We start from the raw sequence: 72,089 nt of genomic DNA, 5'->3' as shown, positions 1-72,089 counted from the left end.
ACAAGAGAAGGGCTTGGATCATGTGTGCATAAGAGGGGGTCTTCTCCACTTTCTTCATCATAGTCTTCCTCATTAGCAACCGCGGCTTGCACTAGGGCTTCATATTCACCTTCACTTAGAGTCTCTATGTCACCATTCTCCATAGTGATCATGACCTTGGTGTTCTTGCACTCGAAGGATTTGTGGCCTTGGGTGCCACACTTGAAGCAAGTGACATTGGAGGGTCCCGTAGAGGCCTTAGAGGAGGCGGTGGAGGATACCGTTTGCTTCATGCGACTTTGTATGGAAGGTTGCTTGGAAGGTGTAGAGGATGCGGATGGCTTGACACTTGTTGTAGGAGTTGATGTGGCAAGCTTGGAGGCGAAGTATTGCTTGGACTTGGAGTACTTGATGTCCTCATTCACTTGACGCTCGGCCTTGGAAGCTTGGTGAACCAACTCAACCATGTTGGAGTATGGTTGGAACTCCACAATCTTCTTGATGGGGTAGTTGAGGCCATTGAAGAACCTAGCGATGGTTTGGTTCTCGGACTCTTGGATGTTTGCTCTCATCATGGTTAACTCCATCTCCTTGAAGAATTCCTCAACGGTCTTGGTGCCTTGCTTCAACTTTTGTAGCTTGTTGAAGAGATCGGTCTTGTAGTGTGTAGGGACAAAGCGGGCTTGCATCTCCTCCTTCATGTCTTCCCAAGTATCAATTGGAGGATCACCCTTTTCTTCCCTAAGAGTGACAACTTGTTCCCACCAAGTGTTGGCATAATCTTCAAACTCGAGGGAGGCCATGGCTACTTTCTTGGCACCGGAGTAGTTATGGATGCGGAAGATCTTGTCAACCTTGAGTGCCCATGAGAGGTAGGCCTCGGCATCGTCTTCACCCTTGAACTTGGGCATATTGAACTTGAGCTTTCCATACATATTCTCTTCATCTTCCATGTTGCGGCGGCGAGGACGGATGCCTTCATCTCTTGCGACTTGAGGTGGTGGAGGAGGTCTTCCACGACCAACCATAGCATTGGGTTGGCGTTGGAGGTGAACACTAGCTTCACTTGGCTCATGGTGAGGATGTTGTTGCGGGTCTTGGTGAGGTTGTTGGCGTTGCCCAATTATGGCTCTCTCATCTTGATCATGTTGTGGTTGCCCTCGGCCCCTTTGGTCATGGCGAGGATGATTCCGGAGATCACGCCTTGGTTGCTCTTGACGACCTTGGGCGGGAGCATCACCATGTGGCGCCATGTTGTGATGGATGTTGTCTTGGGGATGGTCGTCATACCCATGGTGGGCATGGCGAGCCGCTTGATGACGATCTTGGTGAGGAGCTTGTTCTTGTGGAGGTCGTTCATGAGGACGAGCATGGCGATGGAATTCACCTCTCCTTGAGTTAGAGCGAGAGTCTTCTTGGCGAGCATGTGGTCGATGAGGACGATGATGGTCTTCATGCCTTGAGGAGGAGCTTGATGACGAACGGTGGCCATGAGAATAGTAATCTTGTGACGAGCTTGATGATGATGAAGTAGAGCGGTGTCGGCGATGACGACCCAAGTTGGTGATGGCGCGCTCGAGGTTGTCCATGCGTCGCTCCATGTTCGCATCATTGGCCGCCATTTGGCCATTCAAGTTGTCCGTAGCTTCACGGAGGAGAGCCAAATCTTGGTTCACCGTGGAGAAGTTGTGAGCCACTTCTTCATATTGTTCATCGATGCGAGTCTCGAAGAGTGATAGTTGCTCCTTGAACTCTTGGCGTTGAATCCATAGGTTGTGTTGAGTCGCCAACCTCTCGGTGCTCCGAAGGACTTCTCCATCCCTTGTTTCATCTCCACTCCTATCCATGATGGAAGAACAAGAACTATGTTGTATGTGTTAGTGGAAGGAGACTACCTCGCACTCTTACCAAGGTAAGATAGTATTGAGGCAATCAACCAAGCCGAAAGTAAGATCAAGTGTATCGGGGACACACGCGAAACCACACGCAAAAGCTAGCAAATATGGTGTTAGGCGAGTGTTGTGGAAAGCCAAAAGACAAATCCAAGATCAAGTATGTTGTTAAAAGTGGATGAGGTCCAAAAATCCAAATGTCAAAGTGCGATCACTATAAACACGGAAAAATGTGGAACTCACACACGAGATAAGCGGGGTTAGTGCAACCAAGGAACGAGCGGAAAAGTGTATGTATAGTTGCTCGGTGTCACACTAACACAAGGAGAGGCAAAGCTTTGGTTGCAAAGGAAGAGACAACAAGATTCACACGCGGCCTCTCTTCTCCTATCTCTCTTTGCTTAAAAGCTTTTTCTCTCTTGTATATGGTGGCACTTGCACTCGTTTTTATCTTTGGTGGCACTTGGACACTTTGTATGTATGGGCGTATGGATGTATGGATGTATGGTGCTACTCGCACTCTTTTTGTGTTTTTGGGGTTTTTTTTTGACGCACTATGTTAGCGTTAGCCTCGCTTTTGCTATCTTGCCACACGAGTGTTTGCTTGGGTGCCTTACTCAACGCGACACACACACCTCACAATGCGGGGCCACGTGCAATGTCTCGCAACACTAGACAAGCAATGCTCGATAGGGTAGATCGCAAAAGGAAGAGGGGTTACAAGGGTAAACCTGCAAGTTATACCTGCGATGGTGGTGGTGGTGGTGGTGGTGGTGGTGGTGGAGATCGCCGGATGTCGAGGTCGAAGGAGGCGCTGCGTCACCCGGTCGGAGGCCCGGTTGGACCGGATCCTGGACCGGCTCGGCCGGTTGTGCGGCCGGTTGACCGGCGTCTGGACCGGATCGGCCGGTCGTGCGGCCGGTTGACCGTGCTGACCGGACTGCTCGGGATTGCACTTTCTCTCTCCTGTTCTTCACGAAAACCAAGCCAAATCGACCAAATCGAAGGGAAACGATGGAATTGGAGGCTAAAAGTTGGGGAAATAGTAGATCAAGCACAACAACACCAGATCCACGGACCAAAACCACTCAAAACTCAACCAAATCACAGATCGGTCAAAAGGCACTTTAGGGCTATTTTTTGGAAAATTTTCTAGAAACGAAATCGGGTGGGTGGAGGGTCAAATCCGCGGGAACCAAAGGCTGCTGATACCATATGATGTGGTCTAAGACCCCGTGTGTGGCCCGATCTTGCGGATTGACTTCGAAACCAAGCGGGTGAGATGGGAAAACGCGAGGGGATGAAGAACACGATGAACTCCGAGACTCACGCACGCACACCAACCCGATACACCCGATGCTTACCTCCGTGGCTCGATGGACCACGCCAATAGAATCTCCGTGGAAGAGGCACGAGGCAGAATTCCCGGAGAGAGATTGGGATTCGAGAGGATGAACTTGGGGAGGGAGAGAGAGTAGCAAGTACTAGAATCTCACTCCACAAATTCAAAGTCAACAACCAAGGTGCCTTGATTACAGAGGGATGATACCCAAGGGAGACTAAGCTCAAAGGTAGGTTTGAGTTCTAAACAAGTCTAAAGAGTAAAGGAGGGGTCCCAGCTACTTAAATAGGCACACACAGCCAGCAAGGGCGAACAGGTACGCGAACAGATAAGTCAAAGCAGTTTGGTGGGGAAATCCCGTCGGATCCGGTTGCGCGTCCGGTCAGACCGGGCCTGGGACCGGGCTGTCCGGTCATGGGTCCGGTCTGACCGGGCCCTGGGACCGGCTGTCCGGTCAGGGTCCGGTCAACCGGTCGCCAACCGGGCTTCTGCGAGGAATCCGGTCCTGGGTCCGGTCGTCGTCCGTACGAGGGAGTTGGTCCGGTTTGCGCCCGGTTGACCGGGCCTGTGGACTGGTCGTCCGGTCGTGGGCCGGTCCCGACCGGGTCTGTGACCGGCCAGCGTCCTTTTCTTCCTTGGCGCTCTTCGGGCGACGTCGGCTTCGGCTCCATGTACATCTCCAGGTTCTGCTGCTCTTCTCCTTCCCTTGACCATGGCATCTCCTCCTCTCCGGGGTCTTGGTGCGCCTTGTACCTAATGACACATAGCACGTCGGCATGAGGTAGCATTCCATCCAAAGGTGTACCAAGGTCAAGGGTGGTGAGGAGCGAGTTCACCTTGTCATGTATCGCTTTAGCTCGAGCCCGTGTCATGGGTCCACTTGGGGGACTTGTTGGTCTTGATGTAGTGTCGTTGGTGAGCGGGGCTACATCATAACCCTAATTTGGGGAGAGGGATGAGCTATATATAGGCCCAGATCCGTCCAGGGGTAAAAGGGGCATTACAATAAAGTAGTTCTAGGCATAGATGATAAATAGACGGCTGAGATGAAGTTGACTTCGATGGGGCGCGGTCTTGGCGTGCTTGGGGCGGCCGATGCAGGTTGGGCAGCGATGCCGAACTTGACGGCGGCGATGCCGGCCATGGCGCGATCAGCCGGCCTACCAGGCGCGATGCCGGCTTTGTCTTGTGTGGCCCGTGGTGGAGCACTTCTTCTCCTTCTCTTTGGTCTTCCCTTCTTCTTCCTTCTTCCTTGCACCATGATGAATGGCTCATCTTCCCTTCCCTCGCTTCCTTGCACCATGGGTGTTCCTCCTCTCCGGTTCCTCGATGATCGTTATACCTACTGATATGTAGCACACCGATATGAGGTAGCATTCCATTCAAGGTATGGACGAGGTCGAGTATCGAGAGGAAGGAGTTCACCTTGTCGCGTGTAGCGTGGTTTAGGGTTGAAGGTCCACTTGGGGGACTCTTTGGCCATGGTGTAGCGTCGACGATAGGCGGGGTTGCACTTGATGGTCTTGGTGTAGCGACGTCGGTGACCGGGGCTACATCATCTCCCCCCCCTTGGGGAAGAGTCGTCCTCGACTCTTGTTCCTTCTCATCGAAGAGGTAGTCCATGACGGTTGTCCCATGGAGAGTTGGGTAGTCGCGGTCGAAGAAGAACTTGGAGAAAAACCACTTGCGAAGGGAAAGCTCCAAGAGGCATTTGGCAAAAATGGGAAAGAGGAAGAACATGCACAAATTTTTGCCCTTCCACATGTTGGATACACCCACACTATTTTGGTTCCCATTTTTGCCAAATGCCTCTTGGAGCTTTCCCTTCGCAAGTGGTTTTTCTCCAAGTTCTTCTTCGACCGCGACTACCCAACTCTCCATGGGACAACCGTCATGGACTACCTCTTCGATGAGAAGGAACAAGAGTCGAGGACGACTCTTCCCCAAGGGGGGGGAGATGATGTAGCCCCGGTCACCGACGTCGCTACACCAAGACCATCAAGTGCAACCCCGCCTATCGTCGACGCTACACCATGGCCAAAGAGTCCCCCAAGTGGACCTTCAACCCTAAACCACGCTACACGCGACAAGGTGAACTCCTTCCTCTCGATACTCGAACTCGTCCATACCTTGAATGGAATGCTACCTCATATCGGTGTGCTATATATCATTAGGTACAACGATCATCGAGGAACCGGAGAGGAGGAACACCCATGGTGCAAGGAAGCGAGGGAAGGGAAGATGAGCCATTCATCATGGTGCAAGGAAGAAGGAAGAAGAAGGGAAGACCAAAGAGAAGGAGAAGAAGTGCTCTAGCCACCGGCCACAGCACAGGCCGGCACTGCCGCCCCCAACAGGCCGGCACTGCCGCCATGGCCGGCATCGCCCACTTAAGCAAGCTCCGGCATCTGGCCCAACCGGCACTCGCGCCCCAAGCACGCCGGCACCGCCGGCCCCATCGAAGTCAACTTCATCTCAGCCGTCTATTTATCATCTATGCCTAGAACTACTTTATTGTAATGCCCCTTTTACCCCTGGACGGATCTGGGCCTATATATAGCTCATCCCTCTCCCCAAATTAGGGTTAGACAAGATTTAGGCTTAAACATGACTTTGAGCTTTGTCTCCCTAGGGTTTCATCCCCTTTGTATCAAGGTTCTCTTGTGGATTTCTACTCTTCATGGATGATTCAAGGCTCATACCTCTCTCATCCAAGTTCTAGTTGGATCTCCTCACCAATCTCCCACTTGTTAGATTCTACCCAAGGGTCTCTCTAAGAAGTGGTTCTATTGGCTTGGTCTAATCTACCAAGGGAGTAAATTGATTTGTGTTGGGTTGTGTGTGTTTGTATCTGGATCTTGTGTGTGTTCTTCCTCTTTCCCATCTCCCCATCCACTCACTTGGTCAAATTCGTGGGATCTGGGCAAACCCTAGCCCTCAGGCCACATCAGAGGGAGGCCGGAGCCTCCACCCAAGGCTGGCAGGTGGCCAGCGCCCAACCTGGCCGCGCGCAAGAAGGAGAGACCGGTAGTACCGGCCCCTCCTGGCCGGTACTACCGGCGAGTGCTGCTGGCCGGTACCTCCTTGGGCGCGGGAGAAGGGGGGACCGGTACCTCTGGCCGGAGGCTCCGGCCGTGGTACCGCTGGGGGTACCCGTCCCCCAGTACATGAAGAAAACGCTCCCCGGTACCTCGGGTGGAGCCTCCGGCCAAGGTACCGCTCGCATGCCCAACCATACTGGATGCCTCGACCATGTTTTGGTGTATTTCCGGTACCATGGCCGGTACCTCCGGTCGAGGTACCGCTCGCCCCAATTTCAGTCCAATCTGAACCGTTGAATGCTATCGTGCGGCTGTAACTTATTTACCTCTTTCCCCAAACTACCCTTGACTTGAATCTGGCTATATGTATCTCCCGTACTGCTCATTTGTAAGGTTAGACAAGATTTAGCTTAGAATAGATTTGAGCTTTGTCTCCCTAGGGTATCATCCCTCTGTAATCAAGGCCACCCTTGTTGTTGATTGGATTTGTGAGTGAGATTCTAGTGTGTGCACTCTCTCTCCCTCACCGATCTCCGTCTCCAACACCGGTCTCTCACCTCGGAATTCTACCGCGGTCTCTTCCGTGGGTGATTCTATTGGCGTGGTCCATCGAGCCACGGGGGTAAGTATCGATTGTATCGGGTTGGTGTGCGTGCGTGTGTCCTCGTGTTCTTCGCGTTCGTCGTGTTCTTCGTTTCCCCTCTTTTCCCCTTTTGATTTTGGGTCGAATTCGCAAGATTGGGCCACAATCTAGGTCTTAGACCACATCATATGGTATCAGCAGCCTTTTGTTTCCGCGAATTTGACCCCCCACCCAGCCAATTTCATCTCTGAAAAATTTCCCAAAAAAAATCCCCAAAAAAAAAATAGCCCTAATTTGCCTTTTGATGGATCTGCGAATTTGTTGCGTTTTGAGTGGTTTTGGTCCATTGATTCGGTGTTCCTAGTGTTGATCTACTATTTCCCCCACTTTCTAGCCACAAATTTCTTCAACTTTCGAGTTTTGGGTCAATTTGGTTGGCTTTTGGGAAGAACAAGAGAGAGAAAGGGAAGAACAGCTCGTGCGTGCTCCCAGGAAGAAAAAGCCACGAGCGGTACCACGGGTGGAGCCTCCAGCCACGCACGGGTGGAGCCTCCACCCAAGGTACCGCCCGTGGTACCGCTCGCACGACGAGCCTTGCAGTATGTTTTGAGCAATTTGGAGAGCATGAGCGGTACCTCACGAGTGGAGCCTCCACCCAGCACTACCGCCCACCCCACCACCGGCACCTCCACCCTCCACCTCCGGCCACCACAACTGCTTGTACCGCCCAGCTTCCGCTGCCGGTACCGCCCCCAAACCGCCGGTACCTCCACCCGCAGCTAGCACCCCACCACCGCCGACCACCACCACACTTCTCCACAGCCGGCAAGCACCGCCACCCCCCTTAATCATCGGCAAACACCGCCACCCCCCTAAATCACCGGCAAGCACCGCCACCCTCCCAAACCATCGGGAAACAACGCCGCGGCACCACCACCACCACCGCCGCCACCGCAAGCTCCCCGATAACGCCATCGGCATACCACCGGCAAACATCACCGCTGCCCCACCACCACCACCGCCACCGCTAGCTCACCGATATCACCACCGGCATACCACCGCCATCGACGCCAAGCTACTTTGACCCGACTTTTCTCTTAACTTGTCTTTGCTTGTTCCGGTTTGAGTGCCTTGTTTGTGAAACTAACCCGCAGCTCCGAAGCAAGCGGCGACATCCTCGGCACCCCGAACTTGCAAACGTACTCTTGACACCACCGCCATCATCGCAAGTTGTGTGTTCCGACACCGCCTAACATTTTCATCTAGGTATAACTTGCTCCCCACCTTGTGACCCCTCTTCTTTTGCGATCTATCCTATCGAGCATTGCTTATCTAGTGTTGCGAGACATTGCACGTGGCCCCGATTGTGAGGTGTGTGTGTAGTGTGGAGTCAAGCTTCTAAGCAAAACTCGAGTGGCAAAAGAGCAAAAGCGAGCTAACGCTAACATAGTGCGAGAAAAGACCGCCAAAAAAAAAAAAAGAGTGCAAGTGCCACCATAGAGCAAAAGTGTGCGAGTGCCATCATACATACAAAAACACAAAGGAGTGTACGTGCCACCAAATACAAAAAGAGGAAAAAGCTTTTAAGCAAAAGAGAGAAAAGAGAAGAGAGGCCGCGTGTGAATCTTGTTGTCTCTCATGTTGCAACCAAAGCTTTGCCTCTCCTTGTGTTAGTGTGACACCGAGCAACCTTGCTTTCGGGCTTCATACACTTTTCCGCTCATTCCTTGGTCGCACTAACCCCGCTTATCCCGTGTGTGAGTTCCACATCTTTTCCGTGTTTATAGTGATCATCGCTTTGACATTTGAGTTTTTGGATCTTACCCACCCTTAACAACAAACTTGATTTCGGATTTCATCTTTTGGCTTTCCACCATACTCACCTAACACCATATTTGCTAGCTTTTGCGTGTGTCTTTGTGTGAGTGCCCGATACAATTGTTCTAACTCTCGGTTTGTGGATCACCCCAATCTTGTCATACCACGGTAAGATTGCGAGGTAGTGTTCTTCCACTAACATACACCATATAGATCTTGTCGTGCTAACATGGATAGCGAAGACGAAGATACGGAGGAGTACACGGAGCACTTCGAGGAGGATGCCTCTTCAAGCACCGCGGATGTGGAGGAACATGTGGAGCTCTACACCGACTATGGCTCCGCGAGCATCGCCAACATGACCGACATCGAGGAGCTCTACACCGACTATGGCTCCGAGAGCATCGCCAACATGGACGACATCGACGAGCTCTACATCGACACTTGCTCAACAAGCATGGACGACATGGTGGAGCACCACCACGAGGACGACATCGACCCCACCATGGACACCGCCGATGCTCCCACATACCCCTACTTGGCCAATGGAGCTACATATGAAGATCGAGGACCTCCCCGATGGCACCATCATATGGATCATCAAGAGCGTCCCCAACATTTTCGGCATCGACACACTTCTCCGAGCTCCACAAGGCGCCATCATGAGAGTGCCTATGCACAAGATCATCGACATCACGGACATCATATGGAGCATCAAGAGCGCCCCCAACATGAGCCATCACCTAGGCAAGGCAAGGACCGTCATCGACTCACACCATCTCATGATCGTCGTCGACCACCACCACCTCATGGTCTACATCGACATCCTTCCACACATGATCTTCGACGACACCACTCAAGACATGGTGATGAGGCAAGAACACGAGAGCCTCGACATGAAGACCTTCCTCATAAGGCGACTTCTACCTCTTGCGCCACCACCACAATGGCCCCTACCTCGTCATATGCCTATGGACTCCGATGCTACAAGTGCAAGCAACAAGGCCACCTTCCACGGGAATGTCCCAATCTCCTATGTGAGGTGTGCAAGGCCAAGGGTCATGTGGCATGGCAATGCACAACGCCAAGCGCCAAGAAGCTCTACTTCGACGAGCTCAATGCACAAGTCTCCAAGATGCCACCACTTGAGGACGACTTAGGAGGCGATGGAGTTGGGCATGGTGAGCATGGGATTCTCCCTTCACCTACGGAGGCGCATGGAGTTGAGATGGTTGAGCATGGGAAGTTCCCTTCAACCAAGGAGGCGCATGGAGATGAGCAAGTCGAGCCTACTCCTATATGCTTGATTGATGAGTTGGTACCAATCCCATGTGAGCATGAGAGCCACTTAGCCCACTTGAGCGAGAGTGATAGTGAGTTGAGTGACTTCCACCCCATATGTGAGTTTGAGTGCTTCCATTTCGAGGACATGAGTGATACACAAAGTTCCACGGAGGACGAGTTCCCGCTCATGGAGAAGATGTACATGGTGCATGAAGACGATGATATCTCACCATGCTTGCTCCAAGATGGACATGTCGACCACATGGATCCTCCTACTTCCACAACACCTACTTCACATGAGTCGGCCTTCAAAGGTAACAACATAGGTGTTGATGATGCCATGATCCCACTAGTGGACATGATGACTTATGAGCGCATGCATGATCTTGATGATACATTCGCTACGTCACTTGATTCTTTCATATTCCCATGTGATGCTTTGTTTCCTAACATTGTTGATCATGTGGAGCTGATTGATTGTGATACCATGAACATGCCATGCTATGAAAGTTTCATATTTGCTCCGCTTGCTTGCAATGATAATGATTATGCTCATGCTTGTGATGTGACACCCTTGATGAACACTTGCTCTTTCCATAGGGTTGTCGACAACAATGATGACATTAGCTTTCACATGTTTTGCCCCAAATGTTTACACCACTCCACGATCCTTGCATCCAAGATTGTGAACAATTGCTCTTTCTTATGCTTGGAATGCAAGAATGCTTATTTCATTGTTCACGAGATGGCCCCCATAGCCTTCTCAATTTTTGATGATCCTAAGTTACCACATGCCATGAATGCACCTTCTTGCCATATGCACCATCGCCATGCATTTCATACTATCTTGCTTGACACTAATGGTGATGTGCACAAGACATGGAACATCATGATGGATGATGTATTCATCTACCATGCACACACGTTTTTTGTCTTGTTTCTTCCATGTGTAGGTACACGGACGACCACTTCCACCGCTAAGGAGCATGAGCTCACGAAACGCGCAATTGAGAGCTACCCCAACACGGACGAGATACATGATCCAACCCATGGGATTCAAACAAAAGGGTATGTTTCCCAATGCCTTCGCCATCGTGTGTTTCCGACATTTCTTGTCGAGCTTCCGGTTTGGACAAACTCCTCGTCACCTCTTTTGCTTCTTATGCAACATATCTTGAAACATCTTGTTGGCACAATGGTTGTTGTATGTCTTGATGATATCATCATACACTACGAGAATCTCAAGGACCATGTCATACATGTGAGAGATACCTTATGCACCTTGTGCCACATGTTACACCAAAAGTTGCTCTTCTTTGGATTTCTCATTAAATCTTTGGCAATTGCAATGGATTCTTTGACACTTGGGGATACCCATACTCGGCTCACGCCACCCATACTTTCCCAAGCTAGAAGTCTCCATAGCTTTGTCATTGCACATAACAATTTTGCCCCAAATTTTGCCGCCGATACTTGCCTTTTGATTGTTCCATTTGTGTGGGACAATGCTACACATCACATTTTTGACACTTTACAAAGGACACTTTTACATACACAAATTTTTGCCCCACCAAATTTTGGATACACCGACACTCTTTCGGTAACCATTTTTGCCACATGCCTCTTGGAGAAACGACTTGATGCTTCGTATTTGATTGAGAGCCTCTTGTTCGCCGGTCACCAAATTGGCATCCACAAGCTTTCCTTTCGCAAGTTGTTTTTCCCCACGTTCTTCTTCGACCGAGACTTTGTCCCTCCACCACTACATGGGCGACCCATTATGGACTTCAACAAAGACGCCCGCACTACGACGAGCATCCATAAGGATACAAGGGCACCTATACAAGTCCTTAACCAAGCTACAAGGATCAACGTCTACTTCATCGGTGAGGAGGAACAAGAGTCGAGGACGACTCTTCCCCAAGGGGGGGGAGATGATGCGGGGTGGCTTTCGGACACCTCCACCTCAAGACCGTCAAGTGCAGCCCCGCCTAACGACGACGCTACACCATGGCCACGGAATCCCCCAAGTGGACCGACAACCCGAACCTACGCGATACATGACAAGGTGAACTCATTCCTTTCGACACTCGACGTCGACAACACATTGGATGGTATACTACCTCATGGATATATGTTGTGTGTCATTAGGTACAAGCTTCACCAAGGACATGAGGAAGAGGAGGACACACCATGGTTCAAGGATGAAGAATCTAAAGTCAATGGATTAGAAGAAGAAGCAAAGAAGAAGAAAGAACAAGGAAAAGAAGAGAAGAGAAGAGAGAGGGAGGCCGGAGCCTCCACCCAAGGCTGGCAGGTGGCCAACGCCCAACCTGGCCACGCGCAAGAAGGAGAGACCGGTAGTACCGGCCCCTACCGGCGAGTGCTGCTGGCCGGTACCTCCTTGGGCGCGGGAGAAGGGGGGACCGGTACCTCTGGCCGGAGGCTCCGGCCGTGGTACCGCTGGGGGTACCCATCCCCCAGTACATGAAGAAAACGCTCCCCGGTACCTCGGGTGGAGCCTCCGGCCAAGGTACCGCTCGCATGCCCAACCATACTGGATGCCTCGACCATGTTTTGGTGTATTTCCGGTACCATGGCCGGTACCTCCGGTCGAGGTACCGCTCGCCCCAATTTCAGTCCAATCTGAACCGTTGAATGCTATCGTGCGGCTGTAACTTATTTACCTCTTTCCCCAAACTACCCTTGACTTGAATCTGGCTATATGTATCTCCCGTACTGCTCATTTGTAAGGTTAGACAAGATTTAGCTTAGAATAGATTTGAGCTTTGTCTCCCTAGGGTATCATCCCTCTGTAATCAAGGCCACCCTTGTTGTTGATTGGATTTGTGAGTGAGATTCTAGTGTGTGCACTCTCTCTCCCTCACCGATCTCCGTCTCCAACACCGGTCTCTCACCTCGGAATTCTACCGCGGTCTCTTCCGTGGGTGATTCTATTGGCGTGGTCCATCGAGCCACGGGGGTAAGTATCGATTGTATCGGGTTGGTGTGCGTGCGTGTGTCCTCGTGTTCTTCGCGTTCGTCGTGTTCTTCGTTTCCCCTCTTTTCCCCTTTTGATTTTGGGTCGAATTCGCAAGATTGGGCCACAATCTAGGTCTTAGACCTCATCAGCGTGTGTGCATGGTAGATGAACACATCATCCATCATGATGGTCCAAGTCTTGTGCACATCACCATTAGTGTCAAGCAAGATAGTATGAAATGCATGCCGATAGTGCATATGGCATGAATGTGCATATGTGGCATGTGGTAACTCATGATCATCAAAAAGTGAGAAGGCTATGGGGGCCATCTCGTGGACAATGAAATAAGCATTCTTGCATACCAAGCATAAGAAAGAGCAATTGTTCGCAATCTTGGATGCAAGGATCATGGAAGAGTGTAAACATTTGGGGCAAAGCATGCGGAAGCTAATGTAATCCTTGTCATTATCATTGCAAGCAATACATGGTAAAGAGCAAGTGGTCGACATATTGCAAGCAATGGTGGAAAAATTGAAGCTCTCATAGCATGGCATGGTCTAGGTATCACAAGCATTCACTTCCACATGATCAACAATGTTATCAAGCAAAGCATCGCATGGGAATATGAAAGAAGCATGTGACGTAGCAAATGTATCATCAAGATCATGCATGCACTCATAAGTCATCATGTCCACTAGTGGGATCATGGCATCATCAACACCTATGTTATTACCTTTGTAGGCCGACTCATGTGAAGTAGGTGTTGTGGAAGTAGGAGGATCCATGTGGTCAAAATGTCCATCGCGGAGCAAGCATGGTGAGATATCATCATCTTCATGCACCATGTACATCGTCTCCATGAGCGGGAACTCGTCCTCCGAGGAACCTAGTGCAACATAAGAAGACACAAACGAGGGAGAGGTTAATGTGTTAGCAAATGCGATGTCCTGCATGGACCTATCATCTACCTCTCTCAACTCACTTTGTGTATCACTCATGTCCTCCAAATGGAAGCACTCAAACTCACATATGGGGTGGAAGTCACTCAACTCACTATCACTCTCACTCAAGTGGGTTAAGTGGCTCTCATGCTCACATGGGGTTGGTACCAACTCATCAATCAAGCATGTAGGAGTAGGTTCGACTTGCTCATCTCCATGCGCCTCCTTGGTTGAAGGGAACTTCCCATGCTCAACCATCTCAACTCCATGCGCCTCCGTAGGTGAAGGGAGAATCCCATGCTCACCATGCTCAACTCCATCGCCTCCTAAGTCGTCCTCAAGTGGTGGCATCTTGGAGACTTGTGCATAGAGCTCGTCGAAGTAGAGCTTCTTGGCGCTTGGCGTTGTGCATTGCCATGCCACGTGACCCTTGGCCTTGCACACCTCACATAGGAGATTGGGACATTCCCGTGGAAGGTGGCCTTGTTGCTTGCACTTGTAGCATCGGAGTCCATAGGCATATGATGAGGTAGGGGCCATTGTGGTGGTGGCGCAAGAGGTAGAAGTCGCCTTATGAGGAGGGTCTTCATGTCGAGGCTCTCGTCTTCTTGCCTCATCACCATGTCTTGAGTGGTGTCGTCCAAGATCATGTGTGGAAGGATGTCGATGTAGACCATGAGGTGGTGGTGGTCGACGACGATCATGAGATGGTGTGAGTCGATGACGGTCCTTGCCTTGCCTAGGTGATGGCTCATGTTGGGGGCGCTCTTGATGCTCCATATGATGTCCGTGATGTCGATGATCTTGTGCATAGGCACTCTCATGATGGCGCCTTGTGGAGCTTGGAGAAGTGTGTCGATGCCGAATATGTTGGGGACGCTCTTGATGATCCACATGATGATGCCATCGTGGAGGTCCTCGATCTTCATATGTAGCTCCATTGGCCAAGTAGGGGTATGTGGGAGCATCGGCGGTATGCATGGTGGGGTCGATGTCGTCCTCGTCGTGGTGCTCCACCATGTCGTCCATGCTTGTTGAGCAAGTGTCGACGTAGAGCTCGTCGATGTCGTCCATGTTGGCGATGCTCGCGGAGCCATAGTCGGTGTAGAGCTCCTCGATGTCGGTCATGTTGGCGATGCTTGCGGAGCCATAGTCGGTGTAGAGCTCCACATGTTCCTCCACATCCGCGGTGCTTGAAGAGGTATCCTCCTCGAAGTGCTCCGTGTACTCCTCCGTATCTTCTTCGTCGCTATACATGTTAGCAATACGGTATCTATATGGTGTATGTTAGTGGAAGAACACTACCTCGCAATCTTACCGTGGTATGACAAGATTGGGGTGATCCAACAAACCAAGAGTTAGAACAATTGTATCGGGCACTCACACAAAGACACACGCAAAAGCTAGCAAATATGGTGTTAGGTGAGTATGGTGGAAAGCCAAAAGATGAAATCCGAAATCAAGTTTGTTGTTAAGGGTGGGTGAAATCCAAAAACTCAAATGTCAAAGCGATGATCACTATAAACACGGAAAAGGTATGGAACTCACACACGGGATAAGCGGGGTTAGTGCGACCAAGGAATGAGTGGAAAAGTGTATGAAGCCCGAAAGCAAGGTTGCTCGGTGTCACACTAACACAAGGAGAGGCAAAGCTTTGGTTGCAAACGAAGAGACAACAAGATTCACACGCGGCCTCTCTTCTCTTTTCTCTCTTTGGCTTAAAAGATTTTTCCTCTTTTTGTATTTGGTGGCACTTACACTCTTTTGTGTACTTGTATGTATGATGGCACTCGCACACTTTTGCTCTATGGTGCACTTGCACTCTTTTTGTGTTTTGGCGGCTTTTTCTCGCACTATGTTAGCGTTAGCCTTGCTTTTGCTATCTTGCCACACGAGTTTTGCTTAGAAGCTTGACTCCACACTACACACACACCTCACAATCGGGGCCACGTGCAATGTCTCGCAACACTAGATAAGCAATGCTCGATAGGATAGATCGCAAAAGAAGAGGGGATACAAGGTGTAATGCAAGTTATACCTAAGATGTTAGGCGGTGATGAACACACAACTTGCGATGATGGCGGTGATGTCAAGAGTACGGTTGCAAGTCCGGGGTGCCGAGGATGTCGTCGCTTGCTTCGGAGCTGCGGGTTAGTTTCACAAACAAGGCACTCAAACCGGAACAAGCAAACACAAGTTAGCGGATAAGATGGGTCAAAGTAGCTCGGCGGTGGTGGTGGTGGTGGGTGTCGATGCCCTTGCGGTTGCGGCGGAGGTTATGGGGCCGCGGTGATGTTTCCCGGTGGTCTTGGGAGGGTGGCGGTGGTTGCCGGCGGCGGAGAGGGTGGCGGTGGTTGGCGGAGGTGGTGGTGGAGGTGGCGCCCGGTTGGCGCCCGGTTGACCAGGCCCCGGACCGGCCTGCCCGGTCTACAGCCCGGTTGACCGGGTTCTGGCCCGGTTGGCGCCCGGTTGGCGCCCGGTCTGGCGCCCGGTTGACCGGCCCTGGCACCAGGCTGTCCGGTCACTGGCCCGGTTGGCGCCCGGTCGACCGGATTTCGCGGGGCACAGTTTTTCTCTCTCCTGTTCTTGAGCGAAATCAAGCCAAATCGACCAAAACGAAGGGAAATGATGGAATTGGGGGCTAGAAAGTGGGGGAAATAGTAGATCAAGCACCTCAACACCAAATCCATGGACCAAAACCACTCAAAACGCAACCAAATCGCAGATCCATCCAAAGGCAAATTAGGGCTATTTTTTGGGGAATTTTTTGGAAAAAATTTAGAGGGGAAATTGGGTGGGTGGGGGGTCGAATTCGCGGAAACCAAAGGCTGCTGATACCATATGATGAGGTCTAAGACCCCGTGTGTGGCCCGATCTTGCGAATGACCCAAGAATCAAAGGGGGAAAGAGGGGGAGAGGCGGAAGAACATGAAGAACGCGAAGAACACAACGCACACCAACCCGATACAATCGATACTTACCCTCGTGGCTCGATGGACCACGCCAATAGAATCACCACGGGAGAGACTCGAGGTAGAATCCCGGAGTGAGAGATCGGTGTTGAGGATGGAGGTAGGTGAGGGAGAGAGAGTGGGCTACACTAGAATCTCACTCACATAGATCCAATCATCCAACATGGGGTGCCTTGATACAAAGGGGATGAAACCCTAGGGAGACAAAGCTCAAAGTCATGTTTAAGCCTAAATCTTGTCTAACCAGCTATGGGGGCGAGGTGGGGTCTTTTATAGGCATACAAGACGACATGGGTCGAAAAGGTACAAGTTGGTGGGTCAAACCCGACGGATCCGGTTTGGGGCCGGTCAGACCGGGCTGTGGACCGGGTGGTCCGGTCACGGGTCCGGTCGACCGGTCGCAAACCGGAAACCTCGCAGATTTCCGTCCGGTTGGTCTCCGGTACGATGCCTGGGTGCGCCCGGTCTGTGGCCCGGTCTGACCGGACTCTGCGCCGGCCTGTCCGTCGTGGCCGGTCGGCTCCGACCGGCCTGGGCTGGCCGGCCTGTTCCTCCCTCCTCTTCTTCCTCTTCCTTCTCCTCTTCTTCCCTTCTTCTTCTTCCTTCTTCCATGCACCATGGGGGTTCCTTCTCTCTTGGTCCTTGTCGACGTCGGCACCTATAGACATCAAGATGATAGGCATGAGGTAGCATACCATTCAAGTTGGTGTTGAGATCGACCATAGAGAGGAAGGAGTTCACCTTGACATATATGGCGGGGGTTTGTGTTGTTGGTCCACTTGGGGGACTCCTTGGCCATGGTGTAGCATCGATGATAGTCGGGGCTTCACTTGTTGGTCTTGAGGCGTAGGTGTCCAAAGGCCACCCCGCATCAGTAAGCATCGATTGTATCGGGTTGGTGTGCGTGGATCTTCGTGTTCTTCGTGTTCTTCCGCCTCTCCCCCTCTTTCCCCCTTTGATTCTTGGGTCATTCGCGAGATCGGGCCACAATCGGGGTCTTAGACCACATCAACCGCGCACTCTTACCTTGGTAAGATAGTATTGAGGTAATCAACCAAGCCAAAAGTAAGACCAAGTGTATCGGGACGCACACAAAGGCACACGCAAAAGCTAGCAAATATGGTGTTAGTTGTGGATGGTGGAAAGCCAAAAGACGAAATCCAAAATCGAGTATGTTGTTAAAAGTGGGTAAGATTCAAAAGTCACAAGTCAAAAGCGGTGATCACAAAAGGCATACACAATGTGGAACACACACGTGGGACAAAATGGGGTTAGCGCGACGGAAAATGAGCACGAACAAAATTGGTCCTAACGAAGACTACTAGCTCGGTGTCACGCTAACGCAAGAGAGACCGTGGCTTGGTTGCAAAATTGAGAAGCAACAAGATTTGCGCAAGACGCCTCTCTTCTCTTTTCTCTCTTTTGCTTATAAGCTTTGGACTCTTTTGTGTATAGGTGTCACTCACACTCTTTTTCTTTTTGTTTTTCTCTTTTTTTTGTATGCTTAGAAGCTTTCTTTTTCTCACTATCTATGTAAGTATGTCACACTTCTCTTGCTTATCTTTTCACAACGAGCTTGCTTCATAGCTTTGCTCAACACACGCACACCCTCACGGTCGGGACGCTTGCGCAATGCTTCGCAACACTAGAAAGCCACTCTCGATAGGAAAGGTACGCAAAGGAAGCTTAGGTTACAAGTTAGGGGCAAGTTATACCACTTGATGACGGTGGCCGACGATCTTGAACTTGCTATGGTGGAAGGTGTCAAATGAACCGCTTGGATCCTCAGGGTGCCGTCGTCGTCGTTGATGTTGCGGAAGCTTTGTGGTAGCTGAAATGGCACACTCGACGAAGTCCAAACACAAGGGGTTAGTGCCAAAACGAAAAACGAAGTTAGCTGTGAAAATTTCGGCCAGGCGGAAGTTCCGGTCCTGAGGGGCGGAACTTCCGGTCCGGGGGCGGAACTTCCGGTCCTGCCGGGCGGAACTTCCGGTCGCAATCAGATCTGCGGGCTGTTCTTCGATTTGGGCGGAAATCCGGGCCGAAAATCTTTGAATTCGCGGCAAATTTGGCACTAGAAGCTGTGGGAAGGTGGGGGAATTGCAGATCAACACCAAAGACAAGTTTCTATTGGACCAAAACCACTCAAAACTCAACAAAATCACAGATCGGTCCAAAGGCAATTTGGGGCTATTTTTTGGAAAATTTTCTAGAAACGAAATCGGGTGGGTGGAGGGTCAAAATCGTGGTAACCAAAGGCTGCTGATACCATATGATGAGATCTGAGATCTAGGATGTGGCCCGATCTCACGATTCGACCCAAGAACCAAGGGGAAGAGGTGGGAGAGCGCGAGGAACACGAGGAACACGAGGAACACGAAGAACACCGGTACTCACGCACGCACACCAACCCGACACACCCGATACTTACCCCCGTGACTCGGTAGATCACGCCAATAGAATCTCCAAGGAAGAGGCACGCGGCAGAATTCCCGGAGAGAGATTGGTGTTGGAGAAAAGGGGATTGGTAAGGGAGAGCGAGTGCCTTGCACTAGAATCTCACTTAGCAATTCACAAATCAACAACAAGAGTGCCTTGATTACAGAGGGATGCTTATCCAAGATGGATGCTAACCCTAGGGAGACTAAGCTCAAAGTTGGTTTAAGCTCAAAATTATGTCTAATCTCAGATCTGAGCCAACTAGGCTATTTATAGTCGGGAGGGCGAAGGGGTAAGTTACACGCTGAAAAGTAGTGTTGTGCTGAAGTTCGCGGTGGCGGAAGTTCCGGCCGTCCGGAAGTTCCGGCCCGGCCGGAACTTCCGGCCAAGTTCCGGTCAAGTTCCGAAATTGGCCCGTTTCCTTGCAGTAACATCCAGGGGCGTTTTGACGGACTTTCGGAACTTGGGCGGAACTTGGGCGGAAGTTCCGAGCGGGCGGAAGTTCCGGTCCCTCGGGGCGGAAGTTCCGGCTGGCTCCACTTCTCTGGGCGCTGGACGACATCTTGACAGCATCTTGGAGGAATCTGGCCGGAAGTTCCGGTCCTGGAGGGCGGAAGTTCCGGCCTGTGCGCTGGAGCTCCATCTTCATCATTTCCAGCTCTCTCTCCATTGGCTTGGACTCCATGGCTTGTGTCTTGACCGATGTACCTGATTGAACATAGGGTATTTGCATGAAGTAGCAAGCCATCCAAGGGGGTGTCAAAGGCATAGGTAGAGAGGAGCGAATTCACCTTATCATGTAGAGCTTTAACTCGAGCCCTTGTCATTGGTCCACTTGGGGGACTTGTCGGTCTTGGTGAGGAGGTGTCCGAAGGCCACCCCGCATCACCAAACCCGCGGGATTCAAACCAAAGGGTATGTTTCCCAACGCCTTCGCCATCGTGTGTTTCCGACAATTCTTGTCGAGCTTCCGGTTTGGTCCAATTCCTCGTCACCTCTTTTGCTTCTTATGCAACATATCTTGAAACATCTTGTTGGCACAATGGTTGTTGTATGTATTGATGATATCATCATACACTCCGAGAATCTCAAGGATCATGTCATACATGTGAGAGACACATTATGCACCTTGTACCACATGTCACACCAAAAGTTGCTCTCCTTTGGATTTCTCATTTCATCTTTGGCAATTGCAATGGATCCTTTGACACTTGAGGATACCCATACTCGGCTCACGCCAACCATACTTTCCCAAGCTAGAAGTCTCCATAGCTTTGCCATTGCACATAACAATTTTGCCCCAAATTTTGCCGCCGATACTTGCCTTTTGATTGTTCCATTTGTGTGGGACAATGCTACACACAACATTTTTGACACCTTCCAAAGCAAACTTTTACTTACACAAATTTTTGCCCTACCACATTTTGGACACATCGAAACTATTTTGATCACCATTTTTGCAAAATGCCTCTTGGAGAAACGACTTGATGCTTCGTATTTGATTGAGAGCATAATAAAAGTAAGTTCAAGATCGAACCCGGCTCTAATACCTTTACCATGCTTTGCATTGAACATGCCGAACAATTTCTCTTTCTCATGGTTCTTTGGCAAGCATGACGATGTGATTCTTTCCGTTGGTGTTGCCTCAAACAAGTTGAACAATTTCTCTTGCATTTGGTTTGTTGGCACACACGGTTGTACAAATGTTTTCTTGATGAACTTTTTGGATGATATGTTGTGTGTTGCACCAAATATGAGGACCAATTTCTCTTTCCAATGGTTTGTGTGCACACATATTGATGATATTTTGGACACTTTTCCGTATGTGTTTTTGCCAAATTCTCCACTTGTTGCCTCAAGGATGTTGAACAATTTCTCTTTCCGATGCCTTGAGAGCAACAATGAAAATGACTTTCTACATGAGATGGACACCACGGTTGTCTCACAATTGGGAGTTTTTGTGTTTCCACATTTGGAAGATGTTCATAAGGAGTTTTTACACATTGACCTTGCACATGCATTATTCTTGATATATTTGTGTTGTGCTAACGGTGTTGTGAACATGAAAGGACATGTCATCGATGATGTGCTCCAATATCACACACAAACATATTTTGCTTGGTCTTTCTTGTGTGAAGGTACAAGTGACTTGTGGATGAGCGTCAACGAATGGGTTCAACCCCACACTTCGACTACACAAGATCTCTCCATGAGAGCACACCGACATTATACTAAGGTGACCTCCTTATACTTGGGACATATTGCTAAATCCGTTGAACATTGGCTACGCTTTGAGTGTTTCTTGGCATTTCTTGTGCTATTCATAGGACTCTTGACAAGTGAAGGGACATTCAAGCGTTGGTGTCATCTACCTCCTTTACACATTCATGAAGAGTTATCGTCGAGGACGACTCTTTTTCAAGTGGGGGGAGATGATGCAGCCCGACCTTCGGTCTACACCGCATCATATACTTCATCGCCAAGAGAGGATGCCATGGAGACCCGAGGACGCAAGGCCAATGTCACGGAAGCATGGAAGAGAAGGAGAAAGAGGAGCTGGACGCTCCAGGCCGGAACTTCCGCCCCTGATGGCCGGATGATGCAGCCCCGCCTATCGTCGACGCTACACCATGGCCAAGGAGTCCCCCAAGTGGACCAACAACACAAAACCCCGCCATATACGTCAAGGTGAACTCCTTCCTCTCTATGGTCAATCTCAACACCAACTTGAATGGCATGCTACCTCATGCCTATCATCATTGTGTCTATAGGTACCGACATCGACAAGGACCAAGAGAGAAGGAACTCCCATGGTGCAAGGAAGAAGGAAGAAGAAGAAGAATGAAGGAAGAAGGAAGGAAGAGGAAGAAGAGGCGAGAGGAGGAAGGCCGGCCGGTCCCAGGGCCGGTCAACCGGGCCACAGGCCGGCCCACCCGGCCCCAGGGCCGGTCTGACCGGGCCCCTGACCGGCCTGGCCGGTTTCGACCGGAATTTCCGCTTGTGCCATCCGGACGCGTTCCCGGGGCTTCGGGAGCCTCGCCCGGTCACGGCCCGGCCCAGAATCCGGTTTGGACCGGATGGCCCGGTCCCAGACCCGGTCGGACCGGCCCCTGGACCGGATCTCACGGGTTTGACCCACCAACTTGTATCCGTTCGACCCGAGCTGCCTTGTATGCCTATATAAGACCCCAGCTCGCCCCCATAGCTGGTTAGACAAGATTTAGGCTTAAACATGACTTTGAGCTTTGTCTCCCTAGGGTTTCATCCCCTTTGTATCAAGGCACCCCATGTTGGATGATTGGATCTATGTGAGTGAGATTCTAGTGTAGCCCACTCTCTCTCCCTCACCTACCTCCATCCTCAACACCGATCTCTCACTCCGGGATTCTACCTCGAGTCTCTCCCGTGGTGATTCTATTGGCGTGGTCCATCGAGCCACGAGGGTAAGTATCGATTGTATCGGGTTGGTGTGCGTTGTGTTCTTCGCGTTCTTCGTGTTCTTCCACCTCTCTCTCTCTTTCCCCCCTTTGATTCTTGGGTCATTCGCAAGATCGGGCCACACACGGGGTCTTAGACCTTAACATATGGTATCAAGAGCCTTTGGTTTCCGCGAATTTGACCCCCCACCCATCCAATTTCGTCTCTAAAAATTTTCCCCAAAAATCCCCAAAAAATAGCCCTAATTTGCCTTTGGATGGATCTGCGATTTGGTTGCGTTTTGAGTGGTTTTGGTCCATGGATTTGGTGTTGGAGTGCTTGATCTACTATCTCCCCAACTTTTAGCCCCCAATTCCATCGTTTCCCCTCCGATTTGGTCAATTTGGTCGATTTTCGTGAAGAACAGGAGAGAGAAACTGCGTCCCGGTTGAGAAATCCGGTCAACCGGGCTGCGGACCCGGGGCCAGCCCAGACCCCGGTCAACCGGCCGTGTGACCGGCCAGGCCGGCCCCAGGTCCGGTCAAACCGGCCCCTGGACCGGGCTACACCCCTCCACCTCCACCGCCGACCACCGCCAATCCTCTCCTCCGCCGGCAAGCACCGCCATCATCCCCAACCACTGGCAAACACCACCGCGGCCCCAACAAACACCGCCGCATCCGCAAGAGCATCGACACCACCACCACCGGCTTACCACCGCCACCACCGCCAAGCTACTTTGACCGTTTTCTTCCGCTAACTTGTGTTTGCTTGTTCCGGTTTGAGTGCCTTGTTTGTGAAACTAACCCGCAGCTCCGACGCAAGCGACGACATCCTCGGCACCCCGGACTTGCAAACGTACTCTTGACACCACCGCCATCATCGCATGTTGTGTGTTCATCACCGCCTAACATCTTAGGTATAACTTGCATCCCCTTGTAACCCCTCTTCTTTTGCGATCTATCCTAGCGAGCATTGCTTATCTAGTGTTGCGAGACATTGCACGTGGCCCCGATTGTGAGGTGTGTGTGTAGTGTGGAGTCAAGCTTCTAAGCAAAACTCGTGTGGCAAGATAGCAAAAGCGAGCTAACGCTAACATAGTGCGAGAAAAAGCAGCCAAAACACAAAAAGAGTGCAAGTGCACCATAGAGCAAAAGTGTGCAAGTGCCATCATACATACATATACACAAAAGAGTGTAAGTGCCACCAAATACAAAAAGAGGAAAAAGCTTTTAAGCAAAAGAGAGAAAAGAGAAGAGAGGCCGCGTGTGAATCTTGTTGTCTCTCATGTTGCAACCAAAGCTTTGCCTCTCCTTGTGTTAGTGTGACACCGAGCAACTATACATACACTTTTCCGCTCGTTCCTTGGTTGCACTAACCCCGTTTATCTCGTGTGTGAGTTCCACATTTTTCCGTGTTTATAGTGATCGCACTTTGACATTTGGATTTTTGGACCTCATCCACTTTTAACAACATACTTGATCTTGGATTTGTCTTTTGGCTTTCCACAACACTCTCCTAACACCATATTTGCTAGCTTTTGCGTGTGGTTTTGCGTGTGTCCCCGATACAATTGTTCTAACTCTCGGTTTGTTGGATCACCCCAATCTTGTCATACACGGTAAGATTGCGAGGTAGTGTTCTTCCACTAACATACACCATATAGATATTGTCTTGCTAACATGTATAGCGACGAGGAAGATATGGAGGAGTACACGGAGCACTCCGAGGAGGATACCTCTTCAAGCACCGCGGATGTGGAGGAACATGTGGAGCTCTACACCGACTATGGCTCCGCAAGCATAGCCAACATGACCGACATCGAGGAGCTCTACACCGACTATGGCTCCGCGAGCATCGCCAACATGGACGACATCGACGAGCTCTACATCGACACTTGCTCAACAAGCATGAACGACATGGTGGAGCACCGCCACGAGGACGACATCGACCCCACCATGTCCACCGCCGATGCTCCCACATACCCCTACTTGGCGAATGGAGCTACATATGAAGATAGAGGACCTCCACGATGGCATCATCATGTGGATCATCAAGAGCGTCCCCAACATATTCGGCATAGACACACTTCTCCGAGCTCCACAAGGCGCCACCATGAGAGTGCTTATGCACAAGATCAAGGACATCATATGGAGCATCAAGAGCGTCCCCAACATGATCGCCATCGACACGCTTCTCCAAGCTCCTCTAGGCGCCGCAAGCAACATGCCAAGTCGCATGAGCCATCATCTAGGCATGGCAAGGACCGTCGTCGACTCACACCATCTCATGATCGTCGTCGACCACCACCACCTCATGGTCTACATCGACATCCTTCCACACATGATCTTCGACGACACCACTCAAGACATGGTGATGAGGCAAGAAGACGAGAGCCTCGACGTGAAGACCTTCCTCATAAAGCGACTTCTACCTCTTGCACCACCACCACAATGGCCCCTACCTCGTCATATGCCTATGGACTCCGATGCTACAAGTGCAAGCAACAAGGCCACCTTCCACGGGAATGTCCCAATCTCCTATGTGAGGTGTGCAAGGCCAAGGGTCACGTGGCATGGCAATGCACAACGCCAAGCGCCAAGAAGCTCTACTTCGACGAGCTCAATGCACAAGTCTCCAAGATGCCACCACTTGAGGACGACTTAGGAGGCGATGGAGTTGAGCATGGTGAGCATGGGATTCTCCCTTCACCCACGGAGGCGCATGGAGTTGAGATGGTTGAGCATGGGAAGTTCCCTTCAACCACGGAGGCGCATGGAGATGAGCAAGTCGAACCTACTCCTATATGCTTGATCGATGAGTTGGTACCAATCCCATGTGAGCATGAGAGCCACTTAGCCCACTTGAGCGAGAGTGATAGTGAGTTGAGTGACTTCCACCCCATATGTGAGTTTGAGTGCTTCCGTTTGGAGGACATGAGTGATACACAAAGTGAGTTGAGAGAGGTAGATGATAGGCCCATGGAGGACATCGCATTTGCTAACACATTAACCTCTCCCTCGTTTGTGTCTTCTTATGTTGCACTAGGTTCCACGGAGGACGAGTTCCCGCTCATGGAGACGATGTACATGGTGCATGAAGATAACGATATCTCACCATGCTTGCTCCAAGATGGACATGTCGACCACATGGATCCTCCCACTTCCACAACACCTACCTCAAATGAGTCGACCTTCAAAGGTAACAACATAGGTGTTGATGATGCCATGATCCCACTAGTGGACATGATGACTTATGAGCGCATGCATGATCTTGATGATACATTTGCTACATCACTTGATTCATTCATATTCCCATGTGATGCTTTGCTTCCTAACATTGTTGATCATGTGGAGTTGATTGATTGTGATAACATGAACATGCTATGCTATGAAAGTTTTATATTTGCTCCGCTTGCTTGCAATGATAATGATAATGCTCATGCTTGTGTTGTGACACCCTTGATGAACACTTGCTCTTTCCATAGGGTTGTCAACAACAATGATGACATTAGCTTTCACATGCTTTGCCCCACATGTTTGCACTACTCCATGATCCTTGCATCCAAGATTGCGAACAATTGCTCTTTCCTATGCTTGGTATGCAAGAATGCTTATTTCATTGTCCATGAGATGGCCCCCATAGCCTTCTCTATTTTTGATGATCATGAGTTACCACATGCCATGAATGCACCTTCTTGCCATATGCACCATCACCATGCTTTTCATACTATCTTGCTTGACACTAATGGTGATGTGCACAAGACATGGAACATCATGATGGATGATGTTTTCATCTACCACGCACACACGCTTTTTGTCTTGTTTCTTCCATGTGTAGGTACACGGACGACCACTTCCACCGCTACGGAGCATGATCTCACGAAACGCGCCATTGAGAGCTACCCCATCAAGGACCTAACCCGCGGGACTCACACCAAAGGGTATGTCCCCAAAAACTTTCGCCCTCTTTTGTCATGTCTTGACGAGTTTCCGGTTTGGTCAAATTCCTCGTCATCTCTTTTGCCTCTTATGCAACATATCTTGACACATCTTGTTGGCACAATGGTTGTTGTATGTATTGATGTTATCATCATACACTCCGAGAATCTCAAGGACCATGTCATACATGTGAGAGACACCTTATGCATCTTGTGCCACATGTCACTCATAAAGTTGCTCTTCTTTGGATTTCTCATTTCATCTTTGGCATTTCCAATGGATTCTTTCACACTTGAGGACACTCATACTCGGCTCAAGCCAACCATACTTTCCCAAGCTAGAAGTCTCCATGGCTTTGCCATTGCACATAACAATTTTGCCCCAAATTTTGCCCCCAATTTTGCCGCCGATACTCGCCTTTTGATTGTTCCATTTGAGTGGGACAATACGACATATCACATTTTTGCCACTTTACATGCACAAACTTTTGCCCCACCAAATTTTGGATATATCGACACTCTTTTGATCACCATTTTTGCCCAATGCCTTTTGGAGAAACGACTTGATGCTTCGTATTTGATTGAGAGCCTCTTGTTCGCCGGTCACCAAATTGGCATCCACAAGCTTTCCTTTTGCAAGTTGTTTTTCCCCTTGTTCTTCTTCGACCGAGACTTGGCCCCTCAACCACTACATGGGAGACCCGTTATGGACTACAACAAAGACGCCCGCACTACGATGAGCATCCCTAAGGACACAAGGGCACCTATACAAGTCCTTCCCGTCTACCTTGTTGGTGAGGAGGAGCAAGAGTCGAGGATGACTCTTCCCCAAGGGGGGGGAGATGATGCAGCCCCGCCTATCGTCGACGCTACACCATGGCCAAGGAGTCCCCCAAGTGGACCAACAACACAAAACCCCGCCATATACGTCAAGGTGAACTCCTTCCTCTCTATGGTCAATCTCAACACCAACTTGAATGGCATGCTACCTCATGCCTATCATCATTGTGTCTATAGGTACCGACATCGACAAGGACCAAGAGAGAAGGAACTCCCATGGTGCAAGGAAGAAGGAAGAAGAAGAAGAATGAAGGAAGAAGGAAGGAAGAGGAAGAAGAGGCGAGAGGAGGAAGGCCGGCCGGTCCCAGGGCCGGTCAACCGGGCCACAGGCCGGCCCACCCGGCCCCAGGGCCGGTCTGACCGGGCCCCTGACCGGCCTGGCCGGTTTCGACCGGAATTTCCGCTTGTGCCATCCGGACGCGTTCCCGGGGCTTCGGGAGCCTCGCCCGGTCACGGCCCGGCCCAGAATCCGGTTTGGACCGGATGGCCCGGTCCCAGACCCGGTCGGACCGGCCCCTGGACCGGATCTCACGGGTTTGACCCACCAACTTGTATCCGTTCGACCCGAGCTGCCTTGTATGCCTATATAAGACCCCAGCTCGCCCCCATAGCTGGTTAGACAAGATTTAGGCTTAAACATGACTTTGAGCTTTGTCTCCCTAGGGTTTCATCCCCTTTGTATCAAGGCACCCCATGTTGGATGATTGGATCTATGTGAGTGAGATTCTAGTGTAGCCCACTCTCTCTCCCTCACCTACCTCCATCCTCAACACCGATCTCTCACTCCGGGATTCTACCTCGAGTCTCTCCCGTGGTGATTCTATTGGCGTGGTCCATCGAGCCACGAGGGTAAGTATCGATTGTATCGGGTTGGTGTGCGTTGTGTTCTTCGCGTTCTTCGTGTTCTTCCACCTCTCTCTCTCTTTCCCCCCTTTGATTCTTGGGTCATTCGCAAGATCGGGCCACACACGGGGTCTTAGACCTTAACACCGGAACTTCCGCCCCACCGGAACTTCCGCCCCCAAGGACCAGAACTTCCGCCCAGATGCTGCCAAGATGCCTTCCAGCGCCCAGAGAAATGGATCAGGCCGGAACTTCCGCCCCGAGGGACCGGAACTTCCGCCCACTCGGAACTTCCGCCCAAGTTCCGAAATAACGCCGAAACGCCCCTGGATGTTACTGCAAGGAAATTGGCTATTTTCGGAACTTGGCCGGAACTTGACCGGAACTTCCGGCCGGACCGGAACTTCCGGCCCCCAGGACCGGAACTTCCGCCCCTGACCGGAACTTCCGCCCAAGACGGCCGGAACTTCCGCCACCGCGAACTTCAGCACAACAATACTTTTCAGCGTGTAACTTACCCCTTCTCCCCCTACTATAAATAGCCTAGTTGGCTCAGATTTGAGATTAGACAAGATTTAGGCTTAAACATGACTTTGAGCTCTGTCTCCCTAGGGTTTCATCCCCTTTGTATCAAGGTACCCCATGTTGGATGATTGGATCTATGTGAGTGAGATTCTAGTGTGCTCCACTCTCTCTCCCTCACCGGTCTCCGTCCCCAACACCGATCTCTCACTCCGGGATTCCACCTCGAGTCTCTCCCGTGGTGATTCTATTGGCGTGGTCCATCGAGCCACGAGGGTAAGTATCGATTGTATCGGGTTGGTGTGCGTTGTGTTCTTCACGTTCTTCGTGTTCTTCCGCCCCTCCCTCTCTTTTCCCCTTTGATTCTTGGGTCATTCGCGAGATCGGGCCACAATCGGGGTCTTAGACCTCATCAAGTTGAGTCATCAATCATCGTCATGAAGTATTTCTTTCCACCTTTTGTTAACACACCATTCATCTCGCAAATATCTGAATGTATGAGTTCTAGAGGTGCCAAATTCTCCGCAGTCGTATGAGACTTGCGAGGTTACTTAGCTTGAACACACACTTGACACTTAGAACCCTTTACATTACTGAATCTTGGGATTATATTCAGTTTAGCTAGCCGCGTCATACAACCAAAATTAACATGACAAAGACGTGAATGCCAAACATTTGTCTCAATGTTGGTGCAAATATGATTAACAACTTTATTACAAACGTCTGACAGGGATAGGCGGAACAAACCTCCGCACTCATAGCCTTTGCCAACAAAGGTTCCAAATTTTGACACAACAAATTTAGTGGACTCAAACACAATCTTGTAGCCATCACGACACAGAAGCGATCCGCTAACGAGATTTTTATTGATAGAAGGGACATGATGCACGTTCTTCAGGCGCACGATCTTCCCCGAAGTCAACTTCAGATCGACCGTACCAACACCACGAACAGTAGCATGCGAGCCGTTGCCCATCAGCACGGAGGAAGTCCCTGCGACCTGATAAGAAGAAAACATGGAGATATCAGCACAAACGTGTACATTGGCACCTGTGTCAATCCACCATTCAGGAGAATGACATATTGAAAGGACAGTAGGGGATATACCATACCCAGCATCCTTCATCTCAGTGTCTCCAATGACAACATTGGCAGTCTTGCCACCCTTTCCTTGCTGACGCTTGTCAAAGCGGTTTGGGCAATTGGGAGCCCAATGATCAGGATCACCACAGACGTGGCATACTCCTTTCTTCTTATCGGTCTTCCTTTTGAAATTGGTAGACTGTGAGGCCTTGTTCTTCCAATCAAATTTTCATTTGCCATCATACTTGTTCTTGTTCTTGGACTTGTAGGATTGGAAGTTCTTCTTTTGTACCAAGTTGGCACTAGAACCTCCCTCAACACCTCGAGCACGTGTGTCTTTTGCCCTTGCCTTTTCTTCCACGTCAAGAGACCCAATGAGATCCGTAGTGGAGAACTCTTGCCTCTTGTGCTTCAGAGAAGTAGCAAAATTCCTCCATCAAGGAGGAAGCTTGGCAATGATACCTCCGGCAATAAACTTGTCCGGCAACACACAAGTGAACTGCTCAAGTTCCTTAGCAATGGACTGTATCTCATGAGCCTGCTCAACGATGGAGCGCTCATTAGTCATCTTGAAGTCATAAAACTGTTCCATGACATACAGTTCACTGCCCGCATCCGAGACCCCAAACTTGGCCTCGATTGCGTCCCACATATCCTTGCCCGTAGAGATGGACAAATACGAGTCAACAATGTTCTCGCCAAGAACGCTGATGATAGCACCCCTCAGAAGGGTGTCGGCATCCTCAAAAGCTTTCTCCTCGAGGGGAGTAAGCTCTCCTTCAGGCTTGCCCTTAGTGGTGTCAAAGCATCTCATGGTTGTAAGCCAGAGAATAGCTCTCGCACGCCATCTCTTGTAATTCACGCCCTCGAAAGGAGGAGGCTTAAGAGATGAAGCAAAGCTAACCGGGTAATAATGCCTATAAGGTTTTTGGATTGTTGAATATATTAGCAATTTTCCCCATGATTTAATCAAAGAAAACTGATAAGGGGTTGCCCGATCTTCTCAGTAAGCGACAGGTGGTGATGAACACGTGATGGTAGCAGCGGATGAAATCGATGATGATGAGGAGGATAACTTGTATGACGCCGACGAAGTCTCTCGATTGATTCCTGATGCCAATGCAACAGCTCTCAACCCTGCAAGATATTCGCAACACCACACACTTGCGCACGTAGCCGCCGACCACGAAGTGGTAGATTGCAATCTTCTAATCCCCAATGGAACAGCAGATCACACAAACTTTCAGTAGCATAAAACTCCAGATCGCAACGAATTGGAGAGTTGGGGAACAATAGTTTTGCTTAGCAAACAACTATGAACTAGGGTTTATCTTAAACGTGGTCTAAAACAGCTAAGGGGTCGTCCAAGGCACTTATATAGGCGTCCGGGACGAGTTCTGGTCGAAAAGATACAAGAATAACCGACCCAGAATAGATCTGGTCGAGACAGACTCGGACTGGTCCGGTCTGGGATCCGGTCGACCGGGCTGTGGACCGGCCGGTCCGGTTGGTGGTCCGGTCAACCGGGCTGTGAACCGGGCTGTCCGGTCAGTGGTCCGGTCAACCGGGCTGTGGACCGGAAAACTGCGAGGTTTCCGGTTTCCGTCCGGTACGAGGGGCTTCCTCCGGTTGGCGTCCGGTTGGCGGTCGGTTGACCGGGCCAGGGACCGGGCTGGCCGGTCCGGGGGCCGGTCTGACCGGGCTCTGGACCGGCCTGGACTTCTTCTTCTCCTCTCGCGCATGCCTCCCGCTCCTCCCTCGCGCGTCCATGAGATATCTTCATGTCCAGCTCCATGTCCAGCTTCACGTCCATCTTGACGCCCGTCTTCATGTCCAGCTGCTCCTCTCCTCGTGCGATGCTCGTCTCTTCTTGATACCTGATGATACATAAGTAATAGGACTTAGGCAGTATAAAGTTCTCATCAATCAAAGTATCGTTTAGAAACAAGTTCACCTGTTGTTTAAGTAGCTTCGCACGAGCTCTTGTAATTGGTCCAATCCGAACTTCATTGGACTTGAGCTTCACAGCAGGTTCATTTTCATTTGTTAATGACGGAGGTAGTTGATGTAGCCCCGCTCACCAACGACACTACATCAAGCCCAACAAGTCCCCCAAGTGGACCAATGACACGGGCTCGAGCTAAAGCTCTACATGACAAGGTGAACTCGCTCCTCACTACCCTCGACCTTGATACCCCATTGGATGGAATGCTACCTCATGCCGAAACCCTTTGTGTTATTAGGTACGTGGAGCATCAAGACCCCGGAGAAGAGGATACGCCATGGTCGAGGGAAGGAGAGAAGCAGCTGGCCGAGAAGGACGTCGCAGCAGACCTGAAGATGGACCAGCAAGAAGGAGGAGAAGAGTGGCCGCCGAAGGACGCCTTCCGCCCACAGATCGGCTGCGCCGGCACCGGGATCGCCGCGGCTCGTGCACCCCGGCACCGGCACTGCCGGACACCTCCCGGCACTGCTGCCGGCCCCCACGCGGAGAAGACTACGACCGCACCGCCGGCCCTTGGCGCGGCAGCTGCCGGCCACACCGGTACTGCCGGCCAATCTTCACCGGCACTGCCGGCCCCACCCCTGTTGACTTAATCTCAACCGTTGATTTCGTATCTATGGACCTGATGCGGGGTGGCCTTCGGACACCTCCTCACCAAGACCAACAAGTCCCCCAAGTGGACCCATGACTCGGGCTCGAGCCAAAGCAATACATGACAAGGTGAACTCGCTCCTCACTACCCTCGACCTAGATACCCCATTGGATGGAATGCTACCTCATGCCGAGACACTTTGTGTGATTAGGTACTTGGAGCACCAAGGCCCCGGAGAGGATGAGACGTCATGGTCAAGGGAAGGAGAGGAGCAGCAGAACCTGGAGATGAACGTGGAGCCGAAGCCGACGTCGCCCGAAGAGCGCCAAGGAAGAAGAGGACGCCGGCCGGTCCAGGACCCGGTCAGACCGGCCCCAAGACCGGACGCCCCGGTCAGAGACCCGGTCAACCGGACGCAAACCGGGCCAGCTCCCTCGTACCGGACGACGACCGGACCCAGGACCGGATTCTTCGCAGAATCCCGGTTGGCGACAGTCGACGGACCCAGGACCGGAACAGCCAGGTCCACGGGCCCCAGTCGGACCGGACCACTGACCGGACAGCCCGGTCCCAGGCCCGGTCTGACCGGACGCTAACCGGATCCGAGGGAATACCCCACCAAACTGCTTTGACTTATCCATTCGCGTGCACTGTTCGCCCTTCTTCCATTGTGCTTGCCTATTTAAGTAGCTGGGACCCCTCCTTTACTCTATAGACTTGATTTGACCTCAAACCTACCTAGTAGCTTAGTCTCCCTTGGGTATCATCCCTCTGTAATCAAGGCACCTTGGTTGTTGACTTTGATCTTGTTGAGTGAGATTCTAGTACTTGTTACTCTCTCTCCCTCACCAAGCTCATCCTCTCCAATCCCAATCTCTCTCCGGGAATTCTGCCTCGTGCCTCTTCCACGGAGATTCTATTGGCGTGGTCCATCGAGCCACGGAGGTAAGCATCGGGTGTATCGGGTTGGTGTGCGTGCGTGAGTCTCGGAGTTCATCGTGTTCTTCGTCCCCCTCGCGTTTTCCCATCTCTCCCGCTTGGTTTCGACGTCAATCCGCAAGATCGGGCCACACACGGGGTCTTAGACCACATCATATGGTATCAGCAGCCTTTGGTTCCCGCGGATTTGACCCTCCACCCACCCGATTTCGTTTCTAGAAAATTTTCCAAAAAATAGCCCTAAAGTGCCTTTTGACCGATCTGTGATTTGGTTGAGTTTTGAGTGGTTTTGGTCCGTGGATCTGGTGTTGTTGTGCTTGATCTACTATTTCCCCAACTTTTAGCCTCCAATTCCATCGTTTCCCTTCGATTTGGTCGATTTGGTTTGGTTTTCGTGAAGAACAGGAGAGAGAAAGCTCAATCCCGAGCAATCCGGTTGAGCAGCCGGTCAACCGGGCTACAGACCGGCCGGGCCGGTCCAGACACCGGTCAACCGGCCACACAACCGGCCGAGCTGGTCCAGGAGCCGGTCCAACCGGGCCCCCGACCGGGTGACGCGACGCCTTCTTCGACCTCGACATCCGGCGATCTCCACCACCACCACCACCACCACCACCACCACCACCACCACCATCGCAGGTATAACTTGCAGGTTTACCCTTGTAACCCCTCTTCCTTTTGCGATCTACCCTATCGAGCATTGCTTGTCTAGTGTTGCGAGACATTGCACGTGGCCCCGCATTGTGAGGTGTGTGTGTCGCGTTGAGTAAGGCACCCAAGCAAACACTCGTGTGGCAAGATAGCAAAAGCGAGGCTAACGCTAACATAGTGCGTGAAAAAGCCCCAAAAACACAAAAAGAGTGCAAGTAGCACCATACATCCATACACCCATACATACAAAAGTGTCCACAAAAGCCACCAAAGATCAAAACGAGTGCAAGTGCCACCATATACAAGAGAGAAAAAGCTTTTAAGCAAAGAGAGATAGGAGAAGAGAGGCCGCGTGTGAATCTTGTTGTCTCTCATGTTGCAACCAAAGCCTTGCCTCTCCTTGTGTTAGTGTGACACCGAGCAACCTTGCTTTCGGGCTTCATACACTTTTCCGCTCGTTCCTTGGTTGCACTAACCCCGCTTATCTCGTGTGTGAGTTCCACATTTTTCCGTGTTTATAGTGATCGCACTTTGACATTTGGATTTTTGGACCTCATCCACTTTTAACAACATACTTGATCTTGGATTTGTCTTTTGGCTTTCCACAACACTCGCCTAACACCATATTTGCTAGCTTTTGCGTGTGTCCCCGATACACTTGATCTTACTTTCGGCTTGGTTGATTGCCTCAATACTATCTTACCTTGGTAAGAGTGCGAGGTAGTCTCCTTCCACTAACATACACAACATAGTTCTTGTTCTTTCATCATGGATAGGAACGGAGATGAAACAAGGGATGGAGAAGTCCTTCGGAACACCGAGAGGTTGGCGACTCAACACAACCTATGGATTCAACGCCAAGAGTTCAAGGAGCAACTATCACTCTTCGAGACTCGCATCGATGAACAATATGAAGAAGTGGCTCACAACTTCTCCACGGTGAACCAAGACTTGGCTCTCCTCCGTGAAGCTACGGACAACTTGAATGGCCAAATGGCGGCCAATGATGCGAACATGGAGCGACGCATGGATAACCTCGAGCGCGCCATCACCAACTTGGGTCGTCATCGCCGACACCGCTCTACTTCATCATCATCAAGCTCGTCACAAGATTACTATTCTCATGGCCACCGTTCGTCATCAAGCTCCTCCTCAAGGCATGAAGACCATCCTCGTCCTCATCGACCACATGCTCGTCAAGAAGACTCTCGCTCTAACTCAAGGAGAGGTGAATTCCATCGCCATGCTCGTCCTCATGAACGACCTCCACAAGAACAAGCTCCTCACCAAGATCGTCATCAAGCGGCTCGCCATGCCCACCATGGGCATGACGACCATCCCCAAGACAACGGCTACCACAACATGGCGCCACATGGTGATGCTCCCGCCCAAGGTCGTCAAGAGCAACCAAGGCGTGATCTCCGGAATCATCCTCGCCATGACCAAAGGGGCCGAGGGCAACCACAACATGATCAAGATGAGAGGGCCATAATTGGACAACGCCAACAACCTCGCCAAGACCCGCAACAACATCCTCAACATGAGCCAAGTGAAGCTAGTGTTCACCAACAACGCCAACCCAATGCTATGGTTGGTCGGGGAAGACCTCCTCCTCCACCTCAAGTCGCAAGAGATGAAGGCATCCGCCCTCGCCGCCGCAACATGGAAGATGAAGAGAATATGTATGGAAAGCTCAAGTTTAACATGCCCAAATTCAAGGGTGAAGACGACGCCGAGGCCTACCTCTCATGGGCACTCAAGGTTGACAAGATCTTCCGCATCCATAACTACTCCGGTGCCAAGAAAGTAGCCATGGCCTCCCTCGAGTTTGAAGATTATGCCAACACTTGGTGGGAACAAGTTGTCACTCTTAGGGAAGAAAAGGGTGATCCTCCAATTGATACTTGGGAAGACATGAAGGAGGAGATGCAAGCCCGCTTTGTCCCTACACACTACAAGACCGATCTCTTCAACAAGCTACAAAAGTTGAAGCAAGGCACCAAGACCGTTGAGGAATTCTTCAAGGAGATGGAGTTAACCATGATGAGAGCAAACATCCAAGAGTCCGAGAACCAAACCATCGCTAGGTTCTTCAATGGCCTCAACTACCCCATCAAGAAAATTGTGGAGTTCCAACAATACTCCAACATGGTTGAGTTGGTTCACCAAGCTTCCAAGGCCGAGCGTCAAGTGAATGAGGACATCAAGTACTCCAAGTCCAAGCAATACTTCGCCTCCAAGCTTGCTACATCAACTCCTACAACAAGTGCCAAGCCATCCGCATCCTCTACACCTTCCAAGCAACCTTCCATACAAAGTCGCATGAAGCAAACGGTATCCTCCACCGCCTCCTCTAAGGCCTCTACGGGACCCTCCAATGTCACTTGCTTCAAGTGTGGTACTCAAGGCCACAAATCCTTTGAGTGCAAGAACACCAAGGTCATGATCACTATGGAGAATGGTGATATAGAGACGCTAAGTGAAGGTGAATATGAAGCCCTAGTGCAAGCCGCGGTTGCTAATGAGGAAGACTATGATGAAGAAAGTGGAGAAGACCCTCTCTTATGCACACATGATCCAAGCCCTTCTCTTGTGGTCACTCGAGTGCTCACCACTCAACCCCAAGCTATGGAAGATCAAAGATGCAACATCTTCCAAACGCGTGCGGCATTGGTGGCAAGTCTATCAAGGTCATCATCGATGGTGGGAGTTGCCACAACTTGGCAAGCACCGAGCTATGTGAGAAGCTCAACCTCACGCTTCGCAAGCATCATCATCCCTACCATGTCCAATGGTTGAGTGACAAGGGCAATGTCAAGATTCAACACACCGTCACCGTCAACTTCAAGATAGGACCCTATGAAGACACCGTCGAGTGTGACGTGGTGCCTATGACCGTGTGCCACATGTTGCTTGGCCGCCCATGGCAATTTGACAAGAAGGCCATACATGATGGTTTCTCCAATGCATACACCTTCAAGGTCAAGGACAAGAAGTTCGAGCTTCGCCCAATGACTCCTAGCCAAATCATCGCCGACAATGCGAAGGCTTTAGCGAGGGCACAACACCACATCCACCATAGTGAGTTGAGAGGAGAGGGAAGCGACCCACCAAAAAGAGAGTGAGCGCCACCACCCACATATGAGTGAGAGAAAGAGTGTCCTCCTAACCACCAAGCGAGTGGAGAGAAGTGAAAGACAACCCATCCACCACCATACACTACGTGCTCATTTGCAAGGGCCTCTCGGCGGAGACTAATGACTTAACCAACATTCCTTCGTCTTTGTTGTCTCTTTTGAAGGAGTTCCAAGACGTCTTCCCGACGAGCTACCACATGGACTACCACCGCCGGGGCATCGAGCATCGCATCGACCTCATACACAGCGCTCCACTACCAAACCGCGCCGCCTACCGCACCAACCCCGAGGACACCAAGGAGATCCAACGCCAAATTCAAGACCTCCTCGCTAAAGGGTATGTCCGTGAAAGCCTTAGCCCTTGTGCCGTTCCGTCATTCTTGTGCCTAAACCGGATGAGACGCAACGGATGTGTATGGATTGCCGCCCTATCAATGCCATTACCGTCCGTTATCGACATCCCATTCCGCGTTTAGATGATATGTTGGATGAATTGAGTGGTGCCACGATTTTCTCTAAGATTGATTTGCGTAGTGGCTACCACCAAATTCGCATGGCAATTGGTGATGAATGGAAGACGGCATTCAAGACCAAGCTTGGTCTCTATGAATGGCTTGTCATGCCGTTTGGTCTTTCCAACGCTCCTTCCACTTTCATGCGTCTTATGAATCACATCTTGCGACCTCTCATTGGCAAGAGTGTGGTTGTGTACTTTGATGACATTCTCATCTATAGCAAAAATCTCGAGGACCATGTTCAACATGTGAGAGAAGTCTTATGCATCTTGCGCCACGAGAAGCTTTTTGCCAACCTCCCTAAATGCCATTTCGCTCAAAACAAATTGGGTTTTCTTGGTTTTGTGGTTTCCGCCAACGGGATTGAAGTTGATTCTTCCAAAGTTGAGGCCATCCACAATTGGCCCACTCCCACAAATGTTGGTCAAGTGAGAAGCTTCCATGGACTTGCCGGATTTTACCGCCGTTTTGTGAAAGATTTCAGCACCATTGCTTGCCCTTTAAACGAACTTACAAAAAAGAATGTTCCGTTCGTTTGGGGCAAAGCACAACAAAAAGCTTTTGATGAATTGAAAAAGAGACTCACCGAGGCACCATTACTTGCTCTTCCCGACTTTTCCAAAACATTTGAGATCGAATGCGATGCGAGTGGACTTGGAATCGGTGGTGTCCTCATGCAAAATGGAAAACCCGTGGCATACTATAGCGAGAAGTTGGATGGCGCACGCCTCAACTATCCTATATATGACAAGGAGCTTTATGCTTTGGTTCGTGTTCTTGAAGTTTGGCAACATTACCTTTGGCCAAAAGAGTTTGTCATCCACTCGGATCATGAGTCCTTGAAATATTTGAAAAGTCAACACAATTTGAACAAGCGACATGCTAACTGGGTTGAGTTCATAGAGTCCTTCCCTTATGTAATCAAATACAAAAAGGGCAAGGAAAATGTGGTTGCGGATGCACTTTCCCGCAAGATTACTCTTCTACTCACCCGCTTGGAGTTCCACATTTTGGGTCTTGAGGAGATCAAGGAACTTTACCCTTCCGACGCTTTCTTTGGTCCAATCTTTGCCAAGTGTTCCGTTGACCATGGATTTGATGATTTCTATTTGCATGATGGCTACTTGTTTAAAGCTAACAAGATTTGCATTCCCGAGTCTTCTCTTCGTAAGTTGCTTTTGCAAGAGTCACATGGAGGTGGTCTCATGGGTCACTTTGGACGAGAGAAGACATATGCCATGCTATCAACCCACTACTATTGGCCAAGAATGTACCGCGACGTGGAACGCCTTTGCCGCCGGTGTACAACATGCTTACAAGCTAAGTCTACTTCCAATCCCTATGGTCTTTACATGCCTTTACCCATTCCATATGCACCTTGGTCGGACATAAGCATGGACTTTGTACTTGGCTTACCACGCACCAAACATGGTCATGACTCAATATTTGTGGTAGTGGATAGGTTCTCTAAAATGGCACATTTCATACCATGTCATAAGAGCGATGATGCTTCACACATTGCTTCGTTGTTTTTCAGGGAAGTGGTTCGCCTACATGGGATACCGGCAAGCATTGTGTCGGATCGAGACGTCAAGTTCATGAGTTACCTATGGAAGTCGCTCATGGCGAAGTTTGGAGTGAAGCTCTTGTTCTCATCATCCTCGCACCCTCAAACCGATGGACAAACCGAAGTGGTCAATCGAAGCCTCTCCACACTCCTCCGCACTGATATGGGCTAAGCCCAGGGATGTGCCCGATCTTCACGGATTTGAAGGGATTCGTGGGGGTAGGTGGATGAACGCGATGAACACGTGGGGGAAACGCGGGGATACAACACACACACGCACACAATTCGAGTTTTCCCTCGTTGGCTCGAAACACCAACTCGATAGAGATTGCAGGAAAAGACCTTCCGGTAGAAGTCCCGCAAAGAGATCGACTAATCGAAGCTCGGGAGATCTAGAAGGGTGAAAAGACCGGAAGGTTTGATGGAAGTGCAAGCAAAAGACCAAATAGGTAGAAGTGCAAGCAAAAGATCAAACAAACGGTAGAAGTCACCAAAGAGATCTTCACGAGTCGATAGGAGCCCGGGTGGCGATACAAGATCATAGATCTAGGTAAGGTTCCCACTAGGGTGAGCTAAGCTCAGGTTTTCTTTCAAATCAAGTCTAATCTCAGATCTGAGCCAACTAGCCTATTTATAGGTGGGGGCGAAGGGATAAGTGACACACTGAAAAGTACTACTATGCTGAAGTTCGCGGTGGCGGAAGTTCCGGTCCTGAGGGGCGGAAGTTCCGGTCCCCGGGCGGAAGTTCCGGTCCTGGGGGGCGGAAGTTCCGGCCGGGCCGGAAGTTCCGGCCAAGTTCCGGCCTAGTTCCGAATATGGCCCGTTTCCTTGCAGTAACATCCAGGGGCGTTTTGACGGACTTTCGGAACTTGGGCGGAACTTGGGCGGAAGTTCCGGGTGGGCGGAAGTTCCGGTCCCTCGGGGCGGAAGTTCCGGCCTGATCCATTTCTCTGGGCGCTGGAAGGCATCTTGGCGGCATCTGGGCGGAAGTTCCGGCCCTTGGGGGCGGAAGTTCCGGTGGGGCGGAAGTTCCGGCCATCAGGGGCGGAAGTTCCGGCCTGGAGCGTCCAGCTCCTCTTCCTCCTTCTCTTCCATGCTTCCGTGACATCGGCCTTGCGTCCTCGGGTCTCCGTGGCATCCTCTCTTCCCTCCGTACTTGTCGTCGAGTTCTTATCATCAAGACATGACGGAGTATGAAGTAGTATATCGTCCCAAATGGGCAATACGAGGCACGCATAAAGGAGAAGATTCACCTTGGCGTGCCGTCTTGGCGATGAAGCACATGATGCGGTGAAGACCGAAGGTCGCCCCGTATCATCTCCCCCCACTTGAAAAAGAGTCGTCCTCGACGATAGCTCTTCACAAACTTGTATAGGAGGTAGATGACAACCACGCTTGAATGTCTCGGCACTTGTCAAGAGCCCTATCAATAGCACAAGAGAAGCAAGAGAACACTCAAAGCATAGCCAATGTTCAACGGATTTAGCAAGGGGCCTTATGTAGAAGGAGGTCACCTTATCAAAGTGTCGGTGTGCTCTCATGGAGAGATCTTGTGTAGTCGAAGTGTGGGGTTGAACCCATTCGTTGACGCTCATCCACAAGTCACTTGTACCTTCACACAACAAAGACCAAGCAAAGTATATGTGTGCGTGATATTGGAGCATATCATCAACGACATGTCCATTCATGTTCACAACACCGTTAGCACAACACAATTTTATCAAGAGTAATGCATGTGCAAGGTCAATGTGTAAGATCTCCTTATGAACATCTTCCAAATGTGGAAACACAAAAACTCCCAATTGTGAGATAACCGTGGTGTCCATCTCATGTAGAAAGTCATTTTCATTGTTGCTCTCAAGGCATCGGAAAGAGAAATTGTTCAACATCCTTGAAGCAACAAGTGGAGAATTTGGCAAAAACACATACGAAAGAGTGTCCAAAATATCATCAATATGTGTGCACACAAACCATTGGAAAGAGAAATTGGTCCTCCTATTTGGTGCACCACACAACATATCCTCCAACATGTTCATCAAAACAACATTTGTACAACCGCGCGTGCCAACAAACCAAATGAAAGAGCAATTGTCCCACTTATTTGAGGCAACACCAACGGTAAGAATCACATCATCATGTTTGCCAAAGAACCATAAGAAAGAGAAATTGTTCGGTATGTTCAATGCAAAGCATGGGAAAGGTATTAGAGCCGGGTTCGATCTTGAACTAACTTGTATTATGCTCTCAATCAAATACGAAGCATCAAGTCGTTTCTCCAAGAGGCATTTTGCAAAAATGGTGATCAAAATAGTTTCGATGTATCCAAAATGTGGTAGGACAAAAATTTGTGCAAGTAAAAGTTTGCTTTGTAAGGTGTCAAAAATGTTGTGTGTAGCCTTGTCCCACACAAATGGAACCATCAAAAGGCAAGTATCGACGGCAAAATTTGAGGCAAAATTGTTATGTGCAATGGCAAAGCTATGGAGACTTCTAGCTTGGGAACGTATGGTTGGCGTGAGCCGAGTATGGGTATCCTCAAGTGTCAAAGAATCCATTGCAATTGCCAAAGATGAAATGAGAAATCCAAAGGAGAGCAACTTTTGGTGTGACATGTGGCACAAGGTGCATAATGTGTCTCTCACATGTATGACATGATCCTTGAGATTCTCATAATGTATGATGATATCATCAATACATACAACAACCATTGTGACAACAAGATCTTTCAAGATATGTTGCATAAGAAGCAAAAGAGGTGACGAGGAATTGGGCCAAACCGGAAGCTCGACAAGAAAAATTGGAAACACACGATGGCGAAGGCGTTGGGAAACATACCCTTTGGTTTGAATCCCGCGGGTTTGGTGATGGAGGTTGTCCTTGGTGGGGTAGCTCTCGATGGCTCGTGTCGTCAACTCATGCTCCGTGGCGGTGGATGTTGTCGTTCGGGTACCTCTACACACAATGGAGAAAACAAAAAGTGTGTGTGCATGGTAGATGAATACATCATCCATCATGATGTTCCATGTCTTGTGCACATCACCATTAGTGTCAAGCAAGATAGTATGAAATGCATGGTGATGGTGCATATGGCAAGAAGGTGCATTCATGGCATGTGTTAACTTAGGATCATCAAAAATTGAGAAGGCTATGGGGGCCATCTCATGGACAATGAAATAAGCATTCTTGCATACCAAGCATAAGAAAGAGTCATTATTCACAATCTTGGATGCAAGTAACATGGAATAGTGCAAACATTTTGGGCAAAGCATGTTTAACATGTTATCATTGTTGTCGACAACCCTATGGAAAGAGCAATTGTTCATCAAGGGTGTCACAACACAAGCATTAGCATCATCAATTTCATTGCAAGCAATACATGGTAAAGAGCAATTGTTCGACATATTGCAAGCAATAGGAGAGAAAGTGAAACTCTCATAGCATGGCATGACCATATTGTCACAAGCAAGTAATTCCACATGATCAACAATGTTATCAAGCAAAGCATCACATGGGGGAATGAACAAAGCATGTGGCATAGCAATTGTATCCTCAAGATCATGCATGCACTCATAAGTCATCATGTCCACTAGTGGGATCATGGCATCATCAACACCCATATAGGTACCTTTGTAGTCCGACTCATTTGAGGTAGGTGTTGTGGAAGTGGTAGGATCCATGTGGTCGACATCTTTGACTTCTTGTAAGCATGGTGTGATATCATCATCTTCATGCACCATGTACATCTTCTCCATTAGCGGGAACTCGTCCTCCATGGAACCTATTGCAACATAAGAAGACACAAACGAGGGAGAGGTTAATGTGTTAGCAAATGCGATGTCCTCCATGGACCTATCATCTACCTCTCTCAACTCACTTTGTGTATCACTCATGTCCTCCAAATGGAAGCACTCAAACTGACATATGGGGTGGAAGTCACTCAACTCACCATCACTCTCGCTCAAGTGGGCTAAGTGGCTCTCATGCTCACATGGGGTTGGTACCAACTCATCAATCAAGCATGTAGGAGTAGGTTCGACTTGCTCATCTCCATGCGCCTCCGTGGTTGAAGGGAACTTCCCATGCTCAACCATCTCAACTCCATGCGCCTCCGTGGGTGAAGGGAGAATCCCATGCTCACCATTCTCAACTCCATCGCCTCCCATGTGGACACCATTTGATGGCGCTAAGGTGTTGTTGAGAGCTAGGCTCGAATCAACGTCACTCTTGTCTTGGCCTTCTCGTGCTCCATCTTGAAGTATGGGCTTCATAGTCGTCATCTTGTCCATTTCCTTGCACCATTCTTTGAAGATGATGGTATCTTGAAGTGTCTTGTTGGCGAATTGAGCATCCAATTGGGCGAAGTAGAGCTTGTGGGCTTGAGGTGTGTTGCACTCCCATGTCATGTGCTTGTTGGATGTGCACACATCACAATGGAGATTGGGGCATTCCCAAAGATGATGACCGTCTTGTGTGCAACGAAAGCATTGGGAGCTACGTGGTCTTGGTGGACAAATCATTGTCATGTTGGCATAAAGTTGTGTAGATCGTCCTTCCTCTTGAAGTGTAGACTCCACGGTCTTCATCTTGGGGCTTGAACTTCTTGTAGGTGCCATTGTGGTGGTGGCGGTAGTAGGGGAAAGCACCATGATAGGTGGTTCCTCTTGATGTGCACTTGCCACCATTTTCCTTGTTGATGTAGCGTCTTGTCTCGCACCATTGGAGATCTTCTCATATGTAGGCGGTCTTGGAGATGCCCTTTTGGTGGTGGCGCTAGGCTTTGGGGACACCATATTGTTGGTGTTGTTGTTCTTTGTAGCCTTGGCCGCTTCATGTCGAGGTTCTCGTCTTCTTGCATCATCACCATGTCTTGGGGGGTGTCGTCGAAGATCCTTGGGAGGTGTTGGTTGATGGCGAACATGAGGTGACTTGTGTCGGCGATGATCATGTGGTGACGCATGTCGATGGCGATCACGAGGTGGTGATGGTCGACGACGATCTTGAGGTGACGAGTGTCGATGACGATCCTCAACATGCCTAGATGATGGTTCATGTAGCTTGGCACTTTGTTTGTGGCGCCTTCTTGAGCTCGGAGGAGAGTGTCGATGGCGATCATGGCAGGGACGCTCTTGTTGTTCCAAAGGACGAGCTCGATGTAGATGATCATGTGCGTGAGCACTCTCATGGTGGCGCCATCTTGAAGGTCCGCAACCGTCATAAGTAGTTCCATTGGCAAATGTGGGGAACTTGTAGGCACCGGTCTTGTGCAAGGTGGTGTCAAAGCTCGGTTCCACCACGGTGTCAATGTCATAGTCGGGGTAGTGCTCGGTGCGGTGCTCCATCATGGTGTCGTAGTCGTAGTCGAGGTAGTGCTCGGTGCGGTGCTCCATCATGGTGTCGTAGTCGTAGTCGAGGTAGTGCTCGGTGCGGTGCTCCATCATGGTGTCGTAGTCGTAGTCGAGGTAGTGCTCCACCATGTCGTTGATGTTGTCGTCGAGCTCGGAGTGGTGGTCCACCATGTTGTCCATGCTTGGCGAGTCATGGTCGGTGTAGAGATGCTCGATGTCGGTCATATCGCCCATGCTTGCGGAGCCATTGTCGGTGTCAAGCTCCACATGGTCCTCCATATCCGCGGTGCTTGCGGAGCTATCACCCTGATCGTACTCCATGTCGTCCTCCGTAGGTTCATCCTCACTATCCATGTTAGTCTCTATGATTGGTGTATATATATGGTGGAAGGAAAACTACCAAAAGTGTCAAAACTTGCAAACCAAAATCGAAGAAGTGTTTCAAGTCGAGGAACAACCGATATGTATGCACACACACAAAACAAAAACTCTATATGGTGTTAGGTATGGATGTGGAAAGCCAAATGGAAGAACCAAACGAAGAGTCTATTGTCAAAAGTGGGTAAGATCCAAAAGTCACAAGTCAAAGGCGGTGATCACAAAAGGCATACACAAGGTGGAACACACACGTGGGACAAAATGGGGATAGCGCGACGGAAAATGAGCACGAACAAAATTGGTCCTAACGAAGACTACTAGCTCGGTGTCACGCTAACGCAAGAGAGACCGTGGCTTGGTTGCAAAATTGAGAAGCAACAAGATTTGCGCAAGACGCCTCTCTTCTCTTTTCTCTCTTTTGCTTATAAGCTTTGGACTCTTTTGTGTATAGGTGTCACTCACACTCTTTTTCTTTTTCTTTTTCCCTTTTTTTTTTGTATGCTTAGAAGCTTTCTTTTCTCACTATCTATGTAAGTATGTCACACTTCTTTTGCCTATCTTTTCACACGAGCTTGCTTCGTAGCTTTGCTCAACACACGCACACCCTCACGGTCGGGACGCTTGCGCAATGCTTCGCAACACTAGAAAGCCACTCTCGATAGGAAAGGTACGCAAAGGAAGCTAAGGCTACAAGTTAGGGGGCAAGTTATACCACTTGATGACGGTGGCCGACGATGTTGAACTTGCTATGGTGGAAAGTGTCAAACGAACCGCTTGGATCCTCGGGGTGCCGTCGTCGTAGTTGATGTTGCGGAAGCTTTGTGGTAGCTGAAATGGCACACACAACGAAGTCCAAACACAAGGGGTTAGTGCCAAAACGAAAAACGAAGAAAGCTGTCAAAAATTCGGCCAGGCGGAACTTCCGGTCCTGAGGGGCGGAACTTCCGGTCCGGGGGCGGAACTTCCGGTCCTCCGGGGCGGAACTTCCGGTCGCAATCAGATCTGCGGGCTGTTCTTCGATTTGGGCGGAAATCCGGGCCGAAAATCTTCGAATTCGTGGAAAATTTGGCACTAAGAGCGGTGGGAAGGTGGGGGAATTGCAGATCAACACCAAAGACAAGTTTCTATTGGACCAAAACCACCAAAAACTCAACAAATCGCGAGATCCAAGCAAGGCCAATTTGGGGCTATTTTTTGGAAAAAAAATTTGGAAAAATTTTGGGGCGAAATTGGTGGAATTTGTGGGTGTGGGGGTCAAATCCGTGGCAACCAAGGAGCTCTTGATACCATATGATATGGGCTAAGCCCAGGGATGTGCCCGATCTTCACGGATTTGAAGGGATTCGTGGGGGTAGGTGGATGAACGCGATGAACACGTGGGGGAAACGCGGGGATACAACACACACACGCATACAATTCGAGTTTTCCCTCGTTGGCTCGAAACACCAACTCGATAGAGAATTGCAGGAAAAGACCTTCCGGTAGAAGTCCCGCAAAGAGATCGACTAATCGAAGCTCGGGAGATCTAGAAGGGTGAAAAGACCGGAAGGTTTGATGGAAGTGCAAGCAAAAGACCAAATAGGTAGAAGTGCAAGCAAAAGATCAAACAAACGGTAGAAGTCACCAAAGAGATCTTCACGAGTCGATAGGAGCCCGGGTGGCGATACAAGATCATAGATCTAGGTAAGGTTCCCACTAGGGTGAGCTAAGCTCAGGTTTTCTTTCAAATCAAGTCTAATCTCAGATCTGAGCCAACTAGCCTATTTATAGGTGGGGGCGAAGGGATAAGTGACACACTGAAAAGTACTACTATGCTGAAGTTCGCGGTGGCGGAAGTTCCGGTCCTGAGGGGCGGAAGTTCCGGTCCCCGGGCGGAAGTTCCGGTCCTGGGGGGCGGAAGTTCCGGCCGGGCCGGAAGTTCCGGCCAAGTTCCGGCCTAGTTCCGAATATGGCCCGTTTCCTTGCAGTAACATCCAGGGGCGTTTTGACGGACTTTCGGAACTTGGGCGGAACTTGGGCGGAAGTTCCGACCGGGCGGAAGTTCCGGTCCCTCGGGGCGGAAGTTCCGGTCCGATGCTTTTTCCTGCGCGCTGGAGGGCATCTTGGGGGCATCTTGAAGGAATCTGGCCGGAAGTTCCGGTCCTGGAGGGCGGAAGTTCCGGCCTGGACGCAGTAGCTCCATCTTCATCATTTCCAGCTCTCTCTCCATTGGCTTGGTCTCCATGGCTTGTGCCTTGACCGATGTACCTGATTGAACATAGGGTATTCGCATGAAGTAGCAAGCCATCCAAGGGGGTGTCAAAGTCATAGGTAGAGAGGAGCGAATTCACCTCTTGGTGTAGTGCTTGGGCTCGAGCTCGTGTCATTGGACCACGAGGAGGGCTTGTCGGTCTTGATGTAGTGTCGACCTTGGGTGGGGCTGCATCATTGCCTACCCCACGCGGAGTTCGCCTACAACCGAGCCAAGCACTCCACAACCGCAAGGAGTCCCTTCATGGTCGTCTACGGATTCGAACCTCCAACGGCACTCGACATCCTTCCACTACCTCTTCATGAAAGAACGAACATGGACTTCGACGAGCGCACCACCGCCATGAAGAAACTACATGAAGAGACAAGAGCAACCATACAAGAGCATGTACTTCGCCAAGCCAACCGCCTCAACGCCAAGAAAAAGGAACGCGTGTTTGAAGAAGGAGACCTCGTGTGGATCCACCTAAGGAAAGAAAGGTTCCCGCAAGAACGCAACTCCAAGCTCAAGCCAAGAGGAGATGGGCCTTTCAAGGTCCTCAAGCGCATCAACAACAGCGCCTACGTCATCGACATACCAACATCAAAGTACTTGGTGAGCAACACCTTCAACGTCTCGGATCTTTCACCCTATCATGGAGATGAGGAGGAACAAGAGTCGAGGACGACTCTCTCCCAAGGGGGGGGAGATGATGCGGGGTGGCCTTCGGACACCTCCTCACCAAGACCAACAAGTCCCCCAAGTGGACCCATGACTCGGGCTCGAGCCAAAGCAATACATGACAAGGTGAACTCGCTCCTCACTACCCTCGACCTAGATACCCCATTGGATGGAATGCTACCTCATGCCGAGACACTTTGTGTGATTAGGTACTTGGAGCACCAAGGCCCCGGAGAGGATGAGACGTCATGGTCAAGGGAAGGAGAGGAGCAGCAGAACCTGGAGATGAACGTGGAGCCGAAGCCGACGTCGCCCGAAGAGCGCCAAGGAAGAAGAGGACGCCGGCCGGTCCAGGACCCGGTCAGACCGGCCCCAAGACCGGACGCCCGGTCGAGACCCGGTCAACCGGACGCAAACCGGGCCAGCTCCTCGTACCGAACGACGATCGGGACTCAGGACCGGATTCTTCGCGAGAATCCGGTTGGCGACCGGTCGACCGGACCCAGACCGGACAGCCCGGTCCACAGCCCGGTCGACCGGACCTCGACCGGACAGCCCGGTCCCAGGCCGGTCTGACCGGACGCCCAACCGGATCCGACGGGAATACCCCACCAAACTGCTTTGACTTATCCATTCGCGTACCTGTTCGCCCTTGCTGGCTGTGCTTGCCTATTTAAGTAGCTGGGACCCCTCCTTTACTCTTTAGACTTGTTTAGAACTCAAACCTACCTTTGAGCTTAGTCTCCCTTGGGTATCATCCCTCTGTAATCAAGGCACCTTGGTTGTTGACTTTGATCTTGTTGAGTGAGATTCTAGTACTTGTTACTCTCTCTCCCTCACCAAGCTCATCCTCTCCAATCCCAATCTCTCTCCGGGAATTCTGCCTCGTGCCTCTTCCACGGAGATTCTATTGGCGTGGTCCATCGAGCCACGGAGGTAAGCATCGGGTGTATCGGGTTGGTGTGCGTGCGTGAGTCTCGGAGTTCATCGTGTTCTTCGTCCCCCTCGCGTTTTCCCATCTCTCCCGCTTGGTTTCGACGTCAATCCGCAAGATCGGGCCACACACGGGGTCTTAGACCACATCATATGGTATCAGCAGCCTTTGGTTCCCGCGGATTTGACCCTCCACCCACCCGATTTCGTTTCTAGAAAATTTTCCCAAAAAATAGCCCTAAATTGCCTCTTGACCGATCTGTGATTTGGTTGCGTTTTGAGTGGTTTTGATCCATGGATTTCGTGCCCCTCTGGTTGATCTACGTTTTCCCCACTTTCTAGATCTCAATTCCATCGATTTTTGATGTTTTGGTTGGATTTGGCCCGCTTTTCGCGAAGAACAGTTCGAGTTGTTCATCCGGGACCGGCACTGCCGCCCCGTCCAGGCCGGCACTGCCGCCACGTCTAGGCCGGCACTGCCGCCCAGGCCGGCACTGCCGCCACATCTAGGCCGGCACTGCCGCCAAGAGCAAGCCAAACCGCCAGCTCCATTTTCGACCACAATTTTACCCTTGTGTTTGCTAGTTCTGGTTTGAGTGCCTTTTGTGTAACACTAACCCGCAGCGACGACGCAAGCGAAGACACTCTCGGCACCCCAACTTGCAAACGTACTCTTGATCCTTCCACCATATTGCAAGTTGCGTGATCATCACCGCCTACGACACATCTAGGTATAACTTGCAACTCCTCGTTCCTTTTGCGATCCAACCCTCCCGAGCATTGCTTGTTTAGTGTTGCGAGACATTGCACGTGGCCCCGCATTGTGAGGTGTGTGTGTCGTGTTGAGTAAAGCATCCAAGCAAACACTCGTGTGGCAAGATAGCAAAAGCGAGGCTAACGCTAACATAGTGCGTGCAAAAGCCCCAAAAACACAAAAAGAGTGCGAGTAGCACCATACATCCATACATCCATACATCCATACGCCCATACATACAAAGGTGTCCACGTGCCACCAAAGATACAAACGAGTGCAAGTGCCACCATACACGGAAGAGAAAAAGCTTTTAAGCAAAGAGAGATACGAGAAGAGAGGCCGCGTGTGAATCTTGGTGTCTCTTCGTTGCAACCAAAGCTTTGGCTCTCCTTGTGTTAGTGTGACACCGGGCACCACCTTGTTGGTTGGTTTTTGTGTTTTTCCGCCCATTCCTTGGTTGCACTAACCCCATTTATCTCGTGTGTGCGTTCCACATCTTTTCCGTGTTTTCGTGATCACCATTTGGACATTTAATTTTTGGACCTTACCCACTTTTAACAACATACTCGATCTTGGATTTGTCTTTTGGCTTTCCACAACACTCGCCTAACACCATATTTGCTAGCTTTTGCGTGTGGTTTCGCGTGTGTTCCCGATACACTTGATCTTGCTTTCGGCTTGGTGGATTGCCTCAATACCATCTTACCTTGGTAAGAGTGCGAGGTAGTCTCCTTCCACTAACATACACAACATAGTTCTTGTCTTGCTATCATGGATAGGAACGGAGAGGAAACAAGGGATGGAGAAGTCCTCCGGAACACCGAGAGGTTGGCTACTCAACACAACCTATGGACTCAACGCCAAGAGTTCAAGGAGCAACTATCACTCTTCGAGACCCGCATTGACGAACAATATGAAGAAGTGGCTCACAACTTCTCCACGGTGAACCAAGACTTGGCTCTCCTCCGTGAAGCTACGGACAACTTGAATGGCCAAATGGCGGCCAATGATGCGAACATGGAGCGACGCATGGATAACCTCGAGCGCGCCATCACCAACTTGGGTCGTCATCGCCGACACCGCTCTACTTCATCATCATCAAGCTCGTCACAAGATTACTATTCTCATGGCCACCGTTCGTCATCAAGCTCCTCCTCAAGGCATGAAGACCGTCCTCGTCCTCATCGACCACATGTTCGTCAAGAAGACTCTCGCTCTAACTCAAGGAGAGGTGAATTCCATCGCCATGCTCGTCCTCATGAACGACCTCCACAAGAACAAGTTCCTCACCAAGATCGTCATCAAGCGGCTCGCCATGCCCACCATGGGCGTGACGACCAACCCCACGACAACGTCTTCCACAACATGGCGCCACATGGTGATGCTCCCGCCCAAGGTCGTCAAGAGCAACCAAGGCGTGATCTCCGCAATCATCCTCGCCATGACCAACGTGGAAGAGGAGACCCACAACATGATCAAGACGAGAGGGCCATCCTTGGACATCGCCAACAACCTCGCCAAGACCCTCAACAACATCCTCCACGTGAACCAAGTGAAGCAAGTGTTCAACTCAACCGCCAACCCAATGCTATGGTTGGACGTGAAAGACCCCCTCTACCACCTCAAGCCGCAAGAGATGAAGGCAACCGTCCTCGCCGCCGCAACTTGGAAGATGAAGAGAATATGTATGGCAAACTCAAGTTCAACATGCCCAAGTTCAAGGGTGAAGACGACGCGAGGCCTACCTCTCATGGGCACTCAAGGTGGACAAGATCTTCCGCATCCACAACTACTCCGGAGCCAAGAAAGTGGCCATGGCATCGCTTGAGTTTGAAGACTACGCCAACACTTGGTGGGAGCAAGTCCTCACTCTAAGGGAAGAAAAGGGTGAACCTCCAATTGACACTTGGGAAGAGATGAAGGAAGAGATGCATGCTCGCTTTGTACCAACCCACTATGAGACCGACCTCTTTAACAAGCTCCAAAAGTTGAAGCAAGGCACCAAGACCGTTGAGGAATTCTTCAAGGAGATGGAGTTGACTATGATGCGAGCTAACATACAAGAATCCGAGCAACAAACCATCGCTCGTTTCTTCAATGGCCTCAACTATCCCATCAAGCGAATTGTGGAGTTCCAACCTTATTCCAACATGGTTGAGTTGGTGCACCAAGCCTCCAAGGCCGAGCGCCAAGTGAATGAGGACCTCAAGTACTCCAAGTCCAAGTCGTACTTCGCCTCCAAGTACGCGACAACAACACCTCCTTCAACAAGTGTCAAGCCTACCGCATCCTCTACGACATCCAAGCAACCGACTATCCAAAGTCGCATGAAGCAAACGGTATCCTCCACCGCCTCCTCAAAGGCCTCTACGGGACCCTCCAATGTCACTTGTTTCAAGTGTGGTACTCAAGGCCACAAATCCTTTGAGTGCAAGAACACCAAGGTCATGATCACTATGGAGAATGGTGACATAGAGACTCTAAGTGAAGGTGAATATGAAGCCCTAGTGCAAGCCGCCGTTGCTAATGAGGAAGACTATGATGAAGAAAGTGGAGAAGACCCTCTCTTATGCACACATGATCCAAGCCCTTCTCTTGTGGTCACTCGAGTGCTCACCACTCAACCCCAAGCTATGGAAGACCAAAGATGCAACATCTTCCAAACGCGTGCCGGCATTGGTGGAAAGTCAATCAAGGTCATCATCGACGGTGGGAGTTGCCACAACTTGGCAAGCACCGAGCTATGTGAGAAGCTCAACCTCACGCTTCACAAGCATCCTCATCCATACCATGTCCAATGGTTGAGTGACAAGGGCAATGTCAAGATTCAACACACCGTCACCGTCAACTTCAAGATAGGCCCCTATGAAGACATCGTCGAGTGTGACGTGGTGCCTATGACCGTGTGCCACATGTTGCTTGGCCGCCCATGGCAATTTGACAAGAAGGCCATACATGATGGTTACTCCAATGCATACACCTTCAAGGTCAAGGACAAGAAATTCGAGCTTTGCCCAATGACTCCTAGCCAAATCATCGCCGACAATGCGAAGGCTTTAGCGAGGGCACAACACCACATCCACCATAGTGAGTTGAGAGGAGAGGGAGCTACCCACCAAAAAGAGAGTGAGCACCACCACCCACATATGAGTGAGAGAAAGAGTGTCCTCCTAGCCACCAAAAGCGAGTGGAGAGAAGTGAAAGACAACCCATCCACCACCATACACTACGTGCTCATTTGCAAGGGCCTCTCGTCGGAGACTAATGACTTAACCAACATTCCTTCGTCTTTGTTGTCTCTTTTGAAGGAGTTCCAAGACGTCTTCCCCGACGAGCTACCCCATGGACTACCACCGCCGGGGCATCGAGCATCGCATCGACCTCATACCCGGCGCTCCCCTACCAAAACCGCGCCGCCTACCGCACCAACCCCGAAGATACCAAGGAGATACAACGACAAATACAAGACCTCCTCGCTAAAGGGTATGTCCGAGAAAGCCTTAGCCCTTGTGCCGTTCCCGTCATTCTTGTGCCTAAACCGGATGAGACGCAACGGATGTGTATGTATTGCCGCCCTATCAATGCCATTACCGTCCGTTATCGACATCCCATTCCGCGTTTAGATGACATGCTTGATGAATTGAGTGGTGCCACCATTTTCTCTAAGATTGATTTGCGTAGTGGCTACCACCAAATTCGCATGGCAATTGGTGATGAATGGAAGACGGCATTCAAGACCAAGCTTGGTCTCTATGAATGGCTCGTCATGCCGTTTGGTCTTTCCAATGCTCCTTCCACTTTCATGCGTCTTATGAATCACATTTTGCGACCTCTCATTGGCAAGAGCGTGGTTGTTTACTTTGATGATATCCTCATCTATAGCAAAAATCTCGAGGACCATGTTCAACATGTGAGAGAAGTCTTATGCATCTTGCGCCACGAGAAGCTCTTTGCCAATCTTCCAAAATGCCATTTCGCTCAAAACAAATTGGTTTTTCTTGGTTTTGTGGTTTCCGCCAACGGGATTGAAGTTGATTCTTCCAAAGTTGAGGCCATACACAATTGGCCCACTCCCACAAATGTTGGTCAAGTTGAAGCTTCCATGGTCTTGCCGGATTTTACCGCCGCTTTGTGAAAGATTTCAGCACCATTGCTTGCCCTTTAAACGAGCTTACAAAAAAGAATGTTCCGTTCGTTTGGGGCAAAGCACAACAAAAAGCTTTTGATGAATTGAAAAAGAGACTCACCGAGGCACCACTACTTGCTCTTCCCGATTTTGCCAAAACATTTGAGATAGAATGCGATGCGAGTGGCCTTGGAATCGGTGGTGTTCTCATGCAAAATGGAAAACCCGTGGCATACTATAGCGAGAAGTTGGATGGCGCACGCCTCAACTATCCTATATATGACAAGGAGCTTTATGCTTTGGTTCGTGTTCTTGAAGTTTGGCAACACTACCTTTGGCCAAAAGAGTTTGTTATCCATTCGGATCATGAGTCCTTGAAGTATTTGAAAAGTCAACACAATTTGAACAAGAGACATGCTAAGTGGGTTGAGTTCATAAAGTCCTTCCCTTATGTAATCAAATACAAAAAGGGCAAGGAAAATGTGGTTGCGGATGCACTTTCCCGCAAGATTACTCTTCTACTCACCCGCTTGGAGTTTCACATTTCGGGTCTTGAGGAGATCAAAGAGCTTTACCCATCCGACTCTTTCTTTGGACCAATCTTTGCCAAGTGTTCCGTTGATCGAGGTTTTGATGATTTCTATTTGCATGATGGCTACTTGTTTAAAGCTAACAAAGTTTGCATACCCGAGTCTTCTCTTCGTAAGTTGCTTTTGCAAGAGTCACATGGAGGTGGCCTCATGGGTCATTTTGGACGCGACAAGACTCTTTCGATGCTATCCACACACTATTATTGGCCACGCATGAAGCGAGACGTGGAGCGCCTTTGCAACCGTTGCACCACTTGTTTACAAGCTAAGTCAACATCCAATCCCCATGGTCTTTACATACCTTTACCCATTCCATATGCACCTTGGTCGGATATAAGCATGGACTTTGTGTTAGGCTTACCAAGAACAAAGCATGGGCATGATTCAATCTTTGTGGTAGTGGATAGGTTCTCAAAAATGGCACATTTTATACCATGTCATAAGAGCGATGATGCTTCACACATTGCTTCATTGTTTTTCAGGGAAGTGGTTCGCCTACATGGGATACCGGCAAGCATTGTGTCGGATCGAGACGTCAAGTTCATGAGTTATCTATGGAAGTCGCTCATGGCCAAGTTTGGAGTCAAGCGCTTGTTCTCATCATCCTCGCACCCTCAAACCGATGGACAAACCGAAGTGGTCAATCGAAGCCTCTCCACACTCCTCCGCACACTTGTGAAGAAAAACTTGAAGTCATGGGAAGATTGCCTCCCCCACGCGGAGTTCGCCTACAATCGAGCCACGCACAAGACAACATCACGGAGCCCCTTTATGGTTGTCTACGGCTTCGAACCACCCACGGCACTCAACATACTACCACTCCCACTTCATGAGAGAACGAACATGGACTTCGACAAGCGCACCACCGCCATGAAGAAACTACATGAAGAAACAAGAGCAACAATACAAGAACATGTGCTTCGTCAAGCTACACGCCTCAACGCCAAGAAGAAGGAACGCATCTTTGAAGAAGGTGACCTCGTTTGGATCCACCTCCGAAAGGAAAGATTCCCTCATGAACGCAACTCCAAGCTCAAGCCAAGGGGCGATGGCCCATTCAAGGTCCTCAAGCGCATCAACAACAATGCATACGTCATCGACATTCCGACCTCCAAGTACTTGGTGAGCAACACGTTCAATGTCTCCGACTTGTCACCCTATCATGGAGATGAGGAAGACCACGAGTCGAGGACGACTCTTTTCCAAGGGGGGGGGGGAGATGATGTAGCCCCGCTCACCAACGACACTACATCAAGGCCAACAAGTCCCCCAAGTGGACCAATGACACGGGCTCGAGCTAAAGCTCTACATGACAAGGTGAACTCGCTCCTCACTACCCTCGACCTTGATACCCCATTGGATGGAATGCTACCTCATGCCGAAACCCTTTGTGTTATTAGGTACGTGGAGCATCAAGACCCGGAGAAGAGGATACGCCATGGTCGAGGGAAGGAGAGAAGCAGTGGCCGAGAAGGACGTCGCGACAGACACGAAGATGGACCAGCAAGAAGGAGGAGAAGAGTGGCCGCCGAAGGACGCCCCAGGTGGCCGGCACTGCCGGCCTCCAGCACCGGCACCGCCGGCTGTGCACCCCGGCATGCCGGCCGGTACACCCCGGCACCGCCGGCCCCCACGCGGAGAAGACTACGACCGGCTGCTGCGGCCCCGAGCGCGACGGCACTGCTGCCACACCGGTACTGCCGGCCAATCTTCACCGGCACTGCCGGCCCCACCCCTGTTGACTTAATCTCAACCGTTGATTTCGTATCTATGGACCAGGATAATTTATGTATTACCGATTTTACCCCTGTACGAATCTGGACCTATAAGTACCTCACCCCTTCCTCCAGATTAGGGTTAGACTTGTTTAGAACTCAAACCTACCTTTGAGCTTAGTCTCCCTTGGGTATCATCCCTCTGTAATCAAGGCACCTTGGTTGTTGACTTTGATCTTGTTGAGTGAGATTCTAGTACTTGTTACTCTCTCTCCCTCACCAAGCTCATCCTCTCCAATCCCAATCTCTCTCCGGGAATTCTGCCTCGTGCCTCTTCCACGGAGATTCTATTGGCGTGGTCCATCGAGCCACGGAGGTAAGCATCGGGTGTATCGGGTTGGTGTGCGTGCGTGAGTCTCGGAGTTCATCGTGTTCTTCGTCCCCCTCGCGTTTTCCCATCTCTCCCGCTTGGTTTCGACGTCAATCCGCAAGATCGGGCCACACACGGGGTCTTAGACCACATCAGTAGTAGTGAGGTAGGGATGTCCTCATCATCTCCCCCCCCCCTTCAAAAGGCGTCGACCCCGACGCTCCAAGGTCTTCTCCGTCATATGGTGTCAAATCAGCAACATTGAAAGAATTACTGACACCAAACTCATCCTCTGGAAGATCTATTGAGTATGCATTATCATTGATCTTGGCAAGCACTTTGTAAGGACCAGCACCACGAGGCTTCAACTTAGACTTCCGCAGCTTCGGGAACCTATCCTTGCGAAGATGTACCCAGACCATATCACCAGGCTTGAACAACATCTCTTTGCGCTTCTTGTTCATCCTTGCAGCATTGCTCTTGCCTTTCTTCTCGATCAACTCTTTAGTCTTCACATGGATCTTACGCACAAAATCTGCCCTCTTGGATGCCTCCATATTAACTCTCTCATGTATGGGCAAAGGCAACAAGTCAAGTGGAGTAATGGGTTTGAAACCATACACCACCTCAAAAGGACATAGCTCCGTGGTAGAGTGTACCGCCCTGTTGTAAGCAAACTCCACATGCGGCAAACACTCTTCCCACTCCTTCAGGTTCTTCTTGATCATGGATCTCAACAGTTGTGACAAGGTTCGATTCACCACTTCAGTTTGACCATCAGTTTGGGGATGACAAGTAGTACTGAACAGTAGCTTTGTCCCCAGCTTTCCCCAAAGTGTCTTCCAGAAGTAGCTCATGAACTTCACATCACGATCAGAAACAATAGTCTTCGGGACTCCATGTAGTCGAACAATCTCCCTGAAAAACAGGTTAGCAATATGCGACGCATCGTCGCTTTTGTGGCAGGCAATAAAGTGTGACATTTTAGAAAATCTGTCCACTACCACAAATATAGAATCATGGCCTCTTTTAGTACGCGGCAAACCCAACACAAAATCCATACTAATATCTTCCCAAGGTGTAGTAGGTGCCGGTAAAGGAGTATACAAACCGTGAGGCTTCAGCTTGGACTTGGACTTGTTGCAAGTAATGCACCTCTTCACATACCTGTCCACGTCCCGCCTCATCTTTGACCAATAAAAGTGATCAGCGAGCATGAGTAGCGTCTTCTCACGCCCAAAGTGACCCATCAAACCTCCAGCATGAGATTCCTGCAATAAGAGCAAACGCACGTGACGATTGGAACACATAGTTTGTTAGCTCTAAACAAAAACCCATCGTGTATGTGATATTTTTCCCATGCTTTACCAATAACACATAAGCGGTATGGTTCAGCAAAATCATGATCAGTTGCATACAAATCACATAGCACCTCTAATCCAGGAATTTTTACATCAAGATGAGTTAACAGCATAGTCTTCCTAGATAAAGCATCAGCAACAATATTATCTTTTCCCTTCTTATGCTTAATAATGTACGGAAAAGACTCAATGAATTCAACCCACTTAGCAAGACGCCTATGCAAAGTAGATTGCGCTTTCAGATATTTCAAAGCTTCATGATCAGAATGTATGATAAATTCTTTTGGCCACAAGTAATGTTGCCAAACCTCAAGAACTCTAATTAAAGCATACAATTCTTTATCATATATTGGATAGTTCAACTTAGCACCAGATAATTTCTCAGAAAAATATGCAATTGGGCGACCCTCTTGCATCAACACACCACCAATTCCAATACCACTAGCATCACATTCAATCTCAAATTGCTTATTGAAATCAGGAAGTGCAAGCAACGGTGCAGAAGTTAACAATCGTTTCAGTTCATCAAAAGCATGATCTTGGGCAACGCCCCACTCAAAAACAACACCCTTTTTAGTCAATTCATTCAAAGGTGCAGCAATAGTAGAAAAATTGGGCACAAAACGGCGATAAAACCCAGCTAGACCATGAAAACTTCTAACTTGACTCACATTCATGGGAGTAGGCCAATTTTGAATAGCTTCAATTTTAGACACATCTACTTCTACTCCATGCTTAGAGACAACATAACCCAGAAATATGACCTTATCTTTGCAAAATGTGCACTTCTCAAGATTACCATAGAGTTGATTATCACGCAACACTTGCAAAACATGTCGAATATGTATAATATGATCAGATTCATTGCGGCTGTAGATTAATATGTCATCAAAGTACACAACCACAAATTTGCCAATAAATTCACGCAAAACATGGTTCATCAGTCTCATGAAGGTGCTAGGTGCATTAGTCAAACCAAAAGGCATTACTAACCACTCATATAAACCAAATTTTGTTTTAAAGGCCGTTTTCCACTCATCCCCTTCTTTCATCCTAATTTGATGATAACCACTACGCAAATCAATTTTAGAGAACACAGCAGCACCACTCAATTCATCTAGCATATCCTCTAAACGGGGAATAGGATGACGATATCGAATAGTAATGTTGTTTATAGCTCTACAATCTACGCACATACGCCATGTACCATCTTTCTTAGGAACAAGAATAACAGGAACAGCACAAGGACTAAGGCTTATGCGGATATAACCTTTGTCGAGTAGCGCTTGTACTTGCTTTTGTATCTCCTTCGTCTCTTCGGGATTAGTGCGATATGGCGCCCTATTGGGCAGCGAAGCTCCGGGAATCAAGTCAATTTGATGCTCAATACCTCGCAATGGTGGTAATCCTGCGGGTACCTCGTTCGGAAACACGTCGCTGAATTCCTGCAAAACATTAGAAACACCAAGAGGAAGAGGGGTCATGTCGTTAGAAACCAAAACCGTACCCCTGTACAAAAGCACAAGAGGCATGGCCGTAGGATCCTCACTAAATTCTCTCATGTCTTCTTTGGTGGCTAATGAGACTAAGGAATGCACTCGCTCACTTTTCGTTATATCACTCACAGTATTACAATTCTCTCGCCTATCTATGGATGCATCCTCCAAATTGACTTCAATCTTCTGACGAGACTCATTGACAATCTGCTGTGGTGACATAGGTTGTAAGTTAATTTTCTTGCCCTTGAACTCCAAGTGATATGTATTGGCGCGGCCATTGTGTTGCACAGAACGATCATAGAGCCATGGCCGGCCTAACAAGAGATGGCACACCGTCATAGGAACCACATCAAAGTCAATGGAATCCTTATACGGTCCAATCTCAAAATCAACACGCACCATGTGGCTCACCTTCATCTCACCATTATTGCTCAACCACTGAATATAATATGGATGCGGGTGCGGTAGATACTTCAGTTTCAGCTTGGCACATAATTCTTTGCTTGCTAAATTGCGACAACTCCCGCCATCAATAATGACCTTGCAAGCTTTATCAGGACCAACAAGTGCCTTTGTTTGGAACAAATTGCAGCGCTGTGTAGATGCACTAGGCTGCACATTGAGAACACGCTGTGAAACAACTATAGTTTGAGCTTCTGAAGGATAAGCATCAAAACCATCGCTGTCATAATCATCATCTTCCGGAGCATCCGGATCAGCATCGTCTCCAGTTTCATATTCATTGTCCTCATTAATGATCATAACTTTGCGGTTAGGACAATCCTTCTTGAAGTGACCCTTGCCACCACATGTATGACAAAGCATATCACGGTTGCGCGCTGTAGACATACTAGAACTAGTTCCACTTGCAGCAGGGACAGGCCTCTTTGTGTTGAACACATTGGACACCTGCTTGCTAGACGAAGAAGGAACATCCGTAGGACGCGTAGATGGCGCCGTAGAAGGCGGCGGCCTAGGCGTGTAGCGCCCTGCGCCTGTAGCACGGCCCCTCTGTTGCGCTTCTTCAGCCAACTGTGACTCAGCTTCTCTTGCATGATGTAGCAACTCATTCATTGTAGCATATTTGTGATGACGCACAATGCCTTTGATATTAAACTTGAGCCCATTGAGAAAACGCTGCAGTGTCATCTCCAAAGACTCACGGACACGGGCACGCTGCATAAGCATCTCCATCTCCATATAATAAGCATCAACTGTCATAACACCTTGCTTCAATTGGGTCAACTTATCAAACACAGAACGCAAGTAATTGGTAGGAACAAAACGAGCTCTCATCGCCGCCTTCATAGTACGCCAAGTGATAATAGGCAGCTCACCATCTTCTTCTCGATCCTGAACAAGAGCATCCCACCAACGCAATGCGTAGCCATCAAATTCAGAGGAAGCAAGTTTGATCTTCCTATCTTCAGTATAATCAGGATGTAAACGCCATAATCTCTCAATCTTCAGCTCCCATGTAAGATATTCTTCAACATCAGTACCTCCTTCAAATCTGGGAATTGAGAACTTGGGCTTACCCAAACCATCGTCTTGTTGTTGAGGAACACGGCGGGCTCCAATGTCAACAAAACCGCGATTGACTCCACGTGGAAGACCACGACCAACACCACGTCCCATGCCTTGAGCAGCGTGACATCCGCATTGTCACCATTGACACTGCCATCTTCATCAAGCGGTTGTTGTGGTTGTTGTTGTACCATAGTACGGATAACCTGGACAGCTTGAGTCAAAGTATTCATAGATGCTTGAAGAGTCGTCATCGATGTTTGAACGGTGTTAATAGCCGTAGTAGCCTCATCGACCTTCAAGTTGACACCCTGAATTTCAGTATCAAATGTCTCCGTATTAACACGAAGTTGACGTGTGAGGTGATCACGCAGAGCCTCATATTCACGCCAAGTAACTGGTGTATCGTCGGGCTTTTTCTGCATCACATCAAACTCAGAAGAAGACATGATTAGTAGGTTAGTGCACTAAACAAAAATCTATGGTGGTACTCTCACAACTCACTCAAAACTGATAAGAAAGGTGAATCTTACCGCTCCAAAGTGAATTAGTATTGCTTACCACTTGGATTGACGGACTAGTGCACGGATGTAGCGAAGCGAATATCAAAGGTATAAGAACAATCACACGACTAAGCAGGATATATGTGGGGCTGTAGGTAGGCTACCTATTTGCACCAATAACAAGCTCTAGCGCTGACCGTAGACAACCACAAGATACTCACACAAGGCGATAAACGGGGCAATGCAACTATATGGAGGAAAGGTTGCAATGCACTCGAGAGACGCTAGCAAAGCTCAACGAGACAGGCACAAGATTGCTCAACTACAGGTGCAGTAAAGAAAACTTAGGCCTTCACTTGAATTCAACTAGCACGACACTTTTCTTTTTGGATTTTTCTTTTTATAACACACGCAGCTATGTAGCTCTTTTTGCTTCTTTTCTATTTTCTCTTTTTTTTTGATTTTCTGACTCAACTCCTTGATAACACGACTAACAAGATATGCAAAGCACCAAAACCCTAATGAGCAGCCTGCCGAGCGGTAAAACTAGTCTCTTCTGGGGAAGTTCCTAGTCACGTATTTCGATAGGCTGTGTCTATGGTTGGGAACAAGCACACTGTACGCTATGTGGACTTGGAGTAACAAAAACTGATACCACTAGATACGGTAACACAAAAAGATAGAGTAAACTCAAACCCTAAAATACTAGATGAAAGAAAAAGTTACGCAAAAACAACTACGAAAAGCAGCTAAAACTCGAAATTAGTGCAAGCTATGGCTATGGCAAACCCTAACCCTAATATTTTTGGCTTTTTCTGTATAGGAAAACACTCACAACTCAACTATGGGGTGGATTGTGGATGGCTTACCGAGGAAAACTGGAAATCTGATACCAAGATGATAAGGGGTTGCCCGATCTTCTCAGTAAGCGACAGGTGGTGATGAACACGTGATGGTAGCAGCGGATGAAATCGATGATGATGAGGAGGATAACTTGTATGACGCCGACGAAGTCTCTCGATTGATTCCTGATGCCAATGCAACAGCTCTCAACCCTGCAAGATATTCGCAACACCACACACTTGCGCACGTAGCCGCCGACCACGAAGCGGTAGATTGCAATCTTCTAATCCCCAATGGAACAGCAGATCACACAAACTTTCAGTAGCATAAAACTCCAGATCGCAACGAATTGGAGAGTTGGGGAACAATAGTTTTGCTTAGCAAACAACTATGAACTAGGGTTTATCTTAAACGTGGTCTAAAACAGCTAAGGGGTCGTCCAAGGCACTTATATAGGCGTCCGGGACGAGTTCTGGTCGAAAAGATACAAGAATAACCGACCCAGAATAGATCTGGTCGAGACAGACTCGGACTGGTCCGGTCTGGGATCCGGTCGACCGGGCTGTGGACCGGCCGGTCCGGTTGGTGGTCCGGTCAACCGGGCTGTGAACCGGGCTGTCCGGTCAGTGGTCCGGTCAACCGGCTGTGGACCGGAAAACTGCGAGGTTTCCGGTTTCCGTCCGCACGAGGGGCTTCTCCGGTTGGCGTCCGGTTGGCGGCCGTTGGCCGGGCTGTGGACCGGGCTGGCCGGTCCGGGGGCCGGTCGGCCGAGCTTCTGGACCGGCCTGGACTTCTTCTTCTCCTCTCGCGCATGCCTCCCGCTCCTCCCTCGCGCGTCCATGAGATATCTTCATGTCCAGCTCCATGTCCAGCTTCACGTCCATCTTGACGCCCGTCTTCATGTCCAGCTGCTCCTCTCCTCGTGCGATGCTCGTCTCTTCTTGATACCTGATGATACATAAGTAATAGGACTTAGGCAGTATAAAGTTCTCATCAATCAAAGTATCGTTTAGAAACAAGTTCACCTGTTGTTTAAGTAGCTTCGCACGAGCTCTTGTAATTGGTCCAATCCGAACTTCATTGGACTTGAGCTTCACAGCAGGTTCATTTTCATTTGTTAATGACGGAGGTAGTAGTGAGGTAGGGATGTCCTCATCAAAAACAATAGATAAAACATGACTAAAAAGTTTGAGATTAAACTAGTCATGCAAATCACCATAGAGTAAAGGAGAAACATGTCTAAATTGATTGATAAGAGCAATATGTTTGCTGATAATGAGCCTGAACTTGTTGCTAGGAGAATAAAGAAGATAATGATCTCATAAAAGGAAGGCAAGAACACATACGGTCCAGAAGAGGAACCAGCGTTGACGTTGTCGCTGTTGAGAGCCATGTCGCTGAAGAGGTTGCTGATGTCGGGGAAGAAGTCGTCGTTGGGGAAGTAGTCGTCGGCCTCCGTGTCGATGTTGAAGCCAGCAGTCGCGGTAGAACGCTCCCCAAAAACCTTATCGCCTCTCTCCCGTACAGGATCACAAGAGACGGGGTTCCGGAGGCCTGCTGTCCCGTCCAGCGGTGCACGCCGGTAGACGGGATGGAGAAGTCTTGAGCGGCGGCGCAAAGCTCTGGAACCGAGTGGTAGGCACATATGGTGCTGTGTCTCGTAGTGTGTCTCTGGAGAGGAGCGACCTCTTTTATAGGCACAGAGAGAGGAGCCGAACAAGTCACGCGAGGAGATGAAACGAAGGGTCAGGGAGGTGAACCGAACAGGCAACAGTCGAAGCTGAACAGCCTACGTATTCAAAACCCACTGAAAAACATTTCAGTTTCTAGCGTCTATTCATATACCCGTTCATGAGTGGCAAAAAGAAAGAAAGAGAGAGAGGCTCTCGGCTCGAGGCATTCCCGCAAACCGCGGCGCGGCGCGACGTGTCGTGACGAGGCGAGCGAGCGGCGGCGTCGTCGTCGGAGGAGCGCGCGTGTGGTCAGCTCCTATTTCCTCCTATTATTTCTCTCTTACAAATGGTATGAAGAGCTCCCCTTATAAGCTGCTCCAACTCTTCTTCAACTAGCAATGTGGGACTAAACTTTTGTCCCACCCCTGCCATGCATGAATGGGCCATGTGGGCCTCTAGGATTTATTAGGAATTTCTGGAATATTTATTGTGTTGGTCCAATATGGGCCAAAATTCCAACATGTCAAAGAGTTGGTAATATCTCTAGACGCAATGAAATGCCTGATGTAGCCCCACCCAAGGTCGACACTACATCAAGACCGACAAGCCCTCCTCGTGGTCCAATGACACGAGCTCGAGCCCAAGCATTACGCCAAGAGGTGAATTCGCTCCTCTCCACCTATGACTTTGACACCCCCTTGGATGGCTTGCTACTTCATGCAAATACCCTATGCTCAATCAGGTACATCGACCAAGACACAAGCCATGGAGACCAAGACGTTGGAGAGAGAGCTGGAAACGATGAAGATGGAGCTACAGCGCCCAGGCCGGAACTTCCGCCCCCCAGGACCGGAACTTCCGGCCTGATTCCCCAAAGATACCCCCAAGATGCCCTCCAGCGCGCAGGAAAAAGCATCGGACCGGAACTTCCGCCCCGAGGGACCGGAACTTCCGCCCAAGTTCCGCCCAAGTTCCGAAAGTCCATCAAAACGCCCCTGGATGTTACTGCAAGGAAACGGGCTAATTTCGGAACTTGACCGGAACTTGGCCGGAACTTCCGGCCGGGCCGGAACTTCCGCCCTCCAGGGCCGGAACTTCCGCCCCTGACCGGAACTTCCGCCCAAGTCGGCCGGAACTTCCGCCACCGCGAACTTCAGCACAACACTACTTTTCAGCATGTAACTTAACTATTCGCCCCCTACCTATAAATAGCCTAGTTGGCTCAGATCTGAGATTAGACTTGATTTGAAAGAAAACCTGAGCTTAGCTCACCCTTGTGGGAACCTTACCTAGATCTATGATCTTGTATCGCCACCCGGGCTCCTATCGACTCGTGAAGATCTCTTTGGTGACTTCTACCGTTTGTTTGATCTTTTGCTTGCACTTCTACCTATTTGGTCTTTTGCTTGCACTTCCATCAAACCTTCCGGTCTTTTCACCCTTCTAGATCTCCCGAGGTTCGATTAGTCGATCTCTTTGCGGGACTTCTACCGGAAGGTCTTTTCTCGCAACCTCTATCGAGTTGGTGTTTCGAGCCAACGAGGGAAAACTCGAATTGTGTGCGTGTGTGTGTTGTATCCCCACGATTCCCCCACGTGTTCATCGCGTTCATCCACCTACCCCCACGAATCCCTTCAAATCCGTGAAGATCGGGCACATCCTTGGGCTTAGCCCTTATCGTATGGTATCAAGAGCTCCTTGGTTGCCACGGATTTGACCCCCACACCCACCAATTCCACCAATTTCGCCCAAAAAAAATTTCCAAAAATTTTTCCCAAAAAATAGCCCCAAATTGGCCTTGGTTGGATCTCGCGATTTGTTGAGTTTTTGGTGGTTTTGGTCCAATAGAAACTTGTCTTTGGTGTTGATCTGCAACTCCCCCACCTTCCCACCGCTCTTAGTGCCAAATTTTCCACGAATTCGAAGATTTTCGGCCCGGATTTCCGCCCAAATCGAAGAACAGCCCGCAGATCTGATTGCGACCGGAAGTTCCGCCCGGAAGGACCGGAAGTTCCGCCCGGGGACCGGAAGTTCCGCTCCTCAGGACCGGAAGTTCCGCCTGGCCGAAATTTTGACAGCTTTCTTCGTTTTTCGTTTTGGGCACTAACCCCTTGTGTTTGGACTTCGTTGTGTGTGCCATTTCAGCTACCACTAAGCTTCCGCAACATCAACAACGACGACGGCACCCCGAGGATCCAAGCGGTTCATTTGACACCTTCCACCATAGCAAGTTCAACATCGTCGGCCACCATCATCAAGTGGTATAACTTGCCCCCTAACTTGTAGCCTTAGCTTCCTTTGCGTACCTTTCCTATCGAGAGTGGCTTTCTAGTGTTGCGAAGCATTGCGCAAGCGTCCCGACCGTGAGGGTGTGCGTGTGTTGAGCAAAGCTACGAAGCAAGCTCGTGTGAAAAGATAGGCAAAAGAAGTGTGACATACTTACATAGATAGTGAGAAAAAGAAAGCTTCTAAGCATACAAAAAAAAAGAGTGTGAGTGACACCTATACACAAAAGAGTCCAAAGCTTATAAGCAAAAGAGAGAAAAGAGAAGAGAGGCATTTTGCGCAAATCTTGTTGCTTCTCAATTTTGGAACCAAGCCACGGTCTCTCTTGCGTTAGCGTGACACCGAGCTAGTAGTCTTCGTTAGGACCAATTTTGTTCATGCTCATTTTCCGTCGCGCTAACCCCATTTTGTCCCACGTGTGTGTTCCACCTTGTGTATGCCTTTTGTGATCACCGCCTTTGACTTGTGACTTTTGGATTTTACCCACTTTTGACAATAGACTTTTCGTTTGGTTCTTCCATTTGGCTTTCCACATCCATACCTAACACCATATAGAGTTTTGTTTTGTGTGTGTGCATACATATCGGTTGTTCCTCGACTTGAAACACCTTTTCGATTTTGGTTTGCAAGTTTTGACACTTTTGGTAGTCTTTCCTAACCACCCACCACATAGTTCTTGTTTTAGTTGTAACCATGTCTAGTGGAGAAGGGAACCAACTACCGATGATGAGGCACCAACATTGGATAGCTACTCAAGCCGTCCACGCCAAGCTCAATCAATTTGAAGCCATGCTCAAGGATACCAACGTCCGCTATGAAGAAAGAGCTCAAGTGCAAAGGATTGACCTCAACAATCAAGTTCAAGAACTCAATGAGAAGATTGAAACTCAAGGCAATGAGTTGAAGGCAACGCTCGCCATACAAGGTCAAGAAACAAGAGAAATGAAGACGGCGTTGGACAACATCCTCCATACACTCAACCGTCAAGAAGATAGAAGACAACATTCAAGGTCTTCGCGCTCTCATAGCTCAAGGTCACGAGCTCCTACATCGTCGCATCATGATTCCAATCAAGACCCACGCCACCATAATGTGGATGCTCAAGTGCTTCAACAACAAGCTCAAGAAGCGGAGCAAGCACGACTTCGACTTGTCCAAGAACGTCTACGCCTTGAAGAAGAACGCCTTCAACAAGAACATCTCCATGCTCAATTCCAAGAGGAACAACAACGTCTTCGTCATGATCAAGATCTCCTTCATGCACGTGAGCAAGAAAGGCTCCGCCAAGAGCAAGACGCACGTCATCATCAAGGGCAACCTCGCCCATCTCAAGGGGCCAATGCTCAAAGGCACCACCATAATGCCGAACAAGAAGTGAACCAAGACCGCCGCATCATCAATGTTGATCAACCTCCTCGTGATAGGGCACCACGCCGTCAAGGTCAAGACAACCGTCGTCATCATGATGATCGCCCTCATGGTAGAAGACCACCTCATCAAGCCCGAGATGTTGAGATGGAGGAAGACTCAAATCATCACCAAGCATCAAGTGAAGAAAGTGTGAGGCCTCATCAACGCCACAACAATGATGATCAAGATGAAGGTCATGGAAGACCACCTCCTCTTCAACAACAAAGAAACAACAATGAAGATGCTCAAGGTCCACAACCTCAACCTCAACAACGTCAAGCTCATGGTGAAGAAAGACCACCTCCTAGACGCAATGACCGCAATGAGGAAGAAATCTTTGGGAAGCTCAAATTCACCATGCCCAAGTTCCAAGGAGAGGAAGATCCCGACGCATACTTGTCTTGGGTCCTCAAGGTTGATAAGATATTCCGCATCCACAACTTCTCCGAAGCAAAGAAAGTTGCCATGGCATCACTTGAGTTTGAAGGATATGCAAATGTTTGGTGGGAAGAGGTAAACAAGAAGCGTGAGAAGGAAGACTTAGCACCCATTGACACATGGGAAGAGATGCAAGAAGTCATGCACACCCGCTTTGTACCAACTCACCACAAGCGTGACCTCTTCAACAAGCTCACTCAACTCAAGCAAAGCTACAAGTCCGTTGAGGAATATTACAAGGAGATGCACATGACCATGATGAGTGCAAATGTGGATGAGCGAGAAGAGCAAACTATGGCAAGATTCTTGAATGGCTTGAACATCCCCGTCAAGAGGATAGTGGAATTCTTGCCTTACAAAAACATGGTTGAGCTACTCCACCAAGCAACAAGGGCCGAGCGCCAAGTGCGAGAGGACCTAGCAAGTGCAAAGACAAAAACCTTCTTCGCCGCAAGAAATGCCATGAATGCCTCCTCAAGCATCAAGAACACAAGTGCACTTGCCTCCAAGGATCCTCCAAAGCAAGCAAGAAGTGCCATCAAAACAACAAGTTTCAAGCCGGAGCAATCAACCATGTCCTCCAAAGCTTCCACCGGATCTAGTAACATCACTTGCTTCAAGTGTGGTGCTCAAGGACATAAATCCTTTGAATGCAAGAACACAAGAGTTATGATCACTCGAGATGATGGAGATGTGGTGATAAGGGCTAAGCCCAGGGATGTGCCCGATCTTCACGGATTTGAAGGGATTCGTGGGGGTAGGTGGATGAACGCGATGAACACGTGGGGGAAACGCGGGGATACACACACACACGGATACAATTCGAGTTTTCCCTCGTTGGCTCGAAACACCAACTCGATAGAGATTGCAGGAAAAGACCTTCCGGTAGAAGTCCCGCAAAGAGATCGACTAATCGAAGCTCGGGAGATCTAGAAGGGTGAAAAGACCGGAAGGTTTGATGGAAGTGCAAGCAAAAGACCAAATAGGTAGAAGTGCAAGCAAAAGATCAAACAAACGGTAGAAGTCACCAAAGAGATCTTCACGAGTCGATAGGAGCCCGGGTGGCGATACAAGATCATAGATCAAGGTAGGGTTCCCACAAGGGTGAGCTAAGCTCAGGTTTTCTTTCAAATCAAGTCTAATCTCAGATCTGAGCCAACTAGCCTATTTATAGGTGGGGGCGAAGAGTTAAGTTACATGCTGAAAAGTGCTGTTGTGCTGAAGTTCGAGGTGGCGGAAGTTCCGGCCATCTTGGGCGGAAGTTCCGGTCAGGGGCGGAAGTTCCGGTCCTGGGGGCCGGAAGTTCCGGCCAGGCCGGAAGTTCCGGCCAAGTTCCGGCCAAGTTCCGAAAGTCGTCCATTTCCTTGCAGTAACATCCAGGGGCCTTTTCGTGGACTTTCGGAGCTTGGGCGGAACTTGGGCGGAAGTTCCGACCGGGCGGAAGTTCCGGTCCCTCGGGGCGGAAGTTCCGGTCCGATGCTTTTTCCCGCGCTACTGGAAGGCATCTTGGGGGCATCTTGGGGAATCTGGCCGGAAGTTCGGTCTGGGGGCGGAAGTTCCGGCCTGTGCGGCTGTAGCTCCGTCTTCATCGTTTCCAGCTCTCTCCAACGCCTTGGTCTCCATGGCTTGTGTCTTGGTCGATGTACCTGATTGAACATAGGGTATTTGCATGAAGTAGCAAGCCATCCAAGGGGGTGTCAAAGTCATAGGTAGAGAGGAGCGAATTCACCTCTTGGCGTAGTGCTTGGGCTCGAGCTCGTGTCATTGGACCACGAGGAGGGCTTGTCGGTCTTGAGGCGGCGGTGTCCATAGGCCACCCCGTATCATCTCCCCCCTTGGGAAAGAGTCGTCCTCGACTCTATGTTCTCCTCATCTCCATGATATGGTGAAAGGTCGGACACATTGAATGTGTTGCTCACCAAGTACTTGGATGTTGGTATGTCGATGACGTAGGCGTTGTCGTTGATGCGCTTGAGGACCTTGAAGGGACCATCACCTCGGGGCTTAAGCTTGGAGTTTCTTTCTTGAGGGAAGCGGTCCTTGCGAAGGTGTATCCACACTAGGTCGCCTTCATTGAAGATCCGTGCCTTTTTCTTCAAGTTTAGTCTTGTGGCTTGACGGAGAACTTGTTGCTCGATCGTTGCCCTTGTGTCTTCATGGAGTTTCTTCATGTATTGTGCTCGCTTGTCGATGTCCATGTTCACTTGCTCATGTAGCGGAAGAGGTAGGAGGTCAATCGCCGTAGGTGGTTCAAACCCGTAGACGACCATGAAGGGGCTTCTCATTGTTGTAGAGTGCTTGGCGCGGTTGTAGGCAAACTCCGCATGTGGGATGCAATCTTCCCATGCTTTCAAATTCTTCTTGACAAGGACTCGTAGTAGCGTGGAGAGGCTTCGGTTCACCACTTCGGTTTGCCCATCGGTTTGGGGGTGCGATGATGATGAGAACAAAAGCTTGACGTTGAACTTGGCCATTAGTGTCTTCCAAAGATAACTCATGAACTTGACGTCTCGGTCGGAGACAATGCTTCTTGGTACACCGTGGAGTCTCACAATTTCCCTAAAAAACAAGGAGGCAATGTGTGAAGCATCATCCGTTCGGGAACATGGTATAAAATGAGCCATTTTTGAGAATCTATCCACTACCACAAAGATTGAATCATGACCATATTTAGTTCGAGGTAATCCTAGCACAAAGTCCATGCTTATATCGGACCAAGGAGCATAAGGAATAGGCAACGGTGTTTAAAGACCATATGGATTGGAAGAGGACTTAGCTTGTAAGCATGTTGTACACCGGCGGCAAAGGCGTTCCACGTCTCGGTACATTCTTGGCCAATAGTAGTGAGTGGATAGCATGGCATATGTCTTCTCTCGTCCAAAGTGACCCATGAGGCCACCACCATGCGATTCTTGTAAGAGCAAAAGGCGAAGCGAGGACATTGGAACACAAAGTTTGTTGCCCTTAAACAAGAATCCTTGGTGCAAATAGAAATCATCGATGCCCTTTTCAATGGAACACTTTGCAAAAATTGGGCCAAAGAAGGTATCGGAGGCATATTGTTCTTTGATTTCATTAAGACCCAACACATGGAAATCCAAACGAGTGAGTAAAAGGGTGAGCTTGCGGGAAAGGGCATCCGCCACGACATTGTCCTTGCCCTTTTTGTATTTGATTACATATGGGAAGGACTCAATGAACTCAACCCATTTTGCATGTCTTTTGTTCAAAGTGTGTTGACTTTTCAAATACTTCAAAGATTCATGGTCGGAGTGAATAATGAACTCTCTTGGCCAAAGATAATGTTGCCAAACTTCAAGAACACGAACCAAAGCATAAAGTTCCTTGTCATAAATAGGATAGTTGAGGCGTGCGCCATCCAACTTCTCACTATAATATGCCACGGGTTTTCCATTTTGCATGAGGACACCACCGATTCCAAGGCCACTTGCGTCACATTCTATCTCAAATGTTTTAGAAAAATCGGGAAGAACAAGTAGTGGTGCCTCGGTGAGTCTCTTTTTCAATTCATCAAAAGCTTTTTGTTGTGCTTTGCCCCAAACAAACGGTACATTCTTTTTAGTAAGCTCGTTTAAAGGGCAAGCGATGGTGCTAAAATCTTTCACAAAGCGGCGGTAAAATCCGGCGAGTCCATGGAAGCTTCGAACTTGACCAACATTTGTGGGAGTGGGCCAATTGTGGATGGCCTCAACTTTGGAAGAATCAACTTCAATCCCGTTGGCGGAAACCACAAAACCAAGAAAAACCAACTTGTTTTGAGCAAATGTGCACTTGGGGAGGTTAGCATAAAGCTTTTCATGACGCAAGATGCACAAAACTTCTCTCACATGTTGCACATGGTCCTCGAGGTTTTTGCTATAAATGAGAATATCATCGAAGTAAACAACCACACTCTTGCCAATGAGAGGTCGCAAGATGTGATTCATGAGGCGCATGAAAGTAGATGGAGCATTTGAAAGACCAAATGGCATGACAAGCCATTCATAGAGACCAAGTTTGGTCTTGAATGCCGTCTTCCATTCATCACCTATTGCCATGCGAATTTGGTGGTAGCCACTACGCAAATCAATCTTAGAGAAAA

At 49.6% G+C, this 72,089-nt stretch overlaps 1 pseudogene; it reads right to left on the bottom strand.

Moving 5' to 3' along the window:
- Positions 1–30,132: 30,132 nt before the first annotated feature.
- LOC139831549 (uncharacterized) lies at positions 30,133–63,825 on the bottom strand (annotated as a pseudogene).
- Between the last annotated feature and the right edge of the window lie 8,264 nt (positions 63,826–72,089).

Source organism: Lolium perenne, chromosome 5, assembly GCF_019359855.2.
Source record: "Lolium perenne isolate Kyuss_39 chromosome 5, Kyuss_2.0, whole genome shotgun sequence".
In the NCBI taxonomy this organism is placed as follows: domain Eukaryota; kingdom Viridiplantae; phylum Streptophyta; class Magnoliopsida; order Poales; family Poaceae; genus Lolium; species Lolium perenne.
Note: the sequence above shows the minus strand (reverse complement) of the source record. Positions and strands in the feature narration are given on the sequence as shown.